The sequence below is a fragment of the Bubalus bubalis genome, chromosome 21 (genome assembly GCF_019923935.1).
Source record: "Bubalus bubalis isolate 160015118507 breed Murrah chromosome 21, NDDB_SH_1, whole genome shotgun sequence".
NCBI lineage: Eukaryota > Metazoa > Chordata > Mammalia > Artiodactyla > Bovidae > Bubalus > Bubalus bubalis.
Window position 1 is genome coordinate 13,579,114 of NC_059177.1, and position 72,089 is coordinate 13,651,202.

The 72,089-nt window shown below is 44.8% G+C and overlaps 1 long non-coding RNA gene across 2 annotated transcripts; it reads right to left on the reverse strand.

Moving 5' to 3' along the window:
- Positions 1 to 24,902: 24,902 nt before the first annotated feature.
- LOC123331031 lies at positions 24,903 to 33,428 on the reverse strand. Of its 2 annotated transcripts, none has more exons than XR_006547464.1 (3): positions 33,372 to 33,428; positions 27,962 to 28,170; positions 24,903 to 24,960 (listed from the first exon to the last, which is right to left on the reverse strand). It is a non-coding gene; the product is annotated as an uncharacterized LOC123331031 (long non-coding RNA). The 2 variants fall into 2 exon arrangements; XR_006547465.1 differs by having other exon boundaries at positions 24,905 to 24,960; positions 27,974 to 28,170.
- Positions 33,429 to 72,089: the final 38,661 nt, after the last annotated feature.

Here is a 72,089-nt window from a genome sequence, read left to right on the forward strand (position 1 = left end):
TGATTCTTTTGGTAGTTACCTCCATATACTAAATTACATATAATACACACACACATGCTTCTCACCTTTTTGGTGTTTATCATCCTCTCACTTCAGAAAATGCAGGTCTAGTTCTCTTTTATCTCCTCTCTACCTTATCAAGCCACACACTCAGTGTTCCTCAATGTTAAGACAGAAAGAATCAAGGTCTAAGATGCAGCACTTTCATCAGACATCCAAGCATGTTGTTCATTTTTTAAAGTGGCTATCATTTATTTATTAATTAATATTTATTTATTGGCTACACTGGGTCTTAGCTGCAGCATGTGAGATCTAGTGCCCTGACCAGGAATCAAACCCAGGCCCCCTGCATTGGGAGCGTACTTACCTACTGGACCATCAGGGAAGTCCCTGTTTGTTTATCTTGGTGATAATGGAAGACCCAGACCCAGTCATGGAGTAAGGCATTCCTAGTGTAATTATAAAAAAAAAATCTTTGAACACCAGCTAGGTGTTGTGAAGATATGAAATGTCCCAAGCTGTGGTTCCTCACCTAGAGTTTGTGTCCAGTGTAGTAAGGGGTATTCATGAATATGGCAGGCAGGAACAAAGGGCTGGAGAAATGCACTGAAGGGAGGCATCCCTTCTAGCTGGCTCAACTGTGGAAGGTGCAGAGAAGGTAGTGTCTTGACTGGGTTTCCCTAGGCCAGCATGTGTCACTTAGGAAGCTTACATTACATGGAACAAAAAACATACTCAACATCAACAGCAGGGTAAGTTATTGATTCAAGCAACAGAAGTCCGAGTTGGGGCAGCCCTCAAGGTTGATGGATCTGGTGGCTCAGTATCTCACTAAGGAATATCCTCTGCTCCTCACATGGCCTTCCAGGGTGCTGTCTTTGTTCTAAAGCTGGTTGGTTGGATGGCTGACAGCAGCAGGGTGTGCCTTTGCTTCCCCTTTTGGGTCTAGTGGCAGACAGAGTGCTTCTGCTCCAGCTTTTTCCCAAGGAAGAGGCCTCCATTTCCATCACGTGGATGGCTTAGGTCACATGTCCACTCCTTGACCAGTGACTGTGGTCAAAGAACATAGTGTCCTGGCTGGTCTGAGTCAGCCAGGATCCACCCCTGGTGCTTAGTGGGAGGAGTCTATTCCTAGAGTGAAAACATAACAGAAGAAAATTTAGGATTCTGATAGAAATTTCAAGGTGGAGAATGGATGCTTGGGTGGCAACCAGGAATAGCCACTGTAGCAGAAAATGCCATTTTAAACAAGATGTCAGTAGGAACGGAGGCCTGAGGCTGAGAAGTATAGTCTTAGTTTGGGGAGTGGCGAGTGAGTATTCAATATGACTGCATAAAGGAGGAGAACCCTGTACCTGCCTTTACCTGGAGTATGACTTACCTCTAGGTCTTTGATCTCCTCTTCCATGAGGAAAACAGCCCTCTTGAGGTCTGTGTATCCCAGTAAGTCTCCTGCACAGACTTCAGAGGATCTGTAAACCTAATGCAATTATGTACAAAGATGTGTATGCACATATTTCTGGGGCAAGACAGTTTAAATTTACTCAGATTTTGTAAGTGGCACATGATTCTGAGTAAGTTAAAACCATAAATCAACTAAGGTCACTCATGACTAGGATCAGTGCAGAAGACTGGTAGCCTGTGCCCTTCTTCCTGATCTTCCACTCTGATTTACCCCGATCCCTGCCCACATATATCCTGGACTCAAATGCATGTCTTTTCCAACCTACTTCTATGATGTTCCATGGACTTGACCTTGTATGGACCCAATTCTTCCACATTAGCTTATTTTTTAAACAAATGAAGAAAAGGACAGCTGGTTAATAAATAGAATTGGGATATCTAGCTAAACATTTTGAAAAGATAGCCCTCATAATTTCTACACACAAAAATAGATTCCATATGGTGTAAGGGAATAAATGTAAAATATGTCAGCAAGAATATACTAGAAGATGTTATACTTGAATAATGACATCATTTTAAAATATGAAAGGAATTCCTAAATACCAGCTCAAGGACAGTTATCTTAAAAACTTACATAAGGATTAAAATCTCTGGACATCAAAAAATAACACAAGATTAAAGGGCAAATAAACTAATAAAAACACATGAAACATGTGTGACCAAGGAGTAATATAATTTATATTAAAAAGCCTTGTAAGTCAGTAAAAAAGAGGAATTCTCCAAAAAACAAATGGGCTACAGACATGAAGTTAGTTTAACAAAAGATGAATCACAAAGTGCTAATAAAAATGGGGAACACTTCCATTTTATTTATGATAGAAGAAGTAAAATGAAGACAATGAGATTTTTCTTAAAACCCTAACAATCAGTAAGGGAACGCTATAAAGAAATGAACCCCAAAATACCTGCTGATGTGCTTAAACTAGTACCACATTTTTAGAGAGGGGACTTGATTGTTTTTCAGTTCATTTCAGTTCAGTCGCTCAGTCGTGTCCGACTCTTCGTGACCCCATGAATCGCAGCACGCCAGACCTCCTTGTCCATCACCAACTCCCGGAGTTCACTCAAACTCATGTCCATCGAGTCAGTGATGCCATCCAGCCATCTCATCCTCTGTCATCCCCTTCTCCTCCTGCCCCCAATCCCTCCCAGCATTAGGGTCTTTTCTAATGAGTCAACTATTCGCATGAGGTGGCCAAAGTATTGGAGTTTCAGCTTTAGCATCATTCCTTCCAAAGAAATCCCAGGGCTGACCTCCTTTAGAATGGACTGGTTGGATCTCCTTGCAGTCCAAGGGATTCTCAAGAGTCTTCTCCAACACCACAGTTCAAAAGCATCAATTCTTCAGCGCTCAGCTTTCTTCACAGTCCAACTCTCACATCCATACATGACCACTGGAAAAACCATAGCCTTGACTAGATGGACCTTTGTTGGCAAAGTAATGTCTCTGCTTTTGAAAATGCTATCTAGGTTGGTCATAACTTTCCTTCCAAGGAGTAAGCGTCTTTTAATTTCATGGCTGCAGTTACCATCTGCAGTGATTTTGGAGCCCCCCAAAATAAAGTCTGACACTGTTTCCACTGTTTCCCCATTTATTTGTCATGAAGTGATGGGACCAGATGCCATGATCTTAGTTTTCTGAATGTTGAGCTTTAAGCCAACTTTTTCACTCTCCTCTTTCACTTTCATCAAGAGGCTTTTTAGTTCCTCTTCACTTTCTGCCATAAGGGTGGTGTCATCTGCATATCTGAGGTTATTGATATTTCTCCCGGCAATCTTGATTCCAGCTTGTGCTTCTTCCAGCCCAGCATTTCTCATGATGTACTTTGCATATAAGTTAAATAAGCAGGGTGACAATATACAGCTTTGACGTACTCCTTTTCCTATTTGGAACCAGTCTGTTGTTCCATGTCCAGTTCTAACTGTTGCTTCCTGACCTGCATACAAATTTCTCAAGAGGCAGGTCAGGTGGTCTAGTATTCCCATCTCTTTCAGAATTTTCCACAGTTTATTGTGATCCACACAGTCGAAGGCTTTAGCATAGTCAATAAAGCAGAAATAGATGTTTTTCTGGAACTCTCTTGCTTTTTCCATGATCCAGCGGATGTTGGCAATTTGATCTCTGGTTCCTCTGCCTTTTCTAAAACCAGCTTGAACATCTGGAAGTTCACGGTTCACATACTGCTGAAGCCTGGCTTGGAGAATTTTGAGCATTACTTTACTAGCGTGTGAGATGAGTGCAATTGTGCAGTAATTTGAGCATTCTTTGGCATTGCCTTTCTTTGGGATTGGAATGAAAACTGCCCTTTTCCAGTCCTGTGGACACTGCTGAGTTTTCCAAATTTGCTGGCATATTCAGTGCAGCACTTTCACCGCATCATCTTTCAGGATTTGAAAGAGCTCAACTGGAATTCCATCGCCTCCACTAGCTTTGTTCATAGTGATGCTTTCTAAGGCCCACTTGACTTCACATTCCAGGATGTCTGGCTCTAGGTGGGTGATCATACTATCATGATTATCTGGGTCATCAAGATCTTTTTTGTACAGTTCCTCTGTGTATTCTTGCCACCTCTTTTTAATATCTTCTGCTTCTGTTAGGTCTGTACCATCTCTGTCCTTTATCGAGCCCATCTTTGCATGAAATGTTCCCTTGGTATCTCTAATTTTCTTGAAGAGATCTCTGCTGCTGCTGCTGCTGCTAAGTCGCTTCAGTCGTGTCCGACTCTGTGCGACCCCATAGACAGCAGCCCACCAGGCTCCCCCATCCCTGGGATTCTCCGGGTAAGAACGCTGGAGTGGGTTGCCATTTCCTTCTACAATGCATGAAAGTGAAAAGTGAAAGTGAAGTCGCTCAGTTGTGTCCAACTCTTAGCAACCCCATGGGCTGCAGCCTACCAGGCTCCTCCGTCCCTGGAATTTTCCAGGCGAGAGTACTGGAGTGGGTGCCATCGCCTTCTCTGGAAGAGATCTCTAGTCTTTCCCATTCTGTTGTCTTCCTCTATTTCTTTGCATTGATTGCTGAGGAAGGCTTTCTTATCTATTCTTGCTATTCTTTGGAACTCTGCATTCAGATGCTTGTATCTTTCCTTTTCTCCTTTGCTTTTCGCTTCTCTTCTTTTCACAGCTATTTGTAAGGCTTCCCCAGACAGCCATTTTGCTTTTTTGCATTTCTTTTCAATGGGGATGGTCTTGATCCTTGTCTCCTGTACAATGTCACGAACCTCCATCCATAGTTCATCAGGCACTCTATCTATCAGATCTAGTCCCTTAAATCTATTTCTCACTTCCACTGTATAATCATAAGGGATTTGATTTAGGTCATACCTGAATGGTCTGGTGGTTTTCTGTACTTTCTTCAATTTAAGTCTGAATTTGGCAATAAGGTTCATGATCTGAGCCACAGTCAGCTCCCAGTCTTGTTTTTGTTGACTGTATAGAGCTTCTCCATCTTTGGCTGCAAAGAATATAATCAGTCAATCTGATTTCGGTGTTGACCATCTGGAGATGTCCATGTGTAGAGTCTTCTCTTGTGTTGTTTGAAGAGGGTGTTTGCTATGACCAATGCGTTCTCTTGGCAAAACTCTATTAGCCTTTGCCCTGCTTCATTCCGTATTCCAAGGCCAAATTTGCCTGTTACTCCACGTGTTTCTTGACTTCCTACTTTTGTATTCCAGTCCCCTATAATGAAACGGACATCTTTTTTGGGTGTTAGTTCTAAAAGGTCTTGGAGGTCTTCATAGAACCATTCAACTTCAGCTTCTTCAGCATTACTGGTTGGGGCATGGCCTTGGATTACTGTGATGGTTTTTAGTTAGTAACAAAAATCCTAAAAATGTGTGTTTTTTGATTTAGCAATTTCACTTTTGGAAAATTAGTCTAATGAAATAATCATTCATATAAGCACAGTTGTGAGTCCAAGGATATTTGGTTATTGTTTGTTTTTTAGAATTTTCATTGAATTTTCATTGTTGCTTTAGAATGTTGTGTTAGTTTCTGCTGTACAGCAAAATGAATCAGTTATATGTATACACATATCCCCTCTTTTTTAGATGTACTTCCATTTAGGTCACTACAGAGCACCGAGTAGAGTTCCCTGTGCTATGCAGTAGGTTCTCATTAGTTATCTATTTAGAATGCTTTTTTAAACAGTGGAGAATGGGAACATTCCACTGTTTAATAATAGGATATTGGTTCAAGAAATTACAGTGTAATTTTACATTAGAACATTGTGGCTATTACAAATAATTTTGGAGAACTATATCTGTAGACATGGAAATATGCCAATAATATATTAATAAGTGAAGAATGTGGGTTATGAGATGGAAAGTATCATGATTTTGCTCTTACAATATGTGTGTATGTACAGACACATAGAAAATGATTATCTGAGCAGCACTGTCCAATAGAAATACAAAGCAAGCCCTGTAATTCTATGTTTTCTAGTAGTCACATTAAAGAAGAAGGTGAAAAGAAACTCATATAACTGATAATATATTTTGTTTAACCAATATATCAACCACACTATAATTTCAACATGTAATCAATATAAAAATTATGAAGACATTTTACATCTCCTTGTGTGTGTGTGTGAAATCTGTAAATCTGATGTGTGTTTTCACCGTAAACACATCTCAATTCAGTCTGGCCACACGTCAAGCACTCAGTCGCCACCTGGGCCCAATGGCTACCAAATCTGGACAACACAAATTTGAATCCTATTCACCAGGTTTGAATAGCAGTTGAAAGAGTTGGTGTCCTGTATATCCTTTCTGTGATTGTGCTTTCTGGAATAATCATATATTCCTTTTTATTTCATAGAAAAAAAAAATGAAGAAAATGTTCTATTTACTGAGAGAAGGGGGTAAAAAGAATAATTTTAATATGAGCCCAGGTAGAAGCAGGAGAGAGAATCGAGCATACTGACCACGTACACCCAGAGAACAGAACAGAATTTCTGAGCTCTTCGTAGATAAACTCCTGGGACACCAACCCAAGAGGATGCTTAGCTATTTTAAGAAACACTGGAATTTTGTTCAAGTAAAAATACTGATTAAAAAAATCAGCTATCACCTGGGTTTTGGAAATCAGATAATTCCTTTTTAGAGATATTCCAAGTAATTCTATGGGGGTATGATGAGAAAAACATTTAAAGCTTTTCTTCATGTGGATATTAATCTTAAATGAAAAATGTTTAGGAGAATCCTGCAATATACTCTCCAATTAAGCCAGATCGGTGGGTGGAAATGTTCCAGCAGAGATAACATAAAAATAGAATCGTCTTTCAATCACAATTTAAATTATTCAAATGTCTTCACATCAAGTGGAATTTAAGTGCATAGATAGAAATAACTTACTCTCGTCATTAGGACACGTAAGTAACAGAGGTAGTGATACTCAAGCAAGAGCAGCCACGTGAAGGAAAAGGTCAGCTGCAGAACTAACAACTTTCTTGTAAGGAAGCTTGTTTTATCAAATTTGAACCCACCAGTTAATTTTACTTCACTCCCCCACTGAACTGTAAGTTCCGCGTCTTATTTGCTGGTGCTTCCTCCAGCCTAGCACAGAGCCTGGTGTGTGGTCAGTGTTTGATTCTAATTTTATTAACAAACACTATTTAGTGAGTTTCTATTATATGTCAGACCCTGTTTTGCTTGGGATACATCAGGGAAGAAACCAGACAAAAATCCCTACTCTTATGGAACTTCCCTGCTAGAGAGGGGAAACAGACAGTAAACAATAAGCATTAAATATGCAAATTGTATAATACAGTATAAAGTGGGAAGTACAATGGAAAAAATAGAGGAGAGTCCACACGCATGTTCATATCAGCACTAGTCACAGTAGTCGAGAGGTGGAAACAACCCGAGTGTCATTGATAAATGACTAGATAAACAAGATGTGGTAGATACAGACAATGAAATATTGTTCAGACTGAAAAGGTAAGGACGTTTTGACACCTGCTACAGTGTGGATGTCATGAAAAGTGAAAGTGATAGCCACTCAGTCGTATCAGACTCTTTTCAACCCCATGGATTATACAGTCCATGTAATTCTCCAGGCCACAATACTGGTGTGGGTAGCCTTTCCCTTCTCCAGAGGATCTTCCTAACCCAGAGATCGAACCCTGGTCTCCTGCATTACAGGCAGATTCTTAACCAGCTGAGCCACAAGGGAAGCCCAGGAATACTGGAGTGGGGAGCCTATCCCATCTCCAGGGGATCTTCCTGACACAGGAATCAAACTGGGGTCTCCTGCATTGCAGGCGGATTCTTGACCAACTGAGCTATCAGGGAAAAGCCGTGGATGTCATATATTATCCATAAGGATGACCCTTAAGGACATTATGTTAAATGAAATAAGTCAGACACAGAAGGACAAATACTGTGTGATTGCACTCATATGCTATATCTAAAATAGTCAAATTTGTAGAAACAGAAATAAAATGGTGCTTACCAGAGGCTGGGGGAAGGAGGGAGTGGGAAGTGGTTTAAAGGGTACAGAGTTTTAGTTTTGCAATGAAAAAGTTGTGGAGTTTGGATGCACAATACATTAGATATACTTTACTGAATTGTATACTTAGAAATAGTTGCAGTGTTAAATCTTATGTTCTGCATTTAAATGAAAGCACAGATTACCAGTTAGACATGACACTATTGGGTGATTGATGTAAAATGACAGTCTTTAAGGCTGGCCTCCACCTTCACATTTTTGTTGTCAAAAAATATGTTCCATGGGAGGACTTTTTTTTTTTTCCCTGTAACACAGTTTTCCAATTTTAGGTTAAGCAATCAAGGTAATTTATATTAAATAGTCTACAAACCTTGCCAATAGATAATAGATGCTCTTTTTTTTTCTTTTTTTATTATTTATTTATTTAATATAAATTTATTTGTTTTAGTTGCAGGTTAAATCGCCAGTCCAGGTTCGATGCATGTTCAATTCTTAAGAAATGTCAACTAGAGTTGTTCTGTCCAAAGATTGATTCAAATTCCATTCCAAATCTTACAGAAAGTGAAATGCCACTCTGGTGTTTCTAAAAGACCCAGAGGTCACATCCAAGGGTGCACTTCTCACATTGACTTCCTGCCTCTACTGAACTAGCTCTACTTTCTGCTCTTCTTCTGAGCTGCGTCTGCTGTCCCCAGCCTACCTCAGTTAACTGTCTTCAGTACTCATCCATTTAGACACTGACACAAGGCGCTTCAGGTGTATTAGAACTTGCTGCAAGTGGGAGAGACCTCAGGACAATATGGCAGTCAGTGCTGGCAACGGAGAAGTGACTTCTGTAGTCCATGCTTCCCAACACAGTAGTACCAAGCACCCCCAGGGGCTGCAGCAAACTCGCATCTGTGCTGTAGGCTCGTCTACATTTTCAAAAGAAACAAAGCAATATTCAAAATCTGTTGGGCCCTGTACAAGCTACCAGCTCAAAGTAGTTCCCTGTTTCAACAGTAGATTGTGCTACATTCCTTTCAATGATATCTTATCTTTGTGAATCTTGGATGTTCAGGGTTGATGAGATAAAAAAGCAAGTGCCTTGTGGAAATCAACATGGAACAGGAGACACTACTATGTTTGGATATATTAAGCTGTTTGGGTTTACTGCTTAATAAAACAATGATTACATTTCTTTTGTCCCTTGGTGGGGGTGGGGAGGGGCGCCAGAAAAAATTATAGGGAGAGTAAGGGTACTGTGAGCCAAGGAAGTTTGGGAACTGATGTTGTAGCAGTTAACACTGTTGAAAAATGTCACCGGGCCATTTCTGCCATCATAAGTGCCAGCTGCTGGCCATGCTCTGTTCTGGGCTCCGTCCTTATTTCTAGCTCCTGTGGGTTTCCAGCATGGGTCACTTCAGCCTTCTTTTTTTGTTTCGGTATCCCCTCCCAGACCATGTCCTCAGGGTATGCCCTTCCATCCTTCAACAGCCTGTCAAGGTATTTCCTGCATAAAGACAGTTTCCTCCCTAACAGAAATTCTTTTCCCAGCAGATTAAAAAAATATATATATATTTTTCCTCTTCTGGTATAAATTGTTGTGATATGAGAGAAGAGACCCTGCACCGTGAGGGCATTCGGGAATAGTTAGATAAACGGGCAACTCAGAAGCATGATGGGTGATTAAAAGGAGCAAAAAGAATCTAAGCAAAGTTTGCCTACCTCAGTTGCACCCTGAACACAGACTGTGTGACCAGATGCATTTAAATCTGCCCAGGGTCCAAACACAGAACATATAACACAGATATAATCTCCTCCCTGACTCTGCAAGCTTCAAACTTTGCCTAACTTCAAAAGGCAGGATTTTATAGTGTTTTGATGCCTTATTTCCTCCTGTAATTAAATATACTGGTATAAGCTTTATGGCTTCCCTGGTGGCTCAGATGGTAAAGAATCTGCCTGCAATGCGGGAGACCTGGGTTTCATCCCTAGGTTGGGAAGATCCCCTGGAGTAGGAAATGGCAACCCACTTCAGTATTCTTGCCTGGAGAATTCCATGGACAGAGGAGCCTGGTGGGCTACAGTCCACGGGGTCACAAAGAATCGGACACAACTGAGTGACTAACACTTTCAAGCTGTGGGAGAAAAACCTGGTAATTTCATCTAGTGGGTACGTCTGTTTTCTGAATTTCTCCAGAATTAGTGAAATTTTTCTTAGTCTCCATCTTTGGGCCTGAACATCCACACCAACCATTTCTTTCCTTGCTTTGTCCTCTATTCCATTCTTATTTAAGAAGAATATCATATGATTTGCTAACTTGTGTCAGGTAGGGGATGGTGGTGGAGAAAACCTAATCTTTCATGAGAAATACTTGACCTGGCATTTGTGAAGGCTCTGCCTTCATGCCTTTGCTATGAAGTCCGATTAATGAAAATATCCGTATTCTCCTCACCTCTGCCTTGGTGCAACAGTATTCTCTTCCATATCCGTCACTGTCTAATGGTTCACAGGATCACGAAGACATGAAACCATTCCTTATTATAGTAGAAGTCTCTCCCAAGTGGGTGGTTTTTTTTTTTTTTTTTTTTGTAGTTACTATGAAACATCTCTGGCCATAAGTCTCCTTTAAAATGGGTTTTCACCTTCTGCTCTGTGTTGCAAGAACCACCTTTTCCCTAGGATTGGTTGCATTAATTTGTGTTAATCCCCATTAATAGGCCCTCTGCACTGCTTACAACACTCTGAGAAGCCTATTTACATAAAGCCCAAGGCATACACGTGACGAGTGAGGAGGAATCTGGCATTCTTGAGGCTTCAGATGGGAGTGCCTGCTTGGAATTATTTCTTGTTCATCCATCTGGAGGACCCATGATCTGAAATTTTAGATGTGGAGACTATGTTTCATTTTCTGATATGTGCAGAGATCTCAAGAGAGCATTTTTAAAACTGAATTCTGTTCCAGGCACTGGACTACAGGCTTGTTGCAGCTGGTCCCCAAATATGGCGACCATCAAGTCCTCTCCATCCTGTAGGCGCATGTTGTTTCCTGGATGAGATGGGGCTCATTCCCCCTCCCACTGAATCTGCACTGGCCCTTTGAGTTGCTGTGACCAACACAATGTAATGGAAATGACCCTGTGCCAGTGATAGACCTAACTTTTAGGAAGTCTGGCAGTTTTTGCTTCTCTCTCGGGAGCCAGCTGCCAAATGGCAAGTCCATCTGCTCCGAGACTGCTATGTGGAAAGAAAGCCCAGGTTTCCAAATGGCAGGGGGAGGGGCAGAGAGAGAGAGAGAAAGAGAGAGAGAAAGAGTACTCGCTAGTTAGCAGGCTGCTGGATCGCCCGCAGCTGTTCCAGCCACCGTGGGGTGTGAGACATGGGCATGAAGGAGCCATTTTGGATGTTTCAACCCCATGGACATGACCTGGAACAGAAGAGCCACCCAACTGAGCCCAGCTTAGGTTGCAGAATCATGAGACATCATAAACTGTTTTTTTTAAGTCACTCAGTTTTGGGAAGGTGTGCTGTGTAGTAGCAGATGATGGAAACAGTGCCCAGTAAGTATTATTTCATGTAATCAATATAATAACCAGTCTTGTGAGGTACGGTTTGCTTACTCTCTTTCACAAATGAGGGGACTGAGGTTTTGAGAGTTACGTAACCTCCCCATGTCACACAGCTAGTAAATGACTGAGCTGGCACAGGATCTCAGGCTTGCTTGATTCCAGAGGCTCACATTTAACCGAAATGCCTCTCCACGGAAAATGAAAAGTCCCGTGTATGTGGTATATGATAGGGGTGTTCTCTGTTCAAAGGAAATCGGTTAAAATGCTTGGATTAACAGATGCTCATAGCTCCTGACTCCTGCTTCCCTTCATGTTTCCCTAAAAGAACCCCCATCGTCGGGCTTTTTATGAAGATGGATGGCAGCCATGTGAACCGTGTCTGGGTGGCAGCTGCTGACAGGGACGCGGAGGACAAGAGGGCAGCTGGAGGAGGAAGTGGCATTTGTTGAATAGCTACCATGTGCTGCCTGCTGTACATGACTGCCTGATCTAATCCTCAGGCAACCTAATAAGGATGGCACAGTGATCTGTGCTCTACAGATGAGAAAACTGAGGGGCAGAGAGGCGAGGGAACCTGCCCAAAGGAACCTGGATATAAATATCAAACACAGGATTTGCCAGCACATCTGTCCAGCTCCAGAGTCTGCAGGCTTTCTGATCTAATTAAAACTGAAGACCCAGGCTTATCCCGTATGTACAACTTTAAGATTTTTAATGTTGGAGCTGAGAGATTTTCCAGTTTTTATGATTTATTTTTCAGTGTCTTGCTTTTGCCAAAGCCAGAAGTCAACTCAGAGGGTAAAAACAGAGGAAAAGCAGTGGTGCATTTCAAAGAGAGACAAATGAGAATTAATCGAAATACCAACCTATTCAGGAAAGCAAAACGAAACAGAAAAGCCTCTTGGTGCAGCCTCCCAAGATAACCAAGTACAGCTCAGGAGTGCTGAGCTGGGGCTAATGCTAGACAGCTGGACAGATGTGGCAGTGAGGTCCAAGGACTTGGGTGCACACATTTCTCTCTACAGAATGTCAACTTGAAAAACAGTCCAACCTGGAAGTTGAAAGTTACGTGTTATTCGGTGGGAACTTTTAGGACTTCAAGCCTGGAAACAGCATCTCAGGTGACCCTGAGGGAATTGCTGTGAGGAGGCGGGGGCTGGGGGTGGGGTGAGGAGTCAGGTTATATAGTAGTTTGTAACAAAGGGCAGGTAGTCTGAATATCAAAAGTATTTTTGTGAATTAAAGAAAACCAGGTATCTCAAGTTAAGGAATTTAGCACTTTTCTATGTATAAGGTGCAAGAGCCTGGGCTCACGGAAATCATTCCTTTCCTGTGCATCTCAGCTATCCTGGGCCAGCATCCTGCATTTCCCCTCAGTGCTTGCCTTAGGGAGTGGCTGCAGCCCAGTGGCTTCTGGATGGCAGGTATTGTTCTTCCTGCTGGCCCGGGGGGGCTGGAATCGCTGATGACTGTGACCTCCTCATTTATTGATATGGCAGGAAATACTCCATTTCTCAAAAACATCTTTAGCAGAGACTGCTCATTGCTGTTGCCTGGAAAATCCCATGGATGGAGGAGCCTGGTAGGCTGCAGTCTATGGGGTTGCTAGGAGTTGGACACGACTGAGCAACTTCACTTTCACTTTCACTTTCATGCATTGGAGAAGGAAATGGCAACCCACTCCAGTGTTCTTGCCTGGAGAATCCCAGGGACGGGGGAGCTTGGTGGGCTGCCGTCTCTGGGGTCGCACAGAGTCGGACACAACTGAAGCGACTTAGCAGCAGCAGCAGCAGCTTATTGCTGTGGTGGGTTTCTAAGGAACTTTTAAATGCTTCATGAAGTCAAAACCACCTCTGAAATTTTCCCCGTACCCTTATGGCCCCTTCAAAGTATAGTCGCAAAGATTCCAGTGTCCCCCAGAGCATCCATGGCCCTGTGGAATCACCTGGAGTTTCTGCCCCCTTAAAGGAAGGTTGTCACCGCATCTTGGGACTTTGTCTGCTTTTGTGAAGGTTCTGTCTCTCTCTCTCCCTCCCTCCCTCCCTCTCTCTCTCTCTCCCCCTCCCTCCCTCTCTTTCTCACCTGACAGGGCTCACAGCATGCTACCCCTGTCAGCAAGCCAAGTACTGTCCTAATTCTTTTGGGTTTCCTAGTTACTTAGGAGTCAGCTGGGATAGTCAGCTAGTGCTCTCTCTGTTTCTCTTTCTCTCTCTCTCTCTCTCTCTCTCTCTCTCTCTCTCTCTCTCTCTTTCTCTCTCTCTCTCTCTCTTTCTCTCTCTCTCTCTCTCTCTCTCTCAGAATAGGGGCTGTGGGGATCAGTGTTGTTTGTGTTCTGCACAGTCTGCCGTGTCTGTTCCTGCATTCCTTTTCCTCCTGCCTGAGATCTCGGCACTCGAGGGACTCAGGCATCCATGGAATGCTCCCCCTTACTCAGACACCCAGCAGGTGTGGAGGTTCTGGAGACCTGTGCTGCCTCGGTGGCCTTGCCTTGGGAGGAAAAGCAAGACCAGCCACCCAAAGGCTGTGTCTGACCCTGGTGCTCCGCGCACCTCTCTGGTCTCTGGTTTTCTCTCACTATGACCAGGAGGCTGCAGCAGATCTCCTGAGGGGCCGTCTCTCCTCTGACATGCCAAGAGCAGAGAGTCTTTTTCCCATCAGCAGATTCCCACGATGTGGAGGACCATCTCCCCCTCCAGCTCTTAAAGGCTCAGCCCTGCCGTGTTTATCTGGGGAGCCAACCACAGGGTCCTCCTGAGAGGAGCGTGCATGGGTGTGTCTGTGAGCTTACCTGAACTTTGTTCCCATACACAGGACTCTCTTGCTGTTTACACATCAGAAAGTAAGAAGGCATACATTTGAGGCTTAATCATTAGATACATGGCTGGCCCCCTCTTTCTTGCCAGGTAATTGCAGCATTTAGTTCTTCCCCAGAACTACTCTCCTGTTAAAAAGTAGAGGAAAGGAAAGGAAGACCTTATCAACCCACCCACATGTTCTGGTCAAGCTGCTTAGAGAAATAGCAAATTGAAAGTCTCGTTTGTAATTTTGTTGAAAGCAGAGCAGCAATAAGCACTCCATTGGTGCCCCTCTCCCTACCTCATAAATGTTTCTGGAAGCTGTAGACAACTGGAGCTTATGAGAAACTGCCTGAAAATATTTTTGGAGCTATGAAGTCATCTATCATACCACCAGGAGGATTGGATCTGGGGCTTCCGGCTCCATGGCCATATATAATACCGTATCTTGCTTGCTGCTCTGCACCCTGAGCTGTTAGAGCGTGTTTATTGTCCTCTCCACAGCTGCCTGAAAATGATCTATGGAACTGTCTGAAGAGGTTCTTTGGTCATCACTGCAAAGCAAGGCTCAGGCTACAGCTGAGCAGGCAGACACACATTCTCAGGTTTAAAAAGATAATGAAGGGAAGAGAGACGACATAGGGTCAAGCATTGGGAAAGTGACTTGAACAAGTCACACAATCTTTCTGAGCTTCAGATTTCTTGTATGAAAAATGGGAACAGGAATATATATATATATATACATATATATATATATATATATATACACACACATATATATATATTTGCCTTGCCTATCTCACGAAGTTGTTATTTTCAGGTTCAAATAAGGTAGATAAGAGCAATATATGGGTTTTGAATTGCTAGAGAAATGAGATGCTGAATTCTCAGGATAAACATGGAGAAGAGCCTGTCTTGATTGGGTCAGCTCAGAGTTACTCTTTTAAAGACCCTGGTGTTTATGATCTTTCCCAAGGGATAGGTTGATTTTATTTTCTTCTTCTGTAAGGAGAGAAAATGCATCCCTAGGAAGGCTCTTAAAATTCCCTGCCCTAGGTCTGAGAGAGGCACAGCAGGGGCGGGAACATCTGGAAGCCCTGGCTGCTTTAGGGTGGTCCCCAGATGCAGTTTTGGTCACTTTATCTCTGTTCAGGAGGAAGACACTCGTGTACAAGTGTCTCATCTCATTCTCAAAGTCATTTTTCCTCTATGCCAGTATATAATAGGTACTTGTCGAATTATTTGATGAGACTCTAAGCAAAGCAACACAATAAAATGCCATTGGGAAAAGAAGATAGTTAAGTTTTAAATCAAGTTTAGGTAAGACCTAGTATAGGACATCAGTTCTGTTCACCCAAACTAATGAGTCTCATGAGGAGCTCATTCACCTTTGAAAACAGAACCACCTCAGATGAAAGTATACAGGAATCAAGGCACTTCAGAGTTGGAAGAGCCTTTGGGGTCCCATTTCATAGATAAGGAAAATAAGAGGAAGGGATTTGGCCAGAAGGCCCTGGAAGATGAAAGGTGGAGCTAAGATACAAACCCAGGTCCTTCATAACCATTGTATTTTCAGTAAACGCAGGACTGTTATTTGTCAAAACATGACTAGAGTTCCAGACCCATAGTTATAGTTCCTGATCCAGAACAACAAGCTATGGCTGATTCACTGAGGCTCAGTCATAGCCTTTTATCCATCTGGATCCCAGGGTCTGGAAGAACAGACTAGTGAGACACGGTAGGCAGGAAATATATCACAAGGCTGGCAGAGAGATAGAAAGGCCCCAAAGCATGCAGCATATAGCTCAGACAGGAGGTAGAAGGACAGGATATCCAGGCAGAGAATGAAGGAGTAGCAAGTGTCTTGGCAGGAGATTGAATGGGAGAAATGTGGGAAGACAGGAGGGTGTCACAAAGGTGGCACAGGATGAATAAGAACAAGAAAGTTCCCTAGGAACTAAGGCAGGGTGGGGAAGAAAGAAAACCAAAGCCAGAAGTAGAGTATAAAAAATCAGCCTGGTTCAAAAGAAAAAAAAAAAGAAAACCCCAAAACTCAAAAGGATGCCTCCAGGACAAGGAATGGAGTATAAGGCCAGCATAAGTCTCATGTGGGTAGAGCAGAACACCTGGCCTAGAACCCATTTAAATATCTTAGGATCTGGAAAGGACTGATCTCTGAGTCTGGAGGTGATAGTGAAAAAAAAAAGAAAGTATTGGTTGCTCAGTTATGTTTGACCCTTGGTGACCCCATGGACTATAGTCCGCCAGGCTCCTCTGTCCATGGGATTCTCCAGGCAGTAATACTGGGGTGGGTAGCCATTCCTTTCTCCAGGGGATCTTCCTGGCCCAGGAATCGAACCTAGGTCTCCTGCATTGCAGGCATATTCTTTACTGTCTGGGTCACCAGGGAGTAGCTCCAATCATGGAATCTAGAAGCCTGCAGAAGGTGAGAAGGTATATGGATCTCATTCTTCTGTGAATTGTACCCCAAACCTATTTCATCCAGAGGTGAGGAAATGAGACAAAAGGCAGATGAGTCCATGCATAAATATTGCTAAAACTCTTGTTTCCAAAACACATTCTTTAAAAAAAAATTGAGAAGTAGAGGCAAAAGATCTAACGGCTGGGGCCTTTTTTTTTTTTTTAATTGGCGCGACATTGCACAGATAGTCCTACAGTGGACAGCAAGGAGGGGACACAGCCCTGGATGGCAAAGGAGGAAAACCAAGCCACTGGGTCTCCTCCCACTTCCAGTCCTCATCGTATTTTTGGAAATACACAGTGTAGTCAAATGTCCCATTCTCATAAAGATCTGAGCCTTGAAATCTTTGACTTTATTCACAGCTGGACTTGGGTCTAGGGTGACCATCGCTTAAGTGATTCCACGCCTTGGGGAGCCCAAGTTGGGGCTTTCATGTTCAAAGGACATGATCCATTGAAGACTTGGAATATGGACTTGCTCTGATCTTCATAGTTTTCAGTTCTCACTGCCAAAGCAAGGCTTACTTTTAAAATGTGACTGTGTTATCTTCCTTTCTTCCCCCACCACTCATATTATCAACTGTTCAAGAACAGAAGAAGACGCAACATAGGCATATTGCATGGAGCTGTGGCCACACTGGCAGAGTTTAACTCTTGGGTTTTCATGACTTTTCTTCCCAACAGGCAAACATCTCGTAAGACACACTTGCGTTAGGAAAAATAAACCATGTTGGCTGAAACTTTCAACCATGCTCTGACAGTTGGACTTGAGATAAAAGAGAAAAACTTTTCAAATCTGTATTCAGCCAGCATAGTCTGAAATTTCCAATTTGCAAAAATTCAGAGGAGGGTGCAAATTCTTTCCTTTTATTGAGAGAATGATGATGTTATTAACCACTCTCCAAGCTCAAGACATCAAGATGGGCTGGTTTAGTTCAGCACAAGAATCAGTTCTAACATTTAAGGGGGTCAAATTGGACAAGAATGGGCTTCCCTGGTGGTCAGTGGTTGAGTCTGCCTTGCAATGCAGGGGACACATGTTCAATCCATGGTCGGGGAAGTGGGATCCCACATGTGGTGGAACAACTAAGCCTGTGGACCGCAACTAGAGAGCTTATGCGCCACAGCTAGAGAGTCCATTTGCCTCAACAAAAGATCCGGCATGGCAACTAAGACCCCACACAACCAAAAATAAATTAATAAATAAATATTTTAAAAAATCATGTAAGAAGTATTTCTGTATCACTGATAAATAGCGTAACACCACAGGGTAGGGAGAAGTTGCAGATGTAAACTACAGTTAAGAAATTATTGGAATTGGTGCTACTTGTTATTTTGTGATAAGACTAGGCATGTAGGGTGGGTGCTAAGAAAATATCGTTGGTGTGGGGGCAGCCCAGGAGGTCCTGGGGAGGCGTAACTAGTACAGAAGTTCACTCCCCGAGGAAGGGGAGAAGTGCTTCTTGTGGAAGAAAATGTGACAGAGATACGAAAAGATTAAACTCTAATTGAGCACCCACTGTGAGCTAAATGTTGTGCTAGGCATGTAGCATATATGGTTTCTCAGTTAGACATCCCATCTATGAACTCAGTAATGTTATTCCCAAGAAATGGAAACTATTAATAATAACTTAGAGAAGGAAAAGACTGTTAGAGCTCAGTGTCCCTCAGCCTCAATGGCTTGGAGCTCAGGCTGGAGTTGCCAACCAGAAGGGTTTACAGGACCCTACCTTACTCTCGGAGACAGCACACACCTGGCAGCCTTTGCCTGCCCAGATCACAAATGCTGCTTCAACTTGGAGAGTGAGCAGCTACCTGTCAGCGCAAAGCAGCATGAGCCTCGTGCGAACAGCTGGCATAACTGGCCCAACTGGACTGGACTGGGAGCTGCCTGCTTCCAGGCCCTTGAGGGGAACTCACCTTGCTGCTTGTCTCCCTGCCTGGCTCGGCTCTGCAGTGTTGAAACACTTGGGATTCAGCTCTGTTCTGTCTCCAGCCTAGCCGGGCTCTGAGCTCATCTCCCAAAGCCCACACCTTTCCATACCCTCAAAAGTAGCCTAGTGTGTTTGCCCTGAGGACTGCTTCTTCCCTTTCCCTGTATTGTCTCACATTTCAGGGTGACCCTTCTGTCCCCTCCCAACAAATAGGACATCTCACCTGGGGCCAGCAGTATCTCCTGGGACTTACTGGCCTGCTTATAGATACCCTGGCTTCCTGCATGCCATTAAGTTGGGCTGAGAAGACACCAGTGAGTGTGATCAGGAACCAGTGAAGCAGAGGAGGAAGGGATGGGATTCAAAGGGAAAGAGAGTGGTGAGAGCAGCTTGGGTCAAACCACAGACCGCGAGAAAGGCCAGATAGGGGATTTAGATATTCAGCAGGAGGATTTTATTAAAGATGTGATGGTGTTAGTATTTCATGATTGGGCTGGAAGCGAGAAGAGATTGGAAGTGTGAGAATGATGAAGCAAGTTACATAGCAACCCAAGAATGCCACCATGTGGGTCAGAACTAAGGTTTTTCTGTTTTGTTTTAAATTAATCAGGATACCTTCGACTCCACCCAACTCACACCAGTTTGTGGATTCCAGCTGATTTTATTTAAACAGTGTCACCAGATCTCTTGGATTCATAGCCAACAACTCCCAAATGATAGGTAGCCTCCTTCCTTTGTCTGTGAAGCTAACTTGGTGTGATAGAAGGAATAATTCAAGAATAATTCTTTGCACTGCTGGAATCTGAGTGCTGTTCTTTTTTAAATTTTTAATTGAAGTATAGTTGATTTATAATATCATGGTAGTTTCAAATGTATAGCACAGTGGTTCATATATATATGTACATGTGTGTGTGAATATATATGTATATGTGTGTGTGAATATATATATGTGTGTGTGTGTGTGTGTGTGTGTGTGTGTGTGTGTGTGTATATGGCTTCCCTTGTGGCTCAGACAGTAAAGAATTTGCTTGCAATGTAGGAGACCTGGGTTCGATTCCTGTGTCAGGAGGATTCCCTGGAAAAGGAATGGCTACCCACTCCAGTATTCTTGTCTGGAGAATTCCATGGACAGAGGAACCTTGGGGGCTACAGTCCATGGGATTTCAGAGTCAGACACGACTGAACACACACACACACACACACACACACTTATTCTTCAGATTCTCTTCCCTTATAGTTATTACAAAATATTGAATATAGTTTGCTATACTATACTTGTCATATATACAGTCCTTGTTGTCTGTTTTATGTATAGTAGTTTATATATGTTAATCTCAACCTCCTAATTTATCCCTCCCCTCATCTTTCCCCTTTGGTAACCATAAGTTTGTTTTCTATGTCTGTGAGTCTCTTTTTGTTTTGGAAATAAGTTCATTTGTACCACTTTGTTAGATTCCACATATAAGTTATATCATATGATACATATTTTTCTCTGTCTGGCTAACTTCACTTAGTAGGATAATCTCTAGGTCCACTCATGTTGTTGCAAATGGCATTATTCATTCTTTTTTATGGCTGAGGAGTATTCCATTGTGTCTGTATACACCGTCTACTTTATCCATTCATCAGCTGATGGACATATAGGTTGCTTCCATGTCTTGGCTATTGTAAATAGTGCTGCAGTGAAAACTGGGATCCATGTATCTTTTCAAGTTATGTTTTTTTTTTCCCAGATATATGCCCAGAAGTAGAATTTCTAGATCACATGGTGGCTCTATTTTTAGTTTTTAAAGGAACCTCCATTCTGTTCTCCAAAGTGTCTGCATCAGTTTACATTCCCAACAGTGCAGGAAGGTTCCCTTTTCTCCACACTCTCTCCAGCATCATTTGTAGACTTTTTGATGATGGCCATTCAGACTAGTGTGAGGTGATATCTCATTGTAGTTTTGATGTTCAGTTCAGTTCAGTCAGTCAGTCATGTCTGACTCTTTGCAACCCCATGAACTGCAGCATGCCATGCCTCCCTGTCCATCACCAACTCCCGGAGTCCACCCAAACCCATCTCCATCAAGTCAATGATGTCATCCAACCATCTCATCCTCTGTCGTCCCCTTCTCTTCCTGCCCTCAATCTTGCATTTCTCTAAAAATTAGCAGTGATGAACATCTTTTCATGTGCCTGTTGACCATCTGTGTGTCTTTGGAGAAATGTCTATTTAGATCTTCTGCCCATTTTTTAAATTTGTTTGATTTGATTTGAATTGTTTTTTTATATATATATAAACTGTTTATATATCTTAGAGATTAATCCCTTGTCAGTTGCATCATTTGCAAATATTTTTTCCCATTCTGTGGATTGTCTTTTCATTTTGTTTATGGTTTCCTTTGCTGTGGAAAAGTGTTTAAGCTTAATTAGGTCACATTTGTTGACTTTGTCTTTATTTACATTACTCTAGGAGACAGATCCAAAATGATATTGCTGTAATTTATGTCAAAGAGTGTCATGCCTATCTTTTCCTCTAGGAGTTTTATAGTATCTGATCTTACATTTAGGTCTTTAGTCCATTTTGAGTTTATTTTTGGTATGATGTGAAAGAATGCTCTAATTTCATTTTTTTTTCCATGTAGCTATCCAGTTTTCACAGCACCACCTATTGAAGAGACTGTCTTTTCTCCATTGTATAGTCATGCCTCCTTTGTTTTAGATTAATTGATCTCAGGTCTGCGGGTTTGTTTCTGGGCTTTCTATCCTGTTCTGATCTTTATTTCTATGTTTGTGTCAGTATCATACAGTTTTGATTACTATAGCTTTGTAGTATAGTCTGGAGTCATGGAGCCTGATTCCTTCAACTTCATTTTTCTTTCTTAAGATTGCTTTGGCTGTTTGGGGTCTTTTGTGTTTCTATACAAATTTTTTTTTAAATGTTTATTCTACTTCTGTGAAACATATCATTGGTAATTTGATAGGGATTGCATTGAATCTGTAGATAGCCTGGGGTAGGAGAGTCATTTGGGCAATATTGATTCTTCTAATCCAAGAACACAGTATACCTTGCCATCTGTTTGTGTCTTCTTCACTTTCTCTCATCAGCATCTTATAGTTTGGAATACAGGTCTTTTTCCTCCTTAGGTAGGTTTATTCTTGGGTATTTTATTCTTTTTGATGTGATGGTGAATGAGATTTTTTTCTTAATTTCTCTTTCTTACCTTTTATTGTCAGAGAACTAAGGTTTTCTTACAAGGAGCTGAGAGATAGAGGTGGAAGCAGAAATCTCAGAAACAGCATGTAGCACATGGCTTTTGATTGGGTAATAAGGAAAGGGATTTATCATAGTAATACACTTTATTAAAACATTTCAAATCTTCAGAAAGAAACCATTTGGTATAAAATCTCCTCCACCTTCAGGCAAGGCTTCACTCAAGTTATCTCAGACACAACTTTTTATTCTTGACGTTCTCTCAACTCTCTAGAGGGCTTCAGTGTCTCACAGCCACAGATTGTAGATGTTCTGATGTTCTCCCTGCATAGTGGAAGCATGTTAATTTTCTCTTGGATACAGTGTGGCTGCAGGAGGACTGCAGATCATTTTGATAGAGTTCTACAGGCCAGTGGAAGTTATAGATCCCCACTATCACAACTCTTGGGCAGTTTACAGCCATTGGCTGACCAGAGAGTTACAAAACCCCAGCCCTCTTATTTCCAGGTGGGGCAAATTCTGTGTTTCAGTTCACTTTCCAGATCAAAGATCAGGGGATCAGATTAGAGTGAACTCCAACTGAGACCCCATCTCAGATTAGTTCTCCGCCTTCTTCCTTCACTCTCCTTTTCTTGACGGCTTTCCCCCAATTAGTAACTTGTGCAAGAATCCCCATCTCAGGCTCTGCTTCTAGGGAACTGGAATTAAGACACCTGGGGTTTCAAAGGGGTTAATTCATGAGAGCTGAATCCACACTGTAGGTTGAAGTAAGTATAGTTTACTAAACAGAAAACATATCTATAACAACCTGTGCTTGTTGTTGAAATCCACCGAGATTGTGGAATTGTTTGTTACATAGCAATATTGCAATATAAGGTTAACTATTAAGGCCACCTCTCCAAGCTTTTCCATCTGTAAGGTGGTAACAGCAGTACCTATTTCTAACAGATGCTGGTTCCTTGGAGCTCCTGGATCCATGAGTTTCAAAGGAAGTAACTTTTGTAAAAATGCTAAGCACAGTGCCTAGCACAATGCCCAACAGTACATGCTTCATAAATGGTGGCTTTATCAGCATCAGTAGCACTAATACAAGATTTACCCATTGGGTCATTTAAAATGACTATGGTATACACACTCTGCAGTGAGTTCTGGATTAATCTGTGGTCATGGTTTCATAAAGCTAGAGCTCGCATGATACCCAAATCAAGTGGGCTCAGATCATATTGCTCTCTGAGCTGACAACATTTTAACTTGAATTTCTTTTAGTATATCAAGTGAAGACTGCGTGAATTGCAGGTGCTAAAATCCATTACCAAATCACTCGGTCTGAGATCTGTGGACCAAGGGAATACACTACCACAATCCCCACACATCATTAAAGAGCTGATTTTCTCAAGAACATCAAGTGAGAAGAGTAAGTTAATGAGAGCAATAATAGGCTTCCAGATGAAAATTCAAGTTTTGAGAATTAGGTCATCCTAAATGGAACTCAGAAACCTGGGCCTAAAAATAGACTAATTCTCTGCGGGGTAAGAGATGAAGTTTTGGGGCCTGTGTGAGACAGAAAGTTAGAAGTGAGACCCTTGCATAAAGTCAGAATCCTGAGATATCCCACACTTACTGAAATGATTTGATGGTTAATTTTATGTGTCAGCTTGGCTGGGTCACAGTGCCAAGATATGCAGTCAAATATGATTCTGGATGTGTCTGTGCAGATGCTTTTTGGATGAGATCAACATTTAAAGCAGTGGATATTGAGTAAAGAATAATATGAGTGAGCCTTGTCCAATCAGTTGATGACCTTAATTTAAGGACAAAGGTTGATCTCAGTAAGCAAGAAGGAATTCTGCCAGCAGGTCACCTTTGGACTTCAACCTGTCCCTGGGTCCCTGGGTCTGCCAGCCTACCCTGCAGATTCTGGGCTTCCCAAGCTTCTATAATCACATGAACCAACTCCTTAAAATAAATCTCTCTCTACATATATACACATTCTGTTGGTTCTGCTTCTTTGGAGAACCCTAATACAAACAGTGAACTAGAAAGTCTATTTAGCACCAAAGGAAAGTGACCAACAAGCTTAAAAGTGAAAGTGAAAGTTGCTTAGTCATGTCTGACTCTTTGTGACCCCATGAACTGTATGGAATTCTCCAGGCCAGAATACTGGAGTGGATAGCTGTTCCCTTCTGCAGGGCATCTTCCCAACCCAGGGATCGAACCCGGGTATCCCACATTGCAGGAGGATTCTTTACCAGCTGAGCCACGAGGGAAGCCTACCAATAAGCTTAAATCTCTCTCAACTCTCCTCTGAATGGAAAATAGTCTCCTTGGGGAATTTGCATCCCTGGGGTTTCTACATATAAGGTCCAGGTTAAAATTTATCCCAGGAGACTCCAATCAAGAAATTAATAAAAAGTGATCCTTGGTAGGAAACATCTCTGAGACATCTGGAAAGAAGCAAAACTAAAACCCTTTTGGAGATGATTCCTCCTACCCCAACTTAAAGCCTTACAGGACACCCACAGATGTAGCCCACACAGTATGAACTCATAATTTCAAATTATAAAACAAGTGCTCAAAAAAATCTCCATGAGCCATAGTCAGGAGAATCAACCAACAGCAGATTTGGTCTCTTAAAAACTTCAGACAATGAAAGCATCAAATTTAGAATATAAAATAAATATGTTTAAAATAATTAAATAGAGATAGTATTCAGTTCAGTTCAGTTGCTCAGTCGTGTTCGACTCTTTGTGACCCCATGAATCGCAGCATGCCAGGCCTCCCTGTCCATCACCAACTCCCGGAGTCCACCCAAACCCATGTCCATCGGGTCGATGATGAGATAGTATTATTATACTGTTAACTTACTGTAAAGTTTCAATTCAGTTCAATTGCTCAGTTGTGTCCAACTCTTTGCGACCCATAGACTGCAGCACGCCAGGCTTCCCTGTCCATCACCAACTCCCAGAACTTGCTCAAACTCATGTCCATCGAGTCGGTGATGCCATCCAACCATTTCATCTTCTGTCATCCCCTTCTCCTCCTGCCTTCAATCTTGCCCAGCATCAGGGTCTTTTCCAATGAGTCAGGTCTTCACATCAGACAGAGGGCAGACAGAATGAAAACCACAGTCATTGTAAAGTGTGGGGAAATTATTTAATCTCTATGCTTGAGTTTCATAATCTGACGGTGGATCCCTGAAATCTGTGTTTTTACCAGATTCCAAAGAGTTCTGGCTCTCCAGGTGGCTCAGTGGAACAGAGTCTGCCTGTCAAGCAGGAAACACGGGTTTGATCTCTGGGTCGGTAAGATCCCCTGGAGAAGGAAATGTCAACCCACTCTAATATTCTTGCCTGGGCAATCCCATGGACAGAGAAGCCTGGCAGGCTATAGTCCATGGGGTCACAAAAAGTTGGACACGACTTAGTGACTAAACCACCACCACCAAAAAGTTCTAATGCATATTCTTCCCTGAGACTCACTACCCTAGTCACGCTGGATCAGGAACTTCGTAGGACATCGCATATTCTTCTGCCTTCAGGAAGGAGGGTTATCCTTTCCATTGCCTGCCCCACTCTCCTCTGACCATGTACAATAGGTAGGAATACCTTCCCGTGAGTAGAAGTAGCAAGAGACTCAATGTGATGCTTTTACTGTTTGCTTAATGCCACCAGGAGAGATGCCATTAGGTTTGATGGGGAACCTTGGTTACCAGCCATCTGTGCTTGAGGATAAGCAAAGCAAAGGTGAGCTACTGGATCAAGGGCACAAGTGGCCTTAGACCCAAGCTCCAGGAAGAGTAGCAGTTAATCACCACTGCTGTTTAGTACAGCAGGGTTCTGACTAAATCATGTTGCCACAGTAAGGTGCCTGGAGCAAGAAGGGGACCGATTGAGGTACAAATATGAGGACTGTTTGTGCACGCGTGCTCAGTTGCTTCAGTTGTGTCTGACTCTTTGTGACCCTATGGACTGTAGCCCGCCAGGTTCCTCAGGCAAGAATACTGGAGTGGGTTACCATGCCCTCCTTCAGGGGATCTTCCCAACCTAGGGATTGAACCCGTGTCTCTTGTATCTCCTGCATTGCAGACGAGTTCTTTCAGTTCAGTTCAGTCACTCAGTCATATCCGACTCTTTGCGACCCCATGGACTGTAGCGAATTCTTTACTGCTGAGCTACAGGGGAAGCCTGAGGACAGTATGGCAGGAGGAAAATGGTCATTACTGAAAGTCTCCCGTGTAAGTCCTAACCCTTCAACAAAATATGGAGAAGAAATGGAAGAGGGAACACCAAGGTGGTTCAGGTTAGAAATAACCTGGTTACTTCTCTTAGGGAGGATGATGGGAATCCTGTCTCCACATGGGCATAGTTCAAAGCCCATGTAGATGGGCTCATTTGGCTTGGGAAGGGTGGGGATGGGAAGGGTTTTCCGAGAAGGTGAGTCTGATGATGAACTCCCCAGGGATTATAGCAAGAAAGTCAAATATGAGTTGAAGGAAGACAGAAGCAGCTACGAGAGATGGGTGGGTTGGGGAGCTTGGGAGGCAAAGATTTTCCCACATTCTCAGTTAACACCTGTGTGGTGATATGGGAGCCTCACAACACACACAGGATGGCCCAGAGGTGAACAAGTGACAGAATAATAAGGAAATCACACCCTGGGAAGCAAAGTACAAAGAGGGTGAGCAATTCACCTAGGGCCCAGGCTTATGCACACACCCAAGGAGTCAGGGAGTCCCTCCCCCAGTAGTGGGTGGTGTGTCTACCTAATGAAAGGAATTCTGTCCTCAGGATACTGGAGACACACACAGATCATGAGCAGAAGAACAGGTAGCAGGAACTGATCATTCCTCCAGCTTTTCCATGTTGACAACTATTTCTCCTCCCTTTCCTTTGTCCCATTAGTGGTACACAATCTGCTCTGGGAGGGGAGGACACTTCCCACCTCCAGGATGGAAAGCAAGTGTCTCAGCACTTGCTGGCAGAGTTTGAAGAGCAAGCCCTCCCTGCCCTGAAGGAAAAGGGAACCAGTTTTTTGGTTGCTAAATGTTTGAGCTCCAGATTTTAATGAGCCAACATTTCATTGTGAAAGAAAAGAAAATAGGGCTTGTTATGGAAGCAACAAGAGTGTAGGTCAGAACCCAGAGGAACGCTGTGGGAGTAGGAGCAGCAGGTGATCCTGGATGGGGTCTTGAAGCTTCAAGATACATCCTCTGAACACCCAGAGGAGAGATGGGAGGGAGCTGAAGACCCTCAGTTTGTGATGGTGGTTAGTAATGACATCTTTACTTTGGAGACATTCCAGAATTAGTCCGACAATCCCCAGACACTAGTTTTATACGAGAAGACACCTCGTTAGCCATTCCAGGATATGAATGACATGACTATGACACCAGGGGAGACGGTGTGTTCTTTCATAGCAGTTTGCTGATGACATCGGCTTTCAACAGAGGCTTGTCTAGAGGAATGCATCACACAAACGACAGACATGAAACCCACTTGTAACTTTACCACTTTAAAGGAAGCACCACAGCAAAATAGCATCGAATCCCACAAAACAACCACCACCGCATTGAGCCCATCAGTACACAGACCACCTCAGGCCCGTTGCACTTGCTGCTCCTTTTATGAAGCATGTATGATTCCTGCTCTCATTGCATTCCTCTGTCTACCGAAATCTCAGCTCCTTAAAGAGGTCTTGCAGGACCCCTCTCAGTTGTTTCTAACTCTACTTGCATTCTCTTCGTAGCCTACATTATTCTGGTGTTATTCTGGATATTTGTTTATTTTGTGTTTCTCCTTCTAGGAGGTTAGCTTCAAGAGGGCAGAGAATTTGCTTTGTTCACCCCTCCATACCTGGCACATGGTAAACATAGTCAATTTTCGGTGAATGAATGGTCCATCTGGATAGAAAAATTTAGCCCCTCCATAAATCTAGAGTTAAAACATACGTGTATTTCAGAGTGGTTTATTTCAAGTCAGTGAGGTATCAACCCAGGCAACAGGACCCTCGGCGAGCTAAGGGGAACCAGATTTTCCCACTAAACCAGTCTTCTTTTAGAAAAGGAAAAGTGGTCTGGGAGCCTGAATTACCTGTTGGATTACCTTGTCAATTGACCTGTCAGCCATTAGTTTCTCTTTGTGTGGTTGTCAGAGCTCAAGAACATAAATCAGCTGGTGCCTGTCACTGTTCCACAGCAAGGAAATAGGGTTTGTCTTGTTACGTCTATTCTTGGCTTCCTTGTTTTCTTGCTCTATTCCAATCTTCAAATTTCAGTGTAAATTTATTTCTTTCTTTAAACCTGAAGAAATAAAAGGGTGATGTAAAATATACTTAATGCAAAAAAGTATACAATAAAGAGTAAATTTCTCTTGACCTGAAGGCGCTGGATCTTCCTCATCAGAGACATCCACTGGCATCTCATTGTGGTTGCAATTTCCACTGCCCTCATTGCAGTGAAATTAATCACTTCTTCATGTATTTTTGGCCATTTGGCCATCCTCTTCTCTAAATGACTTGCTCCAGTCCCTTGCCTGTTTTTTATTGTTTTTTTTTTTGTCTTTTTCTTATTCATTTATAGGACTTTATATTCCAGATCGGAGAAGGCAATGGCACCCCACTCCAGTACTCTTGCCTAGAAAATCCCATGGACAGAGGAGCCTGTTGGGCTGCAGTCCATGGGGTCGCTGAGGGTCGGACACGACTGAGTGACTTCACTTTCACTTTTCACTTTCATGCCTTGGAGAAGGCAATGGCAACCCACTCCAGTGTTCTTGCCTGGAGAATCCCAGGGATGAGGGAGCCTGGTGGACTGCCATTTATGGGGTCGCACAGAGTCGGACACGACTGAAGTGACTTAGCAGCAGCAGCAGCATATTCCAGATACAAGTCCTCTGTCAGTTCCAAATGGGTTTTCTCCCACTTAGTGGCTTACATTTCCTATCTTTAAAGATAATTTCATGCCCTTAAAGGTGATTTTTATAAACAAAAGTTCTTAATTTTGAGTCCTGTTTAGTCATCTTTTCTTCTATTGTCAGTAGTTTTTTTTTTTTTTTTAATGCCTTGTTGAACCCAAGAAATGCATAAAGTTCACAAGGAAAGGGTGAGTGGAAAGACCAAAGAGGCACAGACTTTCCCACAACTTGGTTTTGAGTTTTGAAACTTAAGTTTGAAGATAAGTATACATCTGTGAAAATGTCACCATAACCACTACCAAAAATGTAACCTTCATCTCTAAAAATTTCCTACTACTTATTCATGATAAGAACATTTAACAGAAGGTCTACCTTCTTAACAAATTTCTATTTCATTAATTACTATGTGTTTATAATTTCCTTTCTCCACAATAATGAAGATATTTTCCTATGTTAACTTCTAAAGAATTTATTGCTTTGCCTTTCACATTTGGGCTTAAATCCATCTGGAATTGATTTTTATGTAGACTATGAAGTAGGGATCCACTTCATTATTTTATTGTCCCTGTGGGCTTCCCTGGTAGCTCAGATGGTAAAAAAAATCCGCCTGCAATGCCGGAGACCTGGGTTCAATCCATGGGTTGGGAAGATCCCTTGGAGGAGGGAATGGCAACCCACTCCAGTATTCTTGCCTGGAGAATCCACGTGGACAGAGGAGCCTGGAGGGCTACAGTCCATAGGGTCGCAAAGAGTCAGACGCGGCTGAGCGACTAAGCACACACACATCTCATTGTCCCAGTGCCATTTACTGAAAAGTCATTTTACTAATTCCCTGCAGTGCCGTCATAAATCAAGTATGCGTACATATATAGGTTTGTTTCCTGGTTCTCTTTTCTGTTTCATTGGTGTTTTTGTCTCTGGGAGTTGGTGATGGACCGGGAGGCCTGGTGTGCTGCAGTCCATGGGGTTGCAAAGAGTCGGACACAACTGAGCAACTGAACTGAACTGAACTGGCGTTTTTGTCTCACTCTTTACCTTAGTTGTCTATACCTCAATAATTAGAGCTTTATAATAATTCTTGTTATCTGGCAGAGCAAATCATCCTGATTTATTTATTTTTTTCTTCAAGAGTAGCTTGGTTCTTCTTTGCTCTTTGCATTTCAATAGAAATTCTAGAAAGAACTTATTGATTTTCATGGAAAGAAAAGCCATTCATATTTTGTTTGGTATATGAACTCAAAAAGAATTTATGGCTTTTATGATCCTGAGTCTTCCAATCTATGAACATGGTATGTCTGCCTTATACATATGTGTATATTGCATATGCCTATATATATTAATATATATATGCCTCTCATATACATCATCTATCCTATACATTACAGAATGGGAGGAAGAGCTATAGAATGAGATTTCATGGAGGACAGGCGCTAGGGCACTCCAGGGGCCTGGGGAGCAGAAAGTAATATCTCAGTTTTTGCATTACTCTGTTCAGAAGTTGAATTCCAAGGAGCAATGTCTCATTTATGCCAACTGTTTATCTATCTCTTGGCCAGGAGCAGGTAGGGCATACTGGCTTCTCAAAAGCAATTTCAGAAGTTTTTATCAAAAGATTTGGGAATAGATGCTGGGAAGACAAAAATAACTGATGTCTACTACAGATACACAAAGGGAAATGCAGCAGGAGGGACACAGGAGCCTGGAAACGGACGAGAAAGAAAGAAAAGAGGAAAGAAGTGGAACAGGAGAGGTGGGTGGTTTGGACCAGTGTGAGCCATTTGAAATGGCAGAATATGTCAAAAATCAAGAAAAATAACTGAAGCTTTTCCTCTGCCCAAGGACAGTCTATGACTTTTGTGAGTCTCCATGGACCCCTTCACCCATTAAAAAATACTAAAAATTATATTTTGTGACAGTGCTGGTATAAAGACAAATATAATACAAGCTGGATTTTTATTATATCTTTTTAATGATTATGCTCATCCCTTTTTCTAATCTTAAAACATTTTCATAGGCCCCAGACAGTGGCATAATATATGAGTCAGCTCTGCCGCTGCCCTTTTCTCCTCTTCTTCCTCACCACTCTTCCCCAAGATGAAGCTTGCATTGCATTTACCATTTCTGTGCAGGTTCATCCAGGCACCTGGGGCACTTTGTCCCAGGATTCTCTCTGACTGCAAGAAGAAAGGCTAAAATTGCTGGGGATTTGACATCCTTATGCAGCAGCTCTTAACCAAGAAGCTGGTGGCTCAGATGGTAAAGAATCTGTCTGCAGTGTAGGAGACCTGGGTTCAATCCCTAGATTAGGAAGATCCCCTGGAGAAGGGAATGGTTACCTACTCCAGTATTCTTGCCTGGAGAATCCCCAGTGGACAGAGGAGCCTGGTGGGTTAGTGTCCATGGGGTCACATAGAGTCGGACACGACGGAGCGACTGATACTTTCACTTTAAACCAATAAACAATGGGAGGTGGTATGTAAATACCCCAGCTCTTTACCCATCAGGCTGGAAACTCAGAGGCACTGACTACCTACGCAAGATTAAGCTCTGGTCTCCACAGGGGCTGCCTGTTTGAATATGGGTCTTTTATTGGTTGCTTGTCTTCCCTATTTTAATTCTCTACTGTCTTACCAGAGCTTCCTGGCATGTGCTCCCAAATAAAGCATTCACACTCAAATTTTTGTCTCAGGGTCTGCTGATGAGAGAACCCAAATTGAGACACTGCTCTTCAGGGTACCTTGTACTCGGGGACAAAACTCACTAACATGCCAGCCTTGCCACAAAATGGAAAGGGATGGTTCTTTCACTCCACAGAGGGAGGAAGAACAAAGACCCACCAATTATTTCCTTCAGAACTACCTACTTGAGGGGGCAGGCCTTGAATATTTTCCTGGTTGGCTGTAGTGAGGATATTATTCCAGATGTTTTCTTGGTCATCAGACTGTCTTAGGCCAGGCATTTTCTCTTGTTTCAATTCCATATAAAACCTTTAGCATTGGCCAGAGAATGATGGAGCATTTAATTCAATCAAAGCCTGGTGAAATCTTTCTTCCTAGTGCTTGGCTGACTGAATCACTTAGTTTATATAAACCAGCAACAGCAGGGCAAAGTACTTTGATGGTATGAAGGGTTATGGAAAGGCTAATTCATATTAACCATGTGAGTTATGTTTTCATTTACTTTAATGTGGTGGATTTGGCCACAGGGGCAGGAGGCCTCATGACTGCCCCTCAGAAAGAAATTTTAAAGGAATGTGTGTTTTTGGAAAATCACTTTTCTGTAACACATCCAGAGTTCTTTTAAAGATGCTTTAGCTTGCAAAACTTCCACTGTAGAGCCATTATTTACGTTATGAGCCAAGGCAGACATTTTGGGAATCTTTGAAAGAGAGGAATCTAGAAGAATTCGTACACATTTTCCTAGCATATTCACTAGTGGAACAAATGTGCTTGATTCTTTATTTAAAATAACTCGTATGGTTTCCCCCACATTTGGCACATCTACCGTTTTCCTCTCCAGTGTCCCTAAGGAGTCAGATCACACACGTGATGATTTACAGCATGAGCATCAAACTCAGAAAGACCCAGGTTTGAATCCTGAGTCTATATCACTTTTATGTGACCTTGGACTAGTTGCTTAACCTCTGCATACCCCAGCTTCCTGATTTGAAGAGCGGAAATAATTATACCCACCCCATAGGCTGATGAGCTTGTGTGTGTGCTAAGTCACTTCAGTCATGTCTGACTCTGTGATGCTATGGACTGTAGCCTGCCAGGCTCCTCTGTCCATGGGATTCTCCAGGCAAGAATGCTGGAGTGGGTTGCTGTGCCCTCCTCCAGGGGAACTTCCTGACCCAGGAATTGAACCTGCATCTCTAACATCTCCTGCATTGATAGGCAGATTCATTACTGCCAGCCACTGCCTCCTGGGAAGCCCATGAAAGTGCTTAGCAGGTATTAAATACTTAATGTACTAAATATGATTATCTTTTGTTTCTTGATTTTATCCAGTGTTTCCTTAGATCATTTACAATGTTCTCAGTGAATACAAAACTGCTTCCACTCAAGGCCAGGGTACTCCTCTGTAGACGACCAACGGGTATAAAGTCTGAAGGTATAAGATCTTGCCCACATGTAAACTCCTCCCAGAAGCCTGATTCATTACCCACCCATCAGACACTCTTTGGGATGGCATGACTAGGGTGGGACTTGATCAGGTCAGAAGCTATGGTCTCTGAAAGGCCAGTGAAGGGATGAAAACTGATATCCCAGTTGGGATTTAAAGTTTTGCCTCAACTTTCTCACCTTTCTGAAAGCAAGGTAATTAGGTGAGAGATTAAGTAGAGACCTGAAGTACTGAGCGGCAGGAAAAGTAAGCTTCACTTGTGGACAGGGACCCCCCAAATACACAAAATAGGGCACATGAGGCAAAGACAAGTATAGACTGTGTTCAAAGCTCGGCACAGATTCAGCAGTGAGAAGGTTTCCTGGTGTTTGGAAACTTCTCTCTTTTTAAGACTCCCTTCCCGGACGGAACTCCGTCCCTCCCTCTTTTGTCTCTTTTTTTGTCTTTTATATTTTTTTCCTACCTCCTTTCGAAGAGTTGGGTTGCTTTTCTGGGTGCCTGATGTCCTCTGCCGGCATTCAGAAGTTGTTTTGTGGAATTTACTCTACGTTTAAATGCTCTTTTGATGAATTTGTGGGGGAGAAAGTGTTCTCCCCATCCTACTCCTCCGCCATCTTGGCTCCTCCTCCTAGGCTGTGTTCAGAGCCATCCAGAGTCCAGCAGTAGGATGATTGTCCAGGTGACTATGAACTTTGGCGTCCTAAAGAGTCAACCCAGCTGACCCAGAAGCTAAAAGTAATAATCATAAAAATGGTGACGCGTGCTATTGGTCCTTTGTTGTACGGTTTGCAGAGCATGTTCATATCCATTACTTCCATACCTCGTAGAGTGCTCACTGGAAGCTTTGTCATGGTCACCAGCATCCACACTTGTTTCCTAGGCAGAGATGCCAAGGTAGAGCTGGCAGATGGGAGTAAGAAAACCTGGGAGGAGGTCTCCACCCCAGCCATCCTGTGTATTAGCTAAGTGACAAGGGCCAGCCACACAGCCAACTGATTTACCTGTAAAGCAGGGATGTAATAATGTCTATCACAGAGCTGTTGGAAGAATCAGTTGAGATAGGGTATGTGAGATGCTTCATAAACTTCAGAGGGCTGAGTAAATAATCTGTTATTTCACTGATGGTGCTTAATCCAGGGCCTTGTGTGTAACAAGGTCTTAATATTGAAGTCTCTCCAGAGACAATAAAACACGATAGTGTGGAATTTCAAAGCCAGATCCCTCATATAAAAATTACAAAGAAGGGAATTCCCTGGTGCTCCAGTGGTTAGGATTCTGCGCTTTCACTGCTGAGGGCTCAGGTTCAATTCCAGGTCGGGGAACTAAGATCCCACATGCCACTCGGTGTGGTCAAAAAAAAATTATAAAGAGATTTGTCAAGAACTGGTTTCTTGATAACTCCTGAGTCCTCTTTCACCCACCATTCAACTATATTTTGTATAGAAAATACAGAAAATAGTAGAGAGTAAGGAGAGAGAATTTTGAAGGTGTGTGTGTGTTTATTTTTGGAGAAAGCTGTTGCTGTGACATGAGATGTCTCACTCCACTTAAGGGAGAAATGGTAGGAAGTACTACCTTCGCCTCAGATTTAGTGAGAGGGTTTTCCATGGGGCCACTCAGAAAGCTGTGACATGCGTGGCCTGTGTTGGGAAATGTGGAAGGAAAGATCAGCGTCTTACTACAGAGCTGGCAGAGACAAAGTGGCCCAGGACAGCAAGACTGAGGAGACAGAGTCGGGTGGAGGAGGACCCTGCAAGACAGGAAGAGTGAGGTGTACTTGGGTTCCTCTCAAGAGGAGCCCCCGGAGCTGAGGATGGAGGGCTGTATCTCTCAGGGCTGTAGAAAGAGCCTCAGCTGACTTTTGGAAGAGAGAAACATCTGTTTGGAGGAAGGCAATTCCCAGTGAAGGGTTAGCAGGGAAACTCCAAGGAGCCCGCAAGAGCTCTCTGAGAAAAATGATCAGCTCCAAGCATCTGCCAGAGCAGAGAAGACAGAGCTGGTCCTGTTGCCAAGCAAGCAGGATTTCCTCTGCCCCTACTCCCCTCCTCTCCCACTGCTGACTGTTAAACCAAGAGCGTGAAGCCAAGCACGAGACCCTTCTGAATGGGAGCCCAGAGCACACAGGATGATGCCGGCACTGGCCCTAAGGGATCTCTCCCATTAGCAAGTACTAACAGAATCCTGGGATCAGACTGCCATTCACGGAGATCTTCCCTAGGCTACACCTGAATAAGCATCAGCTGACAGCTCACCTCTACCTCCTCCAGGTGGTAAACTGAGGTCCAGGAGATGACTAGAGCCACTGGGAGCAGGAGGACCCCATGGTCACAGGAAAGTCTCAACCCAGCAACGTGGCCATGGGTCCCAGGGCAAAGAGAATTCATTGGCAGGGTACAGCTGCCGTAAAAGAGCCCAGGGATGGCTGGAATGTTCTCCTTTGATCATGGGAACTGCAGCATGAATCTCCGCTCACAGCATGAGCTGCTGGGCATAAACTGTTTGGCATTTTGTGGACTGGTGGTTAAAATCCTGGCCAGATTGTTTTGGGATGCAGCCATATCTGCTATGGGTCGACGACACTCCTGAGAGACCGGAAAGAGGAAGTCTTTTAAGAATGTAAAAGAATTAGGAAAACAAGATGTGAGTGACTCAGTGGGCCTCCTGCAGTGTCCTCTCGCCTTTAACCATGCCTCCCCACGTGGGTTCACTGATAAGAGTCAGCTCAAGGGAGATGGTGAGCCTTAAATAATGCCATTTCGGCCCCTAGTCCCAGTTACATCCCAGCAGCTTCCAAAGTGAAAGAAATGCTGGTGGCTGGTGGCAATGTTCCTCCCACTCCTCCATCATCCTGGAAATATGATCTTGGAGGCAAACAGTCTCATTACTACTAGGAAGACCCGCCTGGCTACCATGTACCCCATGCATGCATTTACGTGTCTAACATCAACCTTTCCCCGTTAGTACCCTCCACGAGGTCATGGGGTGTGCCCATTGAGTTTCTCACGTTCCTGAGTATATGAACCTGTCTCAACCTAATTCAGCATTTGTTGTGCGTACGTGCTTGCTAAGTCACTTCAGTCGTGTCCAACTCTGCGATCAACTGCTGGATTTAAAGCAGATAGGTGAATGAAGAATCTGGCAGAGAGCTTAAGTCCTGGATTCCTAAAAGGTCTGGCTTGTATCACCACTTGTCTTGAGTTACCTTCCTGGGAAGCAGAGCATAAAAAAGTGATTGAGGGCATGTGGCTTGTTGAGAGGATTCTGCCAGGGGAAGGGGGAGAGGGAGCCGGACAGAGCAAGTGGGTGGGCTGCTGCAGGCCGCTGTACCCAGATCCCTGCGGAAGTTCTAGAACAGGAACCGCACGACAGACCTGTCTCACCTGGAGATAAAGGACCAGCTTTTTGTACCCCGTGCCAGCAGGTAACGGGCTTGCCCACTGCCCCCATGGGGAGGTGTAACCTCCTGAAGGAATCCTTTGGCCAGAGGAAACAGCTGCGATTCTTTAGCAGCCAGCACTGACAGCCACTGGGAGGTGGTGCACCAGCCTGTCGCCATCCTACCGCCCCACGCTCACTCACCCCCTCCTCCAGTGGGCATGCCCGAGCAGGTGGGTCCCAAGGTTTGAATTCTCAGAATACGAGAAAACTATGCTTTGGTCCGCTAGGCTAAGCCGCATTCACAGCCGGAGGGGTATCTGGTGCTTTCCCAGTGATCACAAAAGGGATGCTTTGTTTTCCGTTTGGCTGCCAGTCCTTTTGAACACAGAGGACTCTGTCCAAGCCCCTGAGGGGAGATGCGGGGAGCTGGAGGATTACCAAAACCTTATCCTCCTTCCCGGCCAGACACAGCCCATGTGGAAAGCAAGAGGCGTGTGATGCAGAGAAGAGTCAAAGTGACTTACAGGCTCAGCTGAGAGATGCCAGAAGCAAACGGGCGTCAGCTCCCAGCGCCTGTGCTGAAACCCTCCTCTGGCTTGGAATGGCACTCAGATCAAAATCCAAACTCCACGTGGCCAACCCTGCCTCATCTGCTCCCTGCCCACTTCTCCCATCTCATCTCCTCCAGTTTATCTGCAATCACGCCCCAGCAGCCTAGCATCTCGTCTGTTCCACAAAGGGGCAAATCTCATCACTGCCTCGGGGTCTCAGTGCTTGCTCTTCCCTCCATGTGGAATGCTTTTCTCCGTGATCCTCTCCCCAGACAGGCCATTGTTGATCGCTGTCCAAGGTGGTCCATACCCGTAACCTATCATCACCTGACCCCCCACTTCCTAGTGTTTCTCATCTTCATTTATTATCATATATATCATTTGTTTGTTGCTTTCTCCCCTCCCCATCCTCTCTCCAAAATGCAAGCTCCATGGGAACAAAGATCTTGACTAACTTACTCATGCACGGCTCACTCTTAACTCCAGCAACTACATATAGGAAAGTCTGGGAAGGGAGCTATTTATTATGAGAGCAAAGTAGGAAGAAATCATGCATTATATTTGGTAGAAGTTGAGTTTGAAGTTCCAGTGAAATATGTGGATGGAAATGCCCAGGAGACAGCTGGAGATGCCTGGCTAGACCCAGGGGAGAGTTTGAGCCTGGGATATATATTTCGAAGTCCTTCTCATAAAGCTAATAGCTAAAGTCCTGGGTGTGGATGAGAAGACAGCTCAGAGCAGAGCCTTAGGCAACACCTACCTTCTGGAGATTCGCTTTACCGCTGCCTAGAATGTTCTTCCACCTGCCATTAAGCATCCCTGTCTCAGCACTGAAGTTGCAGTTGAGAATTCCTTCCCCCCTTTCCCCACGTTTGTAGTCCCTGCCCCATTGCAAATGCAGAACAGCCACCCAGCCCCTCTGGAAGCTGCGCTCTCTTTCCTGGGAGCCTGCAGGAGGCTCTCAGGCCAGGCCAGCCTCTCGGTGCTGTGCATATGGAAGTTCAATTATGGTCCCTGGGAGGCCTATCTAGGGGGGGTGGGGGCAGAATACACAATAGAGATTGGTGCACCAGATATGAGCCTGGATCAAAGAGGAACCCAGAGTTTGTGAAGTCCTTTCATCCTTCCTGATGAAAGGTGATACATGAAGGCAAAATTATCATGATTATTTCACTGGGTTCCAATTGGAGATGGGCTGGAGCTCCCCAGCATGGACAATAGCAAGCAGCCTGTGCGAATGTCTCGGTGATACACACAGGCTGTACACAATCCAGTGTGTGTGTGTTCATCAGTAATATCACCTAAGCACAGTTTATGGGCGAGGAAGCCCTAAAGAGAATCACAAACTTGAATTCTCCTAAGCCCTATAGATACAGACATACCATGAAATATACATATTTTATAAATGTGTATTGAAAAAGCCATAAAGAGGTGGGGTGGGGGCGGGGTGGGGGGACAATAAAGGAAACAGTAAGGACGTTTGGATCTGTCAGCGTCTCTCCAGAGAGAGCCCTGAGGATATCCCATTCTTAGAATAAAGCTTTCATTTCACAGTGCATCAGTGAGAAAATTAACAAGCTCCCTCCGTCCTGTTCCATAATTCATTCTCTTTGTTTTAGATATTGAGCTGAGATGGTGACTTAAAGCCACATGAAATAGCTTTTAAATACAGACCTGGGCCTGGCAGTTTTGCCTTGCCGGTGATGGAAAACCTGCTTGGCCCATCATTAGCTGAGACGGACATCGTGTCACTTCGTCATTCAGATTTCTTTTCCATTTAACGCCGTGTCCTTCACCCGGTTGCTGGCTGAGGCACTGCAGAGGATGTGGCTTCCGGGCTGAACATTTCTCCCCTGCCATCCCAGTATTACTGTTGTGGCTGGATTTAGAGGTCCTTAGCTTGAAGCCAGGATAAGATAACAGCGATGTATGTGAGTTGGGGAGTGGAGAGCTTTTTCAGGCGCTATGTCTACCTGACCTTGCCCTCTGCTTTTCCTTCCTCAGGGAGAAGCTGACTGCTGTTTTCGGCAGCTCTGCATGTCTGGGGAAAGTAGATGGCCACAGGAAGGTGACAGCTGAGGCAGGGCTCTAACAGCAGGTCCCCCAGGGTAGGTCACTTGCTGGGCTGACAATCCAGTTGATGCTGGCTTGGGTTTAGGCCCTTGCATTAATTTGGGTGCTGACATCCTGGTGACAGCAGCTGAAGGAAAGTGAGCCAGAGATCAGGGATGGGAAACCTTGAAATGACTCCCCTAAATGATGGTTGACTTGTTTTATGGCATCACACCCCCAAGGCACACGGATGCTGAGGTGTCAAGTAGGTGGACTGGGTACCTTGCTAGGTGGTCTGGGGGAGCAATAGTATTGTAGAGTTGGCCTGATGGCTTCATCATCACTGGGCTTTGTCTAGCTGGGTCTGGATATCCATTAGTCTAGATACCATTTTCACGGCTTAGTTTTTTTTTTTTAATTTAATTTTATTTTTTAACTTTACAATATTGTATTGGTTTTGCCATATATCGAAATGAATCCACCACAGGTATACATGTGTTCCCCATCCTGAACCCTCCTCCCTCCTTCCTCCCCATACCATCCCTCTGAGTCGTCCCATTGCACCAGCCCTAAGCATCCAGTATCGCACATCGACTGCTTAGTTTTTTATTCCAGCAGAAATAGAGGGTTTTCTCCCTGCCATCATGCAGGAGAGATAGAATGCAGAGGCGATGCCTCTCAAAGGCCATATCAGATTCTTGAAGAGAGTATAACAGGTTTAAGTGGGTCAGATGCCATGACTCAACAGCTTCTCCTTGATCCTTTAATCTCACATCTGAAGCCCAAGACCTCGCCAGCTTACCTGGGGCAGCACCCCCATGGTAGCAGCAGGGCTTGTCTTCAGGCAGGTTGAATAATCCACATGCTGTGCCATTCCACACTCGGTTTGAGTATCTGACCACAGGTTATTAAGTGTGAGTGATTGTTTTAATGTCAAGCAAAGTCAGGCCAGGGAAATTCTGTCCTCTGGGAAGAGAGCCACAATGACCAGGCTACCACAGAAGCCCACGAACACCAAGAACCCTCAGGATGAAAGCGTCACCCTAAGTGAGTTGGAAGGAATGCAGACAAAGAACACTACAGTCCCTGGGCTAAGAAGGGTAGGAGTGAGTTTCACCTCCATTTCTAGCAACTGCTACACAAACAAGCGCGTGCGCACATGCACGAATACACACATACAGTCCCTTCCAAAAATGCCATGGCTTCAAAGAAGAGACAGCTGCATCCCTGGCCCCTCATTCATCACCTGCTTGCTGGCCTCAGCCTGATAAGACAAATCCAGATCAAATTACCTGGCAGCTGGGAGAGCTAGGCGATAAGGAAATGCAAACTCAGTAGGAGTTCAGTAGAGTAGCAAAGATCAAATTGTACATTACATTTTCCAGGAACTAAAACCCTGTTCCCTCTGCAAAGCCTAGGGGAGGCACCTCAAGTCACTCAGCACCAAATAGGGTTCCTTGGAGAAAAACAATGCCCTTAGAAATTAAGGAAACAAAGCAACGAGAGACCAGCCCATTCCCACTGGGCCAGATGATAAGAGAATAAACACAAAAGGTAGAGATGAACACGATAAAGGAGGTGAGTGGCCAATGGCCAAAGAAACTTAGAGCAACAGAAAGAACACTGAACTGAGCAAGAGACTTGGATTCTTGTCCTAGCTTGCTCTCTCTTTCTCCCTTTGAAAATGCACTCAAACCCATCAGGGATTTAGTATCTTTTGTAAATTGGTGGATTGGAGAGCTCTTCCAGCTGAGATCCCTCTGACTTGGCTTACCCTTTCAACCAGGGCATTTTCTCTGCTAAATCTCCATTTTTTACTACAAAATACTCCAGTTAAGTGTTAGTCTCTCAGTCATGTCTAACTCTTTGCAACCCCATGGACTGGAGTCTTTCAGGCTCCTCTGTCCATGCGCATTTTCCAGGCAAGAATATGGAGTGGATTGCCATTCCCTTCTTCAGGGGATCTTCCCAACCCATGGATCAAACCCGGGTCTCCTGCACTACAGACAAATTCTTTACTATCCAAACTAGCAGGGAAGCTCCAGAACACTCCAGAGGTACTGTCAAAGCTTTAACTTTCTTCATCCAAAACCACCAGTTTTCTTTGGGATGTAGCATCCAGAGCTGAGCTCTCAAAAGAGCAGTGATTTCAGGAAATTTTCAAGGGTGATGGAACCATTCTGTATATTTTTTGTGGTAGTGGTTACACAAGTCCGTGCACATGTTAAAGATCATAGAACTGTACTGCAAAAGTGAATTTCTGGTGTGTAAATTTAAAATATGTAAAGGTAAAATCATCAGTGATCCTCAAACATTAGATCAGACTAAATTCCTAATGAGATGAGCTCTCCTCCTTTACCAAAAACCAAAAAAAGAAGAAGGCAGGTGTGGTAAAGTGGGCCCATCCGTGGGAGGAATTGCATGGCTTGAATTCCTCGCTCCTTGCGGTAGTCACACACTTTGCCATGGCCTCTGATGACCTCCCACTTTGTCTGCACCCAGCCATGGGACTTGCTTTATCCAATGGGATGTTAGCAGAGGGGCTAACGGATGCTTGGCAGAGCACCTACGAGTTTCCACTTGCATTTCTTCTCCTGCCTTTTGTCACCCCGGTGACAACGTGCCCAGGCTAGCCTGCTTGGGTTCTGTGATGCCTCCAGCTCCTTTCTGACTCACCACCTCCATATATGCTCTTCCTGCTGCCCACATGAGTTCTCTCCCACTCCTGTTCTTCATTGAGGGCACAGCTTCAATGCTGCTCCTCCAGGGAAATCTTCATGGATTTCTCATTCCAAAGTAGATAACCCCACTTTTTCTTCTTATGGCATCCTGTTTTTTTTATCTTCAAAGCCATGATGGTAATTGGTAATAACATGTAATTATTTTTTGCCTCCCTACTCTCTGAAATCCCCACCAGACTCTAAGGAACCAATCCTCTCTAGCCTGGCGCAAGGCATACTGTAGTCGTTTGTGTGTGTTCTCCTTCGTGTCTGACTCTTTGCAACCCCATGGGCTGTAGCCCACCAGGCTCCTCTGCATGGGATTCTCCAGGCAAGAATACTGGAGTGGGGTGCCCTTCCTACTCCAGGGGATGTTCCCAGCCCAGAGATCGAACTGGCATCTCTCTCTTTTAAAAAAAATTTATTTATTTTAATTGGAAGGTAATTACTTTACAATATTTTGGTGGGGTTTGCCATAAATTGACATGAATCAGCCACGGGTGTACATATGCTCTCATCCTGAATGCCCCCCCATCCTTTCCCTCTGGGTTGTCCCAGTGCACCGGCTTTGAGTGCCCTGCTTCATGCATCAAACTTGGACTGGTCATCTATTTCACATATGGTAATATACATGTTTCAATGCTATTATCTCAAATCATCCCACCCTCGCCTTTTCCCACAGAATCCAAAAATCTTTTCTTTATATCTGTGTCTCTTTTACTTTCTTGCATATAGGGTTGTCATTACCATCTTTCTAAATTCCATATATATGCATTAATATGCTGTACTGGTGTTTTTCTTTCTGACTTACTTCACTCTGTATAATAGGCTCCACTTTCATCCACTTCATTAGAACTGACTCAAATGCATTCTTTTTTATAACTGAGTAATATTCTGTTGTGTATATATGCCACAACTTTCTTATCCATTCATCTGCTGATGGCCATCTAGGTTGCTTCCGTGTCCTGGCTATTGTAAACAGTGCTGTGATGAACACTGGGGTACATGCGTCTCTTTCATTTCTGGTTTCCTCAGTGTGTATGCCCAGCAGTGGGATTGCTGGGTCATATGGCAGTTCTATTTCCAGTTTTTTAAGGAATCTCCACACTGTTCTCCATAGTGGCTGTACTAGTTTGCATTCCCACCAACAGTGTAAGAGGTGAACTGGCATCTCTTGCATCTCCTGCATTGGCAGGTGGATTCCTTACCACTGCCTCACCTTGGAAGCATGATTTGTTAATAATTATTTACTGAATAAATAAATGAGGTTTGGAAACATGGTGGAGGAAGCGCAAGACAGACCTTGGTTAGGGGAATAACGCCTGGTCCTGCGCGGGCCCGGGAGGCAGGATGCGCCACTAGTGCACGTGCTGTTGCCCTGACAGTCACTGTCTTTATCTGACTCAAGGATGGGTCTGGGCCTAGTAGTCATGGTACAGCTACAGAATACAGGGCACATACTCCTAGAAAGCCACTAGAGGCTAAAAATTTTAGGCTTTGAACGTTAAATCATTCATAAAGCATGACCTGAAACCCTCCTTGTGCCCAACCCTATCTACTAGAATATGCTTTCTCTCTCCCTTCCTTGAACCCAGCTCTCCCCATCCACAGTCTGGGCTGTTAAGGAGAAAGTTCCACTGAGAATGCCCATGTAACCAGGGTCCTTCTTGCCTGGTTTTGGCTCCAGCTTCCAGGCTCCTAGCCCTTGCCTCTATCTGTGATTTTGGCTCTCTCTTCCTGTCTCTGGGACTTGTGCCCACACTAAGAAGCCTCACCTTGAACTTGATCACTCCCTGAGGTCACCTTTGGCCTGGTCTCATGGGTGAAGCTGGCTGGGGCTGCCAGCGTGGTTTACCAAGTGTCCGGAGGCTCGGGCTGCACTCTGGCCAGTGTGGTTCACATCTATCGCTGCTCCTGCCAGGCCGTCTGCACCAGTGGTTCTGGCCCAAAGTGGTACCACCCTGCCTTCTGTCTGTTTCCTCTGGTGCACCTCACACTTCTTCCCTCCGTAGCCTTCCTTCATTAAAAAAAAAAAAAGGAAAGTAAAAATCAGTGGGAAACCTTACGCTTCCTACTATATAGGTTTGTTTGTTTCATTCATTTTATGCATTTACCTAGAGATAGGAATGGCTTAGAAGCCTGGATCTTCCTCTCTCCATTGATCCTACGCCCTGGATCTCAAATCCTCTTCAGTTCGGGCTTGAAAGACCTGGAAGACAAGAGGACAATCTGCGTGACTTAGACTTAATGAAATTGAAGTAATGAAACAGCAAGCATTGGCAAAGCCACATTTTGTGGTCAGAGAAAAACTCTAAGGGCCCAAAGGGCATTTGATAGTGGAAGACCTCCAGTGACCACAGGGGAAAGGGCGCGAGTGATCAGAATCCGTTTGGCAGCCAAGAGCCTTCATAACAATCCTCTTCCTGCCCAGCAGGAACCCTCGCCTTGCTCACCTCTGCAGGGCTGAACACAGGCCCAGGAAGACCTCAAAGACATTTTTGCAAAAAAAGAAGTAACACAGAGCCCTTATATTTCAGGAGAAAAGAGTTCCTCCTGGTTTGTCAACATTTCACAGATCTATGCAGTCACACTTAGGTACCAAAATAACAGAGCAACGGAAATAGAAGTGCTGAATTGTAACCAAGACAGAAAGTCTCCATGCTTTAAATACTGGACACTGAACAACTTCTGCCTGTAATTCCTCAGCTCAGATACAAGGAAATGGTCAATCCGGTGTGGGTGTGTTGAGACAGATGTGGAAGCAGGGTCTTCACTTTGAGGAAATGAGAGGAACACAGAACCAGGGCAGTAGAGGAGGAGGAGGTCCCAGAGCAGACCTTGGCTTCCCTCTCAAACAGATGCAGCTTCTCCTTAAGAAAAGGGGCGAGGAGGAGCCACTCAGTTAAGAGGAGGAGCCACTTAACTAGCCACTAGTTCAGGAGCCACTTAACTCCCAGGGGAGTTCGTCTACATAGATTTTGTAATTTGCCTACATCTGTTTATGTATTTTTTATAAGTACTTTTTAGAAAGTACTTAATTAAATCATTTCGTTTTGGCTGCCCTGGGTCTTCATTGCTGTACCCGGGCTTTCTCTAGTGCTGAGCAGGGGTGTACTCTTCATGGCGGTGGCTTCTCTGTTGCAGAGCATGGTCTCTAGGCTGAGAGGGCTTCTGTAGTGGTGGGGCAGGGGCTCAGTTGCCCCACTACAGGTGGGATATTCCTGGATCAGGGATCAAACCCATGTCTCTGGCAGGTGAATTGCGCTGGCAGGTGAATTCTTAACCACTGAACCAGGGCAGTCCCTATTTATATATTTTAATTACAGCATAATAGTGAACTTTGTATGTGCCTCTCAAATAGAACTTTAAAAAACATTGAAATAGAGTTGATTTACAATGTTGTGTTAGTTTCAGGTATAGAACAAAGTGATTCAGTTATACATTATATGTCTATTCTTTTTCACAGTCTTTTCCTTTATATAATAAGTTATTACAAGACAGCAAATATAGTTCCCTGTGCTATACAGTGGGACCTTGATGATTATCTGTTTTACATATTGTAGTGTATATACAGTAATCTCAACCTCTTAATTTATCCCACCCCACCTCTCCTTTCCCCTTTGGTATCTATAAGTTTGTTTTCTGTTTCTATGAGTCTCTGTCTTGTAAATAAGTTCATTTGTATAATGAACTTGCGTGCTCAGTCATGTCTGACACTTGGCAACCCCAAGGACTGTAGCCTGCCAGGCTCCTCGGTCTGTGGGATTTCCCAGGCAAGAATACTGGAGTAGGTTATCATTTCCTTCTCCAGGGGGTCTACCTGATTCAGGGATTGAAATTGCATCTCTTGCACTGCAGGTGGATTCTTCACCTCTTAAGCTATTAGGAATTCCCAGATTCTCTATATAAGTGATACCACATCATGTTTGTCTTTGTCTGGCTTACTTTACTTACTATAATAATCTCCAGGTTGATCTATGTCACTGCAAATGGCATTATTTCATTCTTTTTGATGGCTAAGTAATATTCCATTGTAGATATATATATATATGTGTGTGTGTGTGTGTATCACATATTCTTTATTCATCTGTCAATGGACATTTAGGTTACTTCCATATCTTGGCTATTGTAAATACTGCTACAATGAGCATTGGCGTGCATGTATCATTTCAAGTTATAATTTTCTCCAGATATATGCCCAGGGGTGAGATTGTAGGATCATATAGTCATGCCATTTTAGTTTTTTAAGGAACCTCCGTATTGTTTCCTCAAGGTGGCTGTATTGATTTACATCCCCACCAACAGTGTAGGAGAGTTCCCTTTTCTCTACACATTCTCCGGCATTTATTTGTAGACTTGTTGATGATGGCAAGTCTGACCAGTGTGAGGCAAACACCTCATTCTAGTTTTGATTTGCATTCCTCTGAAATTAGCAGTGTTGAACATCTTTTCATGTGCCTGTTGGCTATGTATATGTCTACCTCAGAGATCTTGTGCCTATTTTTTGATTGGGTTGTTTGTTTCTTTGTTATTGAGTTGCTCGAGCTGTTTGTATATTTTGGAGATTAAGCCCTTGTCAGTTGCATTGTTTGCAAATATTAAATCGAATTTTTGAAGATGATTTTTTAAATTCATTTATTTTTAATTGAAGGATAATTGCAGTATTGTGTTGGTTTTTCTGCCATGCATCAACATGAATCAGCCATAGGTATACATATGTCCCCTCCCTCTTGAGCCTCTCTCCCACCTCCCACCCCATCTCACCCCTCTAGGTTGTCACAGAGCCCTGGTTTGAGTTCCCTGAATCATACAGCAAATTCCCACTGGCAATCTATTTTATATATGTTAGTGTATATGTTTCCATGCTGCTCTCTCCATTCATGCCACCCTCTCCTCCTTACCCCATGATGGTGCTTCATTGACTTCTGATCAGTGGTTCCATGTATAGGAAGTTCAAGCACAGTGGATGGGCAGTTCAGACAGATACTCTGGAAGTGGGTTGTGCCTTACACCATCCCTGATACCCTCTCAGGGAAGCAGCAGCCTTCCAGACTGCACCTGCGTAGGGCCCACTGCTCAGAGTACTGAGTATTGCAAGCAGGATTAGTTCACTGAAAAGGCTAGTTTGACTTTCAGTCACAAGGGGTGCTAAGATCAGGGCCCTGTGCCAGGGTGAAGTATGGCCTGAGTGCCAGGCATTCGTCTGGAGGGCAAGGTCTCTGGAGGCCATTCCAGGGGGCAGAGCCAGAGCCCTTGCTCAGTGAGGGGTCTCCTGAGCCCTGGCCCTGGCAGGCACTTGTCCACCCCTTCCCCCATTCTGCTTGTGTCTTCCCTCCCCTCCCCCTGCCTCCCCCAGTCACCAGCATCTAGAAAAGCTCTCTCCTTGTTTTATCTGGCAGAACCTCGGGACAATCACTGGACCGAGTTCAACTGGCCAGGAAACCAAAGCCCACAGAAAAATGCCTCATGACTCCTGCCAACCCCCTGCTCCCTCCAGGCCCAGTGCTGGACAAACAGCCCCTCCAGTCTTTGGACTGGGGAGGGGAAGGACATTCTGTATGTGGAAGCCACAGAATGGAAGTTATGTACTTTTCGGGGGCCTGCATCAGCCAGCTCAGGGCTGCTCCCATTGTGTGGTTCATGAAAGGGTTTTCACCTCCCAGGCTGGAAGGGAGTTGGTCTGTCTGCAACAAAGGCGTTTGCCTCTGTGGCTTTTGAAAAAAGAATGTGTGTGCTTGTCCAAACAGAACTTTCCTGCGTACTTGGAAGAGGGGGGCCATCCGCCTGCCAGAAAGGAGCAAGGCTCAGTCTGGTTCAAAAGAGAAGAATTCCACCGCACAGGCCCATCAGCCACTGCCCTGCACAGCCTTCCTCTCTCACAAAGACAGTTGCTCACTGTTGCACAGCTGGCCTCCCCAGCAGTTTCCCATCGACTCCGTTTCTCTCAGTCTGGAAGCTAGGGGAGCCGATGAAGCCATTGAGGAGTGAGTGTTTTCCTGACCTGAGATCAGGAGATAAAACTTCTCCATGGTGGACGTGAGCATCTGGGCTCAGGGAATTGTGAGTACTGTGTTGGTAAACACTCTGGTGTTGCTCTTAAAATCCTTTTCTTCTCCAGTGTGGACTGCTGTATCCCCGTGATAATGGAAAAACTGAGACGTGGAGATTACTTGCCCCAGGACCTGGGGCAGGGCCCTGGAAACCTGCTGGTGGATTCATCAGTGGATTGGGACAGCGTGGCCCTGCTCCAGAAGTTTGCTCTGGATTCAACCTCCTGCTTAGCCCCTGGAGCCAAGTCCAGGGCCCAGATCAGGGAGGACTCTAGCAGTGCCAATCTCAGTATGATAAACAGCACCAGTTTCTTCTGCAAAAGTGATCTGACTTCGGAGTTATTGGCAAGCATTCCCTTCCAGTGCCTGATAGCCCATTCCCTTGGGGGACTCCAGATTCCCAATGGAGTCCTTGAAAGTGAAAGTGTTAGTCACTCAGTCGTGTCTGACTCTTTGTGACCCCGTGGATATACAGGCTATGGAATTCTCCAGAACAGAATACTGGAGTAGGTAGCCATTCCCTTCTCCAGGGGATCTTCCCAACCCAGGAATCGAATCAGGGTCTCTTTCATTGCTGCTGCTGCTAAGTCACTTCAGTCGTGTCCGACCCTGTGCAACCCCATAGACGGCAGCCCACCAGGCTTCTCCGTCCATGGGATTCTCCAGGCAAGAACACTGGAGTGGGTTGCTGTTTCCTTCTCCAGTGCATGAAAGTGAAAAGTGAAAGTGAAGTCGCTCAGTCGTGTCTGACTCCTAGCGACCCCATGGACTGCAGCCCACCAGGCTCCTCCATCCATGGGATTTTCCAGGCAAGAGTACTGGAGTGGGGTGCCATTGCCTTCTCTGCTCCTTCATTGCAGGCAGATTCTTTACCAGCTGATCTACAAGGGAAGCCCAAGTCCTCAAGAATCTGCCTGAATATCTGGAGACTCCAACCAAAGTCTTAGCAGGATGAACGACATTTTTGGATCTAGTTCCCAAAACTATAGTGAGTTCCAGGACAGTAAGTAAGTATTTATTAGTGCAACTGTGTTAGAGAAGATTATTCAGAGTTCCATGGACAGCGAAGAGATCAAACTAGTCAATCCTAAAGGAAATCAACCCTGAATATTCATTGGAAGGACTGATGCTGAAGCTGAAACTCCAATATTTTGGCCACCCGATGTGAAGAGCCAACTCATTGGAAAATACTCTGATGCTGGGAAGGATTGAGGACAAGAGGAGAAGGGGAAGACAGAGGATGAGATGGGTGGATGGCATCACTGATTCAATGGACATGAATCTGAGCAAACTCCTGGAGATGGTGAGGAACCAGGAAGCCTGGCGTGTTACAGTTCGTGGGGTCACAAAGAGTCAGACACGACTGAACAACTGAACAACAACAAGTGCAACTAGGAATTCTGTTAATCAAGTTAAGCAAACTTGTTTAGATATAGCAGGGAATTTTTAAGCAAAGCATGCAGGCTTACAAGTCGTTTATTGGTATCAGTAACTTCATTTGTGAATGCGGTTGCTTTGCTTTGTTTATAAGAATGTGGCTGGCTCCTTACTGCTCTGAAGATGAGTGTGTAACATAAGCACCTGGTTCAATGCCATGCACTATTTCATTCCAAGCAGAACTTTGTCATGGCTCCAGAGGTTAAAAATCAAAGCATGGTTATAGTGATAAATATGGACTCTAGATGGTGTGTTGAAAAGCAGAGAAATCACTCTGCCAACAAGAGTGCATATAGTCAAGGCCGTGGTTTTGTATGGTTGTGAGAGCTGGACCTTAAAGCAGAGAGCCAAAGAATTGATGCCCTTAAACTGTGGTGCTGGAGAAGACTCTTGAGAGTCCCTTGGACAGCAAGGAGATCAAACCAGTCAATCCTAAAGGAAATCAACCCTGAATATTCATTGGAAGGACTGATGCTGAAGCTGAAGCTCCAGTATTCTGAAGCTTCACTGGACTCATTGGAAAAGTCCCTGATGCTGGGAAGGATTGAGGGAAGAAGGAGAAGAGAGCATTAGAGGATGAGATGGCTGGATGGCATCACTAATGCAATGGACATGAGCTTGGGCAAACCTCAGGAGATGGTGAGGGACAGGGAGGCCTGGTGTGTTGCAATCCATGGGGTGCAAAGAGTCGGACATGAGTGGGTGACTGAATAGCAACAACATGGACAATAAACGAAACTTAAGGATAAGTCCTGTGTTATACCTGCTGATCTCAAGGTGGTTCATCTCCTGGGAGTCCCCAGTAGTTTATCATGGGTCTGGGGTAAAAACTTAAAAGTCAATGGTAGGAACCTACAAGTAGGGCCAGATGCTGATTCAAGAAAAGTATATAAAGTTGAAGAAACTTTATTTACTTAGTAAGGATGTGAGCTAAGAAGTTGCCATGGCATGATGTGTGTCCTCATATAATGCAGTTGGAAATATACAAGAGCATTCCTGTAGAAGTATTACTGTCAGAAATAATTAAACCTGGATTTAATCAAGCATCCGGACATAACTACCAGTTTACAGGAAATTCAAGAGATAGATGAACATACTAAACAACATTAGGGACTTCCCAGGTGACTCAGAGGTAAAGAGCCTGCCTACTGATGCAGAAGATGTGGAGTCAATCCCTGGGTTGGGAAGATCCCCTGGAGGAGGAAATGGCAACCCATTCCAGTATTCTTGCCTGGAAAATCCCATGGACAGAGAAGCCTAGTGGGCTACAGTCCATGGGGTTGCAATGAGTCCAATACAACTGAGGGACTGAGCACAAATGAATGAAACAACATTAATAAAGAAGAAAGAAGCCCATTTTTTTTTTTAAAAAATGGGAAATTCTATGGGACAAAGGAGTGGATTTTTCCAACCTATCAATGAGATTCAAAACATGAGAGATGAGAAACTTCAATAGCTTAATAGAAACTTAAGAAACATATTTATGATCCAGCAATTCTGCTTCTGGGTGTATATCTGGAGAAAACTCTAATTAGAAAAGACTCATGCACCTCAGTGTTCATAACAGCACTATTCACAATAGCCAAGACATGGAGAAAACCTACATGTCCATCGACAGAGGAATGGACAAAAAAGTGGTCCATGGAATATTAGTCATAAAAGAAAGAATGAAATAGTGCCATTTGCAGCAACATGGATAGAGCTAGAGGTTATTGCTAAGTGAGATAAATCAGACAGAGAAAGACAAATGTCATATGATATCAATTATGGGTGAGATCTAAAACATGACACAGATGGCCTTATTTATAAACAGAAACAGAGGGCTGCAGGAGTTGCAGCTCACCAGCAAGGGAATCTGGAAGGCTTGCTGCTGCCTTTCTTTGTGATGGGAGCAGTGGGTGTTCAAAGCAGCAGAGTGAGCACGAAGACCAAGGCAGATGAGGGCTGCTGGCTCCTGAGACACTGGGCCATCTGCTTCCGAGGGTGGCCTGAAAGGCTGATCTCTGCTGAAGGACTGAAATCACAAATCTAAAGTCATTGGTGTCCCTGCCCACATTCCTGCCCTACTTCTCACCCACCCTTCCACTTATCCTCAAACATACACTGAACACCCAACACAGTGTTTCCTGGGGGAACAGAAGGAAGAAGGCACATGCAGACATCCTAATACACAGAGAATGGAAGAATTTGTTAAATAATACCAACCCCTGAGCATCCTTGCCCACTTAAACCCACCAATCTTCCAGAGCAGATTAATGGTAACTCCTGGTGGTCACATGGAGACGGGAGGATGGAAGGGTCCTTGACCACAGCAGCTGCTTGGGAATGCTGGCCAGGCTGTCCCTCTCAGTGCTGCTTCTGACCCTTAAGCCAGGATCAGAGCAACCAGACCTGGGTCCGTGGTCTGTGCTGCCGGGCGCTCCAGCTTGGGTGGCTGATCCAGGCATGGGTGTGCGTGAGCTTCTTGGCTAGAGGCACTACTTTGCTGGACTTCGGCCTCCAGTCCGGGGACTATGTCATCTGGAAAAACCTCCAGGGGGCACACGGCACAGGCGTGCTGGCAGCAGCTGTCCCTTGTGACGCTGCTCCACACTCCTGGTTGGCGGAGTGCCTTTGAAAATGGATTCATGTTGGCTCCCGGGAATAACCATTTCAAACCTCCTAACTCTGGCCTCCCTTCCTGACCGGGGCACAGACCTGGGTAAACGCCATCCTTGCGTTTGCTGCGCTTCCAAGAACTTGCGATCACTTGCAGCCCAGCTTAGCATTGTCTCTATGACACATTCTCTGTAATTAGTTTATTTGAAGCGCTCCAAGCGATTGTTTGGTCTAATTGCAAAGGATATTTGAATGAGGATAAGTCTCTGGTGAAAGAAAAGCCTTGGTTAGAGAATATGTTTCATTCAGAAACAATCTTGTTCTACAAAGCAAGCACAGTACCTCTACCTTCTCATGAAATCGCTCCAAACAGAGCTCACACCTGTCAGACTGGTGGCTTTCAAACTGGTCTCCCTGGTCTCCTAGGTCTCTGCAGACATGCTTGAGGGGCCAACACTGGCCCTGGAGAGAGTAGAAGGTAAGAGGACATTTGAGCTTGCAGAGTCCCACAGCCCACCTTCACCTAAAAGAACTCCCTTTTCTTCCGCTACGACTAAGACCAAAAAAGATTTTTTTTTTCCCTCGTCTAACAAAACAAAGTTCAGTAGGTAAATATTCTAACTCATTGTTGACTTACATACAGCCTTTTCTAAAAGGCCTAAAAAAGGTTTCCCTAAGATGTCTGAACATGCCGCCTGCATTTTTGTTTAATCTGTTTTGTTACCAAACCTTTCCTCCATAACTCTCATGAAGACAAACCAGCCCAATCCTGTGTGATTTTATACATAATTACAGAACTGGGGAATTTAAAGATGATTACATTTTCTGTAGTCAATCTTTATCCCCAAGTGGATGTTCAGTACCGCCAGTCAGACCGCTTCCCCTTATGGCATGCCCTGGTGGCTCACCATGCCTGCCCGGGTCATGGATAGACTGCAAGAAGCCACCTGAACGCAGCAGGGGCTACAGGGAAAATAGTCTCTCAATGGCATGAAAGCTGACCCGTTTTCTACTGGAAATCCAGGTTAATAAATCCAGGTGGGCTCAAATATGCCCCTCCTCCACTTCTTACTGGAATATCTCCCACAGCAAAAGGGCCACACAACATTTGGTGGTGACAGGGAAAGTGGCCACACCACTGATCAGGAAGGAAATCCTGGGGCAGCAAGGAGAACTAATCGCTGCCTTCTTGTCACCATTTCTAATCACAACGATGGCAGAGTTACTGCCTCATAACCGCAAAGTACCTTCACGTTTCAGAGCCGATAAACAAACTGTGGTTGCTGCTGTCTCTTTGTGGATTCTTTAAGACTTGAGGCGAATGCATTGAAGGTAGGAGAGGACGCACTGTAGGGGTTCTTTTCAAATTTTATTTATTTATCTTGGGCAGTGCTGGGTCTTTGTTGCTGTGTGGGTTTTTCTCTAGTTGCCGTGAGTGGGGACTACTCTCCGGTTGCCGTGTGAGGGTTTCTCCCTGCGATGGCTTCTCTTGCTGCAGAGGGCTCTAGGGTGCCCGGGCTTCTGTAGTTGTGGCACGTGGGCATGGAGCATGGGCTTAGTTGCTCCACGGCATGTGGGATCTTCCCAGATCAGGGATTGAACCTGTGTATCCTGCATTGGCAGGCAGATTCTTTACCACTGAGCCACCAGGGAAACCCCAGAAATGGCATTCTGAGAACTGTGGTATTCCCAGTGAGGAATCAGACACCCTTATCCTCTGGCCCACAGCTGGGGACAGAGCTCTCTGTGTTAAGTCAACAAATGTTTACGGAGCACAGACTTCAGGCCAAGTCCTGCCCTCACTGAGCTTGCAGGCTAGTCATAGACCAAGTCCTGTTCGGCAAGCTATAAAATACAAAGCCTAAGGAAGGTGTTAATGCCATGATGGCAAATGATGCAAACACTAGAAGAGTGCTGAGGGTGGCACCCCACCCTGACGTCCAGACTGGAGGGTGTGAGCCAACCACTGTACCCCTACATTTGACTTGTGCCACAGTGCTGGTGTGGAGAAGGAAATGGCAGCCCACTCCACTCTTCTTGCCTGGAGAATCCCATGGACAGAGGAGCCTGGGGGCTATAGTCCATGGGGTCACATAGAGTCGGACATGACTGAAGCGACTTCACACGCATGCACGCACAATGCTGGTAATACTTCAGCCCCTTCCAGGTAATTAACAGCCATGCAGGATGGAAGATATGGCTCAGTGGACATTGGAGGGACCCATATAGACCAACTAGATGGGGGCTTACCGGCTCCAGGTAGTGTAGACAAGATGAATGCCACGGTTAGAAGAAAGGGCAGTATCAGTGGCCTGATTCTGAGACTGAATAAACACTTAATTCCAAAATATCTTTCTGATTTGTCTTTTTTGAAGTAAAAGATTTGTCCTGTAAGACAATAATACCTTTGTCAGGGTTATTAGCATATTGGATTGATTATGGGCTAATGGAACACTATCATGCCTAGATGTACAGAGCCGGTTGGGTTGATAGGGAAAATGTGTCACTCAGCCACTCCCACTCCTCCCCTTCCCAACCTCATCGTGAACTTTAGGTCTTTGATTTCTCCATTTTCTTGCTAAATCATCCTTTTCCTGCATATCCTTCTCAGTCAGCTTAAGGATTAGATGCTCCATCCCGGGCGGTTTACTATAAAGTTACAGAGAGGTTTTTTTTTTTAATTTGCCTTAAAATATTTTATTGAAAGCTTTATATGAAAAACAGAAGATAGACTTGTGTCACATTGTATAATGCATTAAAAACAGCCACTATGGAGAACAGTGTGGAGATTCCTTAAAAAACTGGAAATAGAACTGCCTTATGACCCAGCAATCCCACTGCTGGGCATACACACTGAGGAAACCAGAAGGGAAAGAGACACGTGTACCCCAGTGTTCATCGCAGCACTGTTTATAATAGCCAGGACATGGAAGCAACCTAGATGTCCATCAGCAGATGAATGGATAAGAAAGCTGTGGTACATATACACAATGGAGTATTACTCAGCCATTAAAAAGAATACATTTGAATCAGTTCTAATGAGGTGGATGAAACTGGAGCCTATTATACAGAGTGAAGTAAGCCAGAAGGAAAAACACCAATACAGTATACTAACGCATATATATGGAATTTAGAAAGATGGTAACAATAACCCTGTATACGAGACAGCAAAAGAAACACTGATGTATAGAACAGTCTTGGACTCTGTGGGAGAGGGACAGGGTGGGATGATTTGGGAGAATGGCATTGAAATATGTATAATATCATATATGAAATGAGTCACCAGTCCAGGTTCGATGCACGATATTGGATGCTTGGGGCTGGTGCACTGGGACGACCCAGAGGGATGGTATGGGGAGGGAGGAGGGAGGAGGGTTCAGGATGGGGAACACATGTATACCTGTGGCAGATTCACTTTGATATATGGCAAAACCAATACAATATTATAAAGTTAAATAAAATAAAATTAAAAAAATATTTATGGTTGTAGCTTCTAATTTCTCCACAAAATTAACCAGCCATGATGGAGTTAAGAGTTCGAAAGCTTATAATAAAATGGACTTTAAACATTGCAAACAAAAATCTGTACATCAGCGGTATTCCAGAAACAGGAAACTAATCTAGGCATGTGGGAAGTGAAGTCTTTAGGAGTCATGAATATCTTTTTTAAAAATTTAGTTTATTGACATGTAGTTGATTTACAGTGTTGTGTTAATTTCTGCTGTATAGCAAAGTGAGTCCATTATACATATATATGCATTCTTTTTCATATTCTTTTCCATTATGGTTTATCACCAAATACTGAATATAGTTCCGTGTGCTGTACAGTAGGACCTTGTTATTCTGTATATAATAGTTTGCATCTGCGAATCCCAAACTCTCAGTGAACCTGCAGTCAGGTCTCAGTAGGGTCAGGTGCCATCGGTGGCCTCCAGCAAACAGCTCAATCAGGGAGGTTAAGATCCCATGACCCAGCGCATTCAACAGCACATACTATGTCTGAGTCAGCTCAGTAACACATAACAACCTCACATAGATTCAGTGGCTTGAACATCTAAAATCTGGTTTCTTACAGTTTTGGAGACTAGACATCCAGGCCTGCAGGTTTGTTTCTCCTGAAGCCTCTCTCCTTGGCTTGCACTTGGCTGCCTTCTCACCATGTTCTCATGTGGTCATGCCTCTGTCTATGTCCTAGTCTCCTCTTCCTGTAAGGACACCAGTTATATTGGATTAGGGCTGGTTTTAGAAAAGGCAGAGGAACCAGAGATCAAATTGCCAACATCCGCTGGATCACGGAAAAAGCAAGAGAGTTCCAGAAAAACATCTATTTCTGCTTTATTGCCTATGCCAAAGCCTTTGACTGTGTGGATCACAATAAACTGTGGAAAATTCTTCAAGAGATGGGAATACTAGACCACCTGACCTGCCTCTTGAGAAACCTGTATGCAGGTCAGGAAGCAACAGTTAGAACTGGACATGGAACAACAGACTGGTTCCAAATAGGAAAAGGAGTCTGTCAAGGCTGTATATTGTCACCCTGCTTATTTAACTTATATGCAGAGTACATCATGAGAAACGCTGGACTGGAAGAAGCACAAGCTGGAATCAAGATTGCTGGGAGAAATATCAATAACCTCAGATATGCAGATGACACTACCCTCATGGCAGAAAGTGAAGAGGAACTCAAAAGCCTCTTGATGAAAGTGAAAGAGGAGAGTGAAAAAGTTGGCTTAAAGCTCAACATTCAGAAAACGAAGATCATGGCATCTGGTCCCATCACTTCATGGGAAATAGATGGGGAAACAGTGGAAACAGTGTCAGAATTTATTTTTTTGGGCTCCAAAATCACTGCAGATGGTGATTGCAGCCATGAAATTAAAAGACACTTACTCCTTGTAAGGACAGTTATGACCAACTTCGATAGCATTTTCAAAAGCAGAGACATTACTTTGCTAACAAAGGTCTGTCTAGTCAAGGCTATGGTTTTTCCAGTGGTCATATATGGATGTGAGAGTTGGACTGTGAAGAAAGCTGAGCACTGAAGAATTGATGCTTTTGAATTGTGGTGTTGGAGAAGACTCTTGAGAGTCCCTTGGCCTGCAAGGAGATCCAACCAGTCTGTTCTAAAGGAGATCAGTCCTGGGTGTTCTTTGGAAGGACTGATGCTAAAGCTGAAACTCCAATACTTTGGCCACCTCATGTGAAGAGTTGACTCATTGGAAAAGACTCTGATGCTGGGAGGGATTGAGGGCAGGAGGAGAAGGGGACGACAGACATCACCGACTCAATGGACATGAGTTTGAGTAAACTCCGGGAGTTGGTGATAGACAGGGAGGCCTGGCGTGCTACAATTCATGGGGTCGCAAAGAGTCAGACATGACTGAGGGACTGAACTAAACTAATGATCCCCACTGTAATTTAATTACCTCTTTAAAGACCTCATCTCCAAATAGAGTCACATTCTCTTTGCACTGGTTGCTAGGAAGACCAGAGAGAAATTTTGTTCTGTTTTTTTTTTTCCCCCTTCAGTGCCCAGTTTCTTCACATCTTTGATGCCGTGTACTGTAGGTATTTGTGTATGCCACAGCAAATCTGTTGTTTATTTTCCTTTATTTTTCTTTTGAATGAGAAAAGTTGATGCATTTGTACTCTCCAGCTTCATCTTGAGGCTGTAATGGACTGTTCTTTGCAGGGAAGAACATCCCAACCTCCTGAGCTTCTCTTGGTTTTTCTATCTTGGAGTTTCTCCAAGAGCCACCAGAGTTTACGCAGTCCACACAAGCACAACCCAGTTGGGGTGGGGGGCATGGGTAGACATTCCCAGGAGAAACCTTTAATCAAAGGAGGGTGGGAATTGGTACAAAAATGTCCCAACGCTCTGTTGGTCAAGTGGCCAGTTCTAAGGTGCATTCTACATGATTCTATAGATGGTCCCCAGAAAGACTGCTCCAGGTACCCATGAAATCACCAGTTTTCGTTTGCTTCAGTCCCTCATCTTTAAAAAATATATATTTATTTATTTTTGGCTGTGCTGGGTCTTGGTTGCTGCTTGGGCTTTTGTCTAGTTGCGGTGCTCAGGCTTCTCATTAAGTGGCTTCTCCTGTTGCAGAGCATGGCCTGTAAGGTGTGTGGGCTTCAGTGTTTGTGACATGTGGGCTCAGTAGTTGTGGCTCCTGGGCTCTGGAGCACAGGCTCAGTACTTGTGGCACACAGGCTTAGTTGTTCCACTGTGTGTGGAATCTTCCCGGACCTGGGATCAAACCCATGTCTCCTGCGCTGGGAGGCAGATTCTTTTCCACTGAGCTGCCAGGGAAGCCCTAGTCCCTTATCTTTTTCTTCCTCATGTCTCAGCCTCCCCATTTCTTTCTACTTCCTGAAACCACCTTTTGAAAGCTGCTAGCATGTAACACTTTGTGTCAGACTTTGTTCTTCGTTTTTAGGAGAACCCAAACTCAGAGATAAATAAATTAACCATCACCACCACCACCCCCATCCCCCACCCGCCACCCACACCAACCTGGGCTTTTTAACCCCGATTTTAGAATATGCTAAATGAAACAGCCTTATGCAAACAAACAAACAAAAAAAGAAATGTAAATTCAATGTGCTTGGCTGTGAAAATGGCATCGAGATTGTCCAAGCAGGTCCCTATGCCAGGCGCAGGGTTCATGCTCTTGCAGCAGTGAGGGGCCTGATGAGATCCTGGAGTGAGGCCAGATGGTCACAAGGGACGGTGGGTACAATGCTACCTGCCGGGTGCACAACCAAACGAAAACCGCTGAGGGTGGGTCTCCTCAACTGCAGGCCTGAAGACACGTGTGTATGTGCGCACCGCACCGTTATACTAAGGAGAATTGCATCAGAATAAATGGGAAACAAACAACTAGAAAGAAATAACTTCACTTATGATTTTTACATCTAGCCGTTTGGTACAAATGTCTGGTACAATGTTAACATTCTCCCTTCCTTTTCTATCAAGGAAATTTCCACAGTGTTTGTTCCCAGTGGTGTGAGGCACTTCCTGTTGTAGTTTGTGAGCTGTTCACACCAACCTGATGGTTTGCTTCAGTTAATAGTGCTCTTTGCACCAGGGCAAAGGCTTGGACGGTCAAGAATCTGCCTGCAGTGCAGGAGATTGGGTTCAATCACTGGATCGGAAAGATCCTCTGGAGGATGGCAAAGCAACCCACTCCAGTGTTCTTGCCTGGAGAATCCCATGAACAGAGGAGCCTGGTGGGCTACAGTCCATGGGGTCGCAAAGAGCTGAGCATCTAACAAAGAGTCCATGGGGTCAGAACGACTGAGCATCTAACACTCTGCGCCAGGCAGCAGCAATTACACCCTATAGGATGGGATGGGATGGGTGCCTGGTGACCTGGGAGTCGTGTATCCCTGTTCTGAGACCATCCCCAAGACCTGTCCTTGGTTTAGTCCATGGACCCTTGAGCCTCAGAGAATTCAGTCCACACCCGAGGCCCACTCACCCCAGCACGCCTGGTGCTGTAGCTCCCTGCTCCTCGGGCAGAAATCACAAGTGGCTGCTAACAGGAGTGGGTCCTGAGAAGGGCCAGGGCTAGAATTCTTCTCTAGAATTCTACTTGAACAGCCACGGCACCTTTCCACACTAACAGATCACAGATTAAACGAGGCCAGTGGAGTTTGGCGCCACATCATCTCTTTACCAAAATACAACAAAGGGAGGTTGAAACGGAGGAAGAGAGGAAGGAGCTGGTTCAGGAAGAACCGTGGGCCTCGTGCAGGGATGCTGTGAGGCAGGAAGGAAAGCTCTTCCAGCAGAGAGCTGGCCTCTGTCCAGCTCAGTGTCCTCACCTGTCACCGCAGGGCTTGTACCAGCTCCTCAAAGTCCTGGCCCACAGGAGATGCTCCAGGCTTTAACATGTGCGTGCCGGCATGCTAAGTCGTGTTAGTCATGTTCAACTCTTCAACCCCATGGACTGTAGCCCGGCAGGCTCCTGTGTCAGTGGGATTCTCCAGGCAAGAATACCAGAGTGTGTGGCCATGCCTTCCTCCAGGGGATCTTCCTGACCTAGGGGTCAAACCTGTGTCTCTTATGTCTCCTGCATTGGCAGGTGGGTTCTTTACCACTGAGCCACCTGGGAAGCCCTTTGACATGTAGATTTAGCCAAATCCATGGTCACTGGAGGGTCAGAGTGTTTTGACCATGGCACTGCCGGTCCCGTAGCTGCACTCCCCAGGACTCTGAGAGATGTGGAGGAGGAGGCGGTGTTGCAGGGCTCACTGGGAAGGTCCCATCCTGGTGGCTCTGCCTGGCAGGCTTCCCCCGGATTCCCTTGGGGGCTGTCTGTCTTAGCAGGCTCCCAGGGAAGCCTTGCCCCAAAGAGATCCAAAACAAGGACTGTAAAAATAGAGCCAAGGCTGTCGCCACAGTGATTACAGAGGAATTGTATCAATCTACCAAAGGCAGGGCTTTCTGTGCCTCCAGCGGAGGCTCCGGCTCTGGTGGAAGGAGAGGAGACCCCGCCCCTCCACCTTTGTTCCCACCTGTGGCTAAAGCCAGGTGGGGCCCCATGAGGGACCCTCAAACAGACTCTGAGTCACAGTCATTTGCCTGACTGACATGGCCACACACCCCAAGATGAAGTTCCGGAGTGGGGGGTTCCAGCTCCAGGAAGGCCAGTGGTGATGGCTCGAGGGCTGGAGAATCCGCAACAGAAGCATCTGGAGCAGCTTTAGGGCAGGGTTTAGGGGGTGGGGCTTGGTTCTGGGTGGAGAGGCGCCTCTCAGGGAAGGAAGAGACCCAGTGCTCTTGGGTCACTGCAGACACAAAAGGGAGGCATTGAGATCCAAGCGGCTACCATTGGGCATGCCCTGTGACCTTGACAAAGCTGGTCACCATTCTGAGCCCCAGAGATTTCTGCCAAAGTAGAAGGAACAGCAATGGGTCACATAGCTGCCCGCTTGTACTGAGGAGGGCAGGTGCCCAGGAGACACACACACACACACACACACACACACTCTCTCTCTCTCTCTCTTCCACCCTGCAGAAGCTCCCTGGCCAGCAGAGGTCAACTCTGACCGCACAGCTCAGAGAAGGCGGAGCCTGGGTAGAGAGAGAATAGGTCCACAGGGAGGCTTCTCGGCCTAACAGGGAAGAACAGATTCTTGAAGACGTGAACCAGCCACTCTCAAATGTCTGCTGTAGTGGGAGGGCTTGAAGCTCGTTAATCTAAAAACCAAGTGGATAATCTAACAACAACTCAGCTATTCATATTGGAATTGCGAATTCAAATGCATACACTGCCTTTCTCTGTTCCTCTGTCCCCCTAAATTCCCTCCTTATCCCAGCACCGCCGGGTCTACTGTCAGAGGCCACCAAAAAAATGCCTCCAAGGGTATTCAGATAACAAGCTGGTCCCCACTGAATTCCAAGAAATATCGTCATCCAGAATTGAGTTTTCCTCCGCTCAGAATGAGTTTCCAGAAATGAGTTTCCAGAAATGAGTCATCCAGAAATGAGTTTCCAACATAAACTGTAAAACCCACCCTTCATCCCACCTCAGACATTTATACCTGTCAGTCCCTCTACCTGGGAGATTCTCCCCTCGGAGAGCCTTGTTCCTTCTCGTTATTCAGGTCACAAAGTGTCAGCTCCTCAGAGAAGCCTTTCCTGACTAGCCAGTCTAATACAGCCTCTCATCAGCCCCCCAGATCTGGCCACTTTCTGTCCCTTTATCTGTTTTCTTCGTAGCATCTGCAACTATAAGAAATCTTTTTTGGTTTTGTTTTTTCTATTTACTTGTATATGTCTGTGTCCCTCATTTAGAATGCAAGCTCCAGATATATCTTTTATTCTAGACTTGTTTTCCTTGTAGCCTATTCATTGATACACCCATTCACTGAACAAATGTAGATTGTGTTCCAGACCCCATTCTGACCAGACAAGGTCAAATCCACGATCCTTTGTAAAACAAGTCTCTCTCAACAGACTTAGTCACTGCCATTTTGAATACGTGATCCACTGCGGGACATCGTCCTTAAAATTTCTGAAAGCCCTTCTGTCTGGCTGAGTGGACTTACAGGAATACCTTAATTCTTTCAGTGTTTCATAATCACGTCCTTGATTTGATCTTACCTTGAGGTGGTGTATTAATTTGATCATCTTTTCCTTACTCAAGAGGCCAGAGAATTATAATTTTTCAAGTCAAGCCTTTCTATATTCCATCTAAAATTGACTTCCAGACCGGCCAGTTCTCTTTTGAGTCCATTTCTTTTTTGTGGTAACTTAACCATGTATAGCACTAAGAGCCAGCAGACACTTTCAGCATTCTGCCTAGAGATCCTTTTGGGCTTGCCCCAAACTTCACTTGCAACATCTTCTATCTTCCAACTTAGCACAGGCATTTATCCGTTATTTATGTTACTCTCCCCATGATGGGCACCATACTGAGCCCTTTGCATAGTGTCTGAGTCTCCTTGGGATCCAGAACAAATTATCACAAAGTGGTGGTTTCAACAACAGAATTTTCTCCTCTCAAAATTGAGGAGGCCAGAGGTCCAAGATGAGGGTGTTGGTGGGGCATGCTCCCTCTGAAGGCTCTGGGGAGGATCCCCCCTCGATTCTTCCAGTTTCTGATGGTTCTTGGCGTTCCTTTGCTCGTGGCAGTATAATTCCAGTCACTGCCTCTGTCTTCACACGGTCTTGTCTCTGCATCCTGTCCTCTTCTCATAAGCCTATCCGTCATTGGATTTAGGGTCCCCCTGAATCCCGTCTGTTTCATCTTGATCGTTAGCTAATTGCTTCTGCGAAGGTCCTGTTTCCAAGTTGAGATTAGTTACATCCTGAGGGTCCCAGTGGACATGAATTAGGGAGGGACAGTGTTCAACCCTCTACACATGGGGGTTATTACACATCATTATTTTTTCATCAGCAGGAAAGCTGAGATCTGAAAGGAGATATACTACTTGCCCTGGCACTCAGCAGCCCACGGGCAGTGCTAAGTTGTGGACTCAGCTCAGTCTGACACCATTCCTTGCATTCTCTACTAAGTAGCAATCTCCTTCTAGAAGATCAGTCCACAAACTCAAGCGAAAAAGTTATGATATCAATAGTCACGCTAGCCCCAGACCGTAGGTACTACTGAGGCAAAAGGTCAGAGTGGGGCTGTGAATTTGTTTTTCCTTTCAGATGGGATATTCATTCTAAGAGGATAATGAGCTCATCATTGTTTTGTTCATGGAAGCAGTCATGCCAGGCGCTGTAGTTCTGTCCAAGCAGGACAAAACCATCCAACAACCATCACACAAAAGCGGGGTGCCAGGGTTCGCTTTCCTCTGGGATCCCAGTTCTAACTGGCCACCTGACTTTAAGAGGCCACTTTGCTGGGCCTCTGTGACACCAGCGCCTAGCCTTCACTGCTGGTGTTTTTCAAATGTATACAGCCCCCTTGTCCAGTTACAGGAAAGGGTCCTTGCCCATGTATGTTAATATTTGCTGGAGTGTGGGAAGGGTAGTACCGAGAATGTGCTAACCATTGACTTTTCACCCCGAAGTTAATAGTTAACATCTCCTTGTTTGACTCTGTGGCTTGTTAGCTTCGGTCAGAAAGAAAAATTTTGAAGCACCAAATGGAACAGCTGTAACTTCCTTTACTTTTACTTGGTACACTTTATTTCTGTTAAATTAGTTCAGGAGAGCTTTTCAAAACTATGCTATTTCCAAAAATATAACATACCACTATGCTGTTTACCATATAAATCTCAGAACAGGTGTTATGTGTTCAAAATAGAAGACTTTTCTTTATATGCTTGTGGTGTTTTGAAAGGTTAGAGACATCTCTTGCAGCGGTATAGAAAAAAATGTGTTTTGAAACTAATTTCAGTCATTCTTTGTAGGTAGCTCAGTGAAGAAAAGGTCCGTGGCTGTGCTGTGTGCTGGGAACACTGTGAGCTTTGGGGTCACACGCACTTTGGTTCATATTCCTGTTCCGTGACCCACTGGTCACGCAGCACTGGGCGGGTCACGTAACCTCTGAATCTCATGCTCATCTGTGTGCACCTCAAAATAGTCACTTTGTAAACGTATTGGGACTTTTAAAGGAACCTGTGCAAAAACCTGATACAGAGCAGGAGACCAGCAGATGTAACTCACCCTTCTGCCTCTTCTAGCTTTCTTGTTGCATCAGGAGCCACCATTTCTGTAGGAGTTTGGGATTAACAGATACACTCATGGCTGTGTGCATGCTGAGTCACTTCAGTCATGTCTGACTCTTTGCGACCGTGGACTGTAGCCCGCAAGGCTCCTCTGTCCATGGGATTTTGTAGGCAAGAATACTGAAGTGGGTTGGCATGCCCTCCTCCAAGGGATCTTCCCAACCCAGGGATCAAACCCATGGCTCTTACATCTCCTGCATCGACAGTTGGGTTCTTTACCATTAGGACCACTTGGGAAGCCCAACGGATACACATGACTATATGTACAATAGGTGAACAACGGGGACCTACTGTATGGCACAGGGAACTCCACTCAGTATCTTATAACAACCTATAATGGAAGAGCATCTGAAAAAGAATATGTATCTATGTGTGTAACTGAATATATATGTATCACTGAATCACTTTGCCTTACACTTGAAGCTAGCACAACATTGTAAATGAACTAAACTTCAATTAAAAAAATTAAAATTGAAGGAAAAGATCCACCATTGTGAAAATGTGGTTAGGACTTTAAAATCTCTAAAATTGAATTCCCTTCTCTTCCATGTCTACCAGCAAAATGGAAAAGGCCCATCTATTTCTCTCATTCCTATTTGGCCTCAGGGCAACATTCTGGAGCTAATCCAAGCCACGTGGACTCTTTCTTTCCCACTCAGGAAAGTGTCTGCATCTGAATCTCTAAATTGAATCCGGTATCTGCCACACGGATGGGTTTTACCTCTTGTGCTCCTGGAACGAAAGGAACACAGTGAAACTGGCCACAGGCTCGCTGGCTAAACCCCTCGTTTTGTGGTGGAGGTAACGAGCGCCCACAGCCTGCTCTGGTGCCCAGCCCGGATGATGTGTTTACTGTTCGGGGCCGCAGGCACATTTCCTGTTGGCCCGGCAGAGAGGTGACAGATGCCCACGATGGTGCACCAGGATTTGGTCTGCCAGCAGAGCGTGTCGAGAAGGGATTAGACTGTGGAGGGAGAGCTGTCACGGGGCGAGGCGTTGTGGATAAGGTCGCCGAGCGCAGAGTCCCAAGTGCTGCTGCTGGGGCAGGGGAAGGGACGGGTCACCTTGGCCTGCCTCACCAGTCCCAACAGCAGGCATGTAGCAAGCCCTTGTGAGCTCTCCCGCGTGCCAGCTCCTGGGCCTCCAGCTGGAGGAGTGACAAGAAACTGGAAACAGCACCTCCCGGAAGGTTCTGTTTAGCACAGGACACAGCCTGGTAACCATCCAGTGCAGCACGGCAGAGCAGAGGCTGCTCTTGTCCATGGAAGCAGAAGCGCATGGTCAAGAGCAGGGCTTCTCTGGATGAACCTAAAGCCTGTTACACAGAGGCAAGTCAGTCAGAAAGAGAAAAGCAAATATCATATATTAACGCACATCTGTGGAATCTAGAAAGATGGTACTGATGATCCTGTTTGCTGGGCAGCAATGGAGACCACAGACATAGAGAACAGACTTACGGACATGGGGTGGAAGGGGAAGAAGGAGAGGGTGAGACAAATGGAGAAAGTAGTGTGGACGCATATACACTAACATATATCAGATAGACAGCCAGTGGGAATTTGCTGTGTGATTCAAGGACCTCAAATTGGGGCTCTGTGACAACAGAGGGGTGACATGGGGTGGGAAGTGGAGGGAGACTCAAGAGCGAGGGGACATATGCATACCTATGGCTGATTCATGTTGATGTATGGCAGAAATCAACACAATATTGCAATTACCCTTCAATTAAAAATAAATAAATTAAGAAAAAAAAAGGGAGCATGGCCTCTGGAGCCTGACAGCCTGGATCCAAATCCTGCCAGGACCACTTCCTAGTCGTGTGACCTTGGACAACTTATCTGACCTCACAGAGCCTCAGTGGCTTGCATCTGTAAGCTGAAGACAATAAGAGTACCTTCCTCGTGGAGTTGTTAGAGGATTAAAAGAGTATTTTTAGAGTGTTTGGCACATCACGTAAGCGCTTTGGTGTTAACTTGGCTATAATCCTCAGGGAATCCACGGTCATTATAGGCTGAGACAGAAACCATTTTTTCCAAGCTGAAAATCAAGGCAGAACTTTCACTATTTATAAGCATATATTCTCGAAAAGTCCTACAGAAGGTGGAAGCGTTAAAGTGTGTTTGTATTTGACAGATCACCTTTCACAGATGGAATCCAAGTGTTTAATAATAGCACAGCGTCTGTTTTGCCCTTGATTCTTTCTAGCAAAGACTCTTCCATCTTCGGGAGAGCTAGAAGCACCTGCGGATCTGCAGCATACCTCCCTAGTTATAAGTAAGAATCGTGTAAGAAAGAACTGTGTGTGGTGATTCTTGGGAACAAAACTGGGAGACTCAGTGTTGCAGAGAGAGTCCACATGGGCAGAAACCAGTGCCCTTCCAGGCTAACTTTCTCAGCTTCCAGGTAGCCAGCTTCCTGTCCTAAAGTTCCCCTGCTTCCAACTCTAGACTGTACACTTCTGCTTCAGTCCTGTCCTTCACTTTGAGACCCCATGGACTGTAACCCTCCAGGCTCCTCTGTCCATGGGATTCTCCAGGCAAGAATACTTGAGCGGGTTGCCATGCCCTCCTCCAAGTGATCTTCCTGACCCAGGGATCAAATCTGTGTCTCAAATATCTCCCGCATTGGCAGGCAGGTTCTTTACCACTAGCGCCACCTGGGAAGCCCCACTCTACCCATATCCAGCTCCACACCAGCATGGAGCACGCCCTGAGCACATATGTGTAGAAGTATGTGAGCATGCACATATACTTGTGGGTGCACACACACACACACACACGTATGCCAGGGTTATCCTTCCAAACTCTCCTGGCTTTAAGGAAATGACACTGTTTCTGATTAGATTTAAACAGCACCCCCAGTAATACATCCATCGGGGCCCTGAGGTCTAGACCCTATGGTCCACTGCCTGCACACACTGACCATGTCAGCATGTCCTCATTTCCAGCCCAGCACCCTCCTACCTGACCAGAAGACAGAATTCCCCCCAGGCTCCGCAGGTCACAGCCTGTAGTTTCCCTCTGCCTCCGTACTGGAAATCCAATCAGACCAGTTCCAAGCCCTGGGACCTCAGCCAGGGTGGATGGCCAGGCAGCCCTGGGCACCTGGCCAGGTGAGGCCATCACTCTGCCCCTCTGCAGCGCAGCCTCTCCTTAGGCCCCACACGCACCTGTTTTCCTCCAGACTCATTTACAAACAGCACTTTCCCCCTCCAGGGAGGCATCCCGTGGTGTGCAGTGACGGAGGTGCGGACCTTGAGTCCGAGACTATTCTGGTTGTCACACCTCGGGGAGGTCCCATAGCATCTGGGGCCTGATTTTTTTCTTGCACATGTTAAGTGTCCTAGAAAGTTGTGTGGGAGGAAGCACTGTAAATTTTTAGAGAAAACAGTCCTTCTTTGCCCTTTCTATTTCTCAACCTCCTCCCTTTCCACCCTTGCCCCTCATAACACCCTCTCTGTGTCGGAAACCATTTTCATGAATTGTCGATTCCTCTGGCCACGTGTTTCTGGTTACTGATCCCTCTGGGATAGATTGACGTGAACAGTTCAAGGAGGAGAGGATGAGGACCGTGAGCTCCTCAAGAGCCGGACTGTGTGCTGACCACCCCCATCCCGACTGCCAGTCCCTAGCCCAGTGCCTGGTTGAGTGAACGAACGAGCAAATGAATGAATGGAAAATGGGTTTTCTGCTTAGTATGGCAAAGGCATCCCATGCTAACCAGACCAAAGGCTGTCTGGTCACATGACTGCAGGATCCCACGGAGGTGAGCGCCATCGCAAAGACTGGCACAGAGAAGTGTGATGCAGAAGTGCCCTGCTTCTGCCCTGCTCATTCTGACCCTCACTGCATCCCCCCGCAGCCAGGACTCTCCCTGAGTCCACCATCTATCATGGAAGCCAGATGCTTCCATCAGAACATGATGGTTATATTCACCCACCTACTCCCCATCACTGAGTCCGAGTAGTCCTGCACACCAGAACTTCTCTCTCTCAGCTGCTGCCACTATTTTAGCCATTGTCATCTCTTGCCTTGTTCATTATACAGTTCTAACCTCCCAACCCCCTCCCCACTTGTTCAACCAGAGTAATCATTTTATGGTGGAAGCAGGTCATGCCTGCTCCTTGCTGAGAATCCTTCAGTGACTTCCCATTACACTTAGAACTCAAGATAACATTTTGAGGATAAAATAAAAAACTCCTTAGTACAATGTCTAAGTTAGAGTAATGCTTAAGTGCCATAATAAATGGAACAAAAGATTACGTAACAGTTGAAACACAAGAGAAATTTACTTCACAGCACCAGAACAGTCCATGAGAATGGCCCTAGTCAGCCAGCAGCTATCCCCCCCAGGGTTTAGGGACCAGAGTTTCTTCTCTTTTGTCCTCCAGCATCTTCCTGTCATAGACATCTACTTCTAGCTGGAAGGATGGAAAGGAGGGCATATGGAGAAGGTGGACCTGCTTCTTCAAAGTCTTGGCCTAGAGTTAACATGTGTCATTCTGATTTATAGTCAAGTTGTTGTTGTTTAGTCGCTAAGTTGTGTCCTACTCTGAGTCGCCATAGACTGTAGCCCTCCAGGCTCCTCTGTCCGTAGGGATTCTCCAGGCAAGAATATGGGAGTGGGGTGCCATGCCCTCCTCCAGGGGGTCTTCCCAGCCCAGATCAAACTTATGTCTCCTGCTTTGCAGGCAGATTCTTTACCACTGAGCCACCAGGGAAGCCCTTATAGTTACATGGCCACATCTAAATACAAGGGACTTAGGAATCCAGTGGTGTCTGGACTGGACAGACTTTTCCTAGGAACAAGTCTGTGCTCTGGAAGCATGATCTTCGGTGGGAGCTGGCCATCTCTAAATGTGGGGCACACAGGGCTACGAATCCTCTGGTCTGCTTTTCCGACTGCATTTGAGGCCACCAGCATACCTTGCACAATCAGTGGCTGCTCTTCTCCTTTGTCACTGGACCCCCCTCTCTAGGTCCCTCAAGGCTCTTCCGCCATGACGCCCTCTTTACAGTTTCTTGAGCACACCATCCATCTTCCTGCCTTAGGGTCTTCATACATCTTGATCTACTGCAGAGTTTTCCTCTTCCTTCTACACTCACCCTTCTGATTTTGCTCAACAAACTCTTAACAATTCCTTTAGTTTCAATGTAAAAGTATCGTCTTCAGAGAGGCATTTCCTGAGCTCCTCCACATACAAACTTATATCTGTATAAAATAGTGTCTCATGGGCCATATTCTTTCTCTTTCTAAAGCACATGTAGCTAAGACTTTCTTCGTGTGGAGCTTCATTAATGCTCATTTTCTCCTGTGGGACTCCCTCAGAGTAAGAACCTGTTAGATTTGTTCATCACTTAGGTTATGCTTGGGTTATGTACCCAAGACCCAGGTCACTGCCGTAACTGTTGGTTGAATGAATGGATGTATGAATGAGTGAGTACATTGCCTTGTTTTCAGAAATATGAAATTAAATTAATTAAGTTCAGAAGACAGGGTAGAGACTTTCCTGGGGGGCCAGTAGCTAAGATTCAGCACTTCCAATGCAGGGGGCCCAGATTTGATCCCTTGTCAGGGAACTAGATCCCACATGCTGCAACTAAGCCCTGGAGCAGCAGAATACATAATACATATTATTAATAAAAAAGAAGGCAGAGTAATCATGTATTTGTTTAGCATTGATCATATGCCGTCCCTTAGCTAATCTGAAATCCTTACTCACGTTATCTAATTTCATCCTCAGACCAACTTTTAAAGATGAGTGTCTTCTCTCCGACATACATCACAGCAGGATCCTTTATGACCCACCTCCCAGAATATTGGAAATAAAAGCAAAAATAAACAAATGGGACCTAATTAAACTTAAAAGCTTCTGCAAAACAAAGGAAACTATAAGCAAGGTGAAAAGACAGCCTTCACAATGGGAGAAAATAATAGCAAATGAAGCAGCTGACAAACAACTAATCTCAAAAATATACAAGCAATTCCTACAGCTCAATTCCAGAAAAATAAATGACCCAATCAAAAAATGGGCCAAAGAACTAAATAGACATTTCTCCAAAGAAGACATACAGATGGCTAACAAACACATGAAAAGATGCTCAACATCACTCATTATCAGAGAAATGCAAATCAAAACCACTATGAGGTACCATTTCATGCCAGTCAGAATGGCTGCGATCCGAATGGCTACGATCCAAAAGTCTACAAGAAATAAATGCTGGAGAGGGTGTGGAGAAAAGGGAACCCTCCTACACTGTTGGTGGGAATGCAAACTAGTACAGCCACTATGGAGAATAGTGTGGAGATTTCTTAAAAACCTGGAAATAGATCTGCCTTATGATCCAGCAATCCCACTGCTGGGCATACACACTGAGGAAACCAGAATTGAAAGAAACACATGTACCCCAATGTTCATCGCAGCACTGTTTATAATAGCCAGGACATGGAAGCAACCTAGATGTCCATCAGCAGATGAATGGATAAGAAAGCTGTGGTACATATACACAATGGAGTATTACTCAGCCATTAAAAAGAATACATTTGAATCAGTTCTAATGAGGTGGATGAAACTGGAGCCTATTATACAGAGTGAAGTAAGCCAGAAAGAAAAACACCAATACAGTATACTAACGCATATATATGGAATTCAGAAAGATGGTAACAATAACCCTGTATACGAGACAGCAAAAGAGACACTGATGTATAGAACAGTCTTTTGGACTCTGTGGGAGAGGGAGAGGGTGAGATGATTTGGGAGAATGGCATTGAAATATGTATAATATCATATATGAAACGAGTCGCCAGACCAGGTTCAATGCACGATACTGGATGCTTGGGGCTGGTGCACTGGGACGACCCAGAAGGATGGTATGGGGAGGGAGGAGGGAGGAGGGTTCAGGATGGGGAACACGTGTATGCCTGTGGCGGATTCATTTCGATATATGGCAGAACCAATACAATATTGTAAAGTTTAAAAATAAAAGAAAAGAAAAAAAAGAAAAGAAATGAGTGTCTTTAACTCATTTCTCTATGAAGAATCTGAAGCTCATAGTTCCTGAGCATTTTGCTGCACTTCCAACAGCCAACATGTGGCAAAGGCTGGGTTCCTGCCCACACTACCAGGTCTTAAAGCAGAAGGCTCTCTGGGGTGTTAGAGAGAGTGCCTGGAAGAAAAATTTGACCAGTAGGAAGTTCAGATCAAGGACACCGCTTTAGGGCCTGGGCTCTTAGCCCACTTCCTGACCTCTCAGCTCTATTTTCTTTCTTTCTGTGTAGACAGGTGCTGGAATGTGAGTTTCTTTTTTCTCTTCGTATTTAAATATGTTCTAGTCAAATTTAAGTATTTCTATATTCCCACCCCCTCACCCACAAAAACTCTCCCATCCATGTCTTTCATATTCCAGGAAGTACACATTCTAACAGGACCTTTTTCTGTGAAGTGTGACCATTCAGAAAAGCAACTAATAAACAAGTACAGGCTTAGCCACTGAGGCCTGAGGGCTCGGAGGCCAAACAAATCCGAATTCTCTATCAAGATTTCCCTGGAGCCCCAGGGTTAGTGAAGAAAAGAGGCACTGACTCGGGGGCAGAAAAATACTACCAAACCGCAGAGAGAAAAGGACCTGTGGCGTACAAGCAGTATTTTAGTCTGAGTCTTTACCAGGTGGCTCAGCAATGGAGAACCCACCTGCCAATGGAGGAGACTCGGGTTCGATCCCTAGGTCAGGGAGATCCCCTGGAGGAGGGCACGGCAACCCAGTCCAGTATTCTTGCCTGGAGAATCCCAGGGACAGAGGAGCCTGGCGGGAAGACACAACTGAATGACTAAGGCCTCACGCTTCCTGTTGGCAACTTGTGCTCCAGGTTCTGCAACCTTGAGTTGGTAGAGATAGCTGCAGAGATTTAGTCTTCTCATCCTTTGTTCTTTTTTTCCCATTATTTTCTCCTCCATAGCATTTATTCATGCTCTGTTTATGGGACAGGTTGCATTTTCCCCCTTGTGTTGTTCTTAGCAGACATTGGTAATTTGCAATGCAAAGGGTTAGGGACTCATACCTGCAGTTTCTGGCAATTGCATTCTGGGAGCTGATGCTCTTGTTTTTAGAAATGTTCACATAGACAATCTCTGCTGTTGGTTATCTCCCAGCATCACTTTCCTCCTTTTTTCTTTTAGTCCATTAAGAAGCTAAAATCAGTGGCT